The sequence below is a fragment of the Convolutriloba macropyga genome, chromosome 6 (genome assembly GCF_964194025.1).
Source record: "Convolutriloba macropyga chromosome 6, txConMacr16.3, whole genome shotgun sequence".
NCBI lineage: Eukaryota > Metazoa > Xenacoelomorpha > Acoela > Convolutidae > Convolutriloba > Convolutriloba macropyga.
In genome coordinates this window covers 12,370,590-12,442,678 of record NC_134473.1, presented here as the reverse complement: position 1 = coordinate 12,442,678, position 72,089 = coordinate 12,370,590, and the positions used below count along the sequence as shown (strand labels likewise).

The following is a 72,089-nucleotide window of genomic DNA, read 5'->3' as shown; positions in this document are numbered from 1 at the left end:
TTTAGTTACAGTTTGCTAGTGTTAGATCGAAGTCTGCAGAAATCATTTTTGATTGATGCAAAGCGATACCTAAGACTGTTGATTTCTTTTGGTGTATATTTCGTGAGGATGTTTGTTGGGACCATATGACATCACGAACACTTTAAATCTACTCTTTAATAATTTCGTTCATTCTTTAATAATTTGAACAGATCTTTTTCTAAAATATGATTTCACAGCAATGAATAAAAAGAGAAAGTTCTAGTTTTCGGTCTGTTTTTCTTATTATCTTTTTGAAATTGCACCAAGCGCCGTTTAGATCTACGAAGTTGTTGCGGCTATTGTCTGTCAACTACCAGCTATGTATATATTTGCCGTTATGTACTGTAAGATTTTGTCTGTCTAATTTGGTGGTTGTTGATGGAAAGAACAAGGAAAATCACGAGGGCTTTAATTTCGAAGTGTGCTTTAAAAAGTTTAGTCTCAGAATTGCAGGGATTGTAGTACAACAATCTGTTGACTACGCATTGCAGCGTACAGTTTGTTTTTAAGAGAAAAATTCTTTCTAGCAGAATATATGAATTCCTCCCGATTTTTTTAAACAGAGTTTAGACTAATTCGCATGGTCGCTATTGTTTTTGTTTCACCTTTGCTGACTCTGCAAAACAGTTACCACATGTACAACAGCAAATTTTTGCCTAAGATTTCATTCAACAGTTTATTTAGCAATTGGGGCGTGTATTTTTTTGAAACCGTGAAAATTTGTTTTCAACAGCCCTTATTTGCAATTTACACAAATTATATTAACTTTTATGAGTTTTCGTTGGGACTTCACTTTAGGTGTCACAGTTGAAAGCAGTCGGTTCACCAAACAGGTCACTCGGAAGACCTAGTTGATTTTTTTGAATTGTATTGGGACGCTGTCTTTTTCTTACGACTCTAAGAGGAGTAGTGATTTTAAGTTTTTTTTTTACCGAAGTACTATTCGTTCAGGCGGCGTTTTGGCCTAAAAGTGAAAGTGAAAAAATTTGCCATGTGCACTAATTTTTTCTGAGTGAGAAGTTTTTCATCATGCTCTCGTTCAGTGAATAGTTTTTCGACTTTGGAAAGTGTATTTGACAGAATGGCACATATAGATAACTGTTTTACGTTTTTCGTCTAATTGGCTCAGTTTTTTAGCTTGTAAATTGCTCTTTTTGCGGAAACAATTTTTATTTGACGTCATATTGAAATGCAGCCTTCAGTAATTGATACCACAGTGTTTTGCAGAGCCTCATAATGCGTTTCAAGTTCAAAATGAGCTCATATTTCTTGATTTTTTTGTTAGTTTTTGTCTTTACCCATTAATTTCTTAATTTTTGAATATTTCAGCCGTCTTTTTCCAAAAATCAGTTTATATCGCAACTTCCCATTGATAATTCAAGTACTGAATGCCTCTTTCTCTCGAGGTAATTTTAATTTAGAAGATTTGCGCTTGGTAATCCGATTTTGCGTTTTTTTTTCAATTTTTCTCAGTTTTTTTTGTAATTCGCTTTATTTTACTAGAATTTTTTTCTTTGAAACATCAGGGATTTTAATTTCATTTTATTAAAATTTTTAGTTTTTGCACAATAATTCAACGTTTTCTATCTTTAAAATCTATTTTTACTTTTTTATTTGTACAGGTGGATGGCTCCTGGTTTATTTTGAGTCTAGAACACTCAATTTTGAAAATTTTGGTTTCTTTTTCATTTTTTCTTTTAAAATTGATTTTTAGATTTCAAGAATCAAGAATTAATCTTTTTGTTTCAGTGTTTGTTATATTGTGTCTATATTCTGTACATTTTTCCATCATTCTAGTTGTCCCCTATCACCTATATTTTTTACTCCTTTTGCTTTCTGCTTGTAAAAAGATTAACGATTTCAGCTTTTTCTTAGATTTGTCATTTTTGGTTTGCAATAGATTTCAGTTAACAGAATGCAGCACCAAGAATTTGCTGGAAAACCTTATGCAAAACTTTGTCTGATTGCTACCTTCTGCAATTTGTTGGAGCCTCGTTGTGGTATTGCTTTTAAACTATTTTTGCGTTTGAATATTTTTATTTTACTTTTTCTGTGAATAATTTAATTTTGAAATAGTTTGAACTCTTGTCTATCATATCTCCAACAAAGAAGAGGTATATCTTATTCTTGTCTTAATTGCGGTGATTTGAAATTTATATGTGGTTTTTCTTAGTCTTTATTTTTAGTATTCTTTTTCTTTTGAAAAATTTACTCTAGTTTCTAAGATGTTTATCTGCATTATGCTTTCTCAATGTGTTTTTGGTTATTACAGTTGATTGCACAGTTCTTTCGTTTCAAGACCATGTCATTTTATAGCGCTGTTAGTGTTTTGAGCCTATCAGTATTTTGACAATGTTAAGATTTTTGGACATTTTTTAATGTTACCAAATATTTTGAAATAATGAAATTTTGCTGCATTTCTTTCTCGTGGTGACTGCCGTATAAATTTCAGCGTTTTTAAAATCAAACAAGGTGAGCTAAAGAGTTGATTATTAAATGAAGAAAAATATGGTATCAGCTGCATCTAATGTGTATTTGTGGAGCTTTGAGGTTTTGGGTCGCTTTCAGAATTTTTCTGGCCATGTTTTTAAGCTCTGTTCACACATTTTCATGATTCTTCAAGTCAAACTGAAGTGAGGATTTTGGGGACACTGAAACAGGGAGGGGAGCGAAAAAGCGTGTGTTTCTGCGGCCTGAAATTTTTTCATTTCATTTTTTAAGTAGAGTGAGAAAACGGTATATTAACAAAAATTTGCATTCTCGCTAGTTGTTTTTTGTTAACATTGCGGCATTTTTGTTTTGGTTTTTTTGTTTTTTCAATTTTTATAGGGTTTTTTTTATAGCTGCGAAACTGTAAGCTGAGCGTAGCTATATGGCGGTGCTCTTGGTTTTTTTTTTGTTTCGTCGTCTGACGCTCTTTTTTCGTTTTACATTTGTTCACACAGCAAAGCTGAAAAATTCAAATTTTCTGAATGACTTCTTCCTCTCACTAATGGCGTTTGCGCGCGTGACGTCATTTCTCACTCTCTTTAGCATAAGTTTTTTGCGTGATTAGATTTTGATCACCAAGTGACTTACCTCACTCAATAAAATGACTTTTGCACTTTAAAACTTAAGTTTAATTTGAATTTGTTTGAGGTCAAAGGAACTCATATGTGCAGTAAAGGTCCTTAATAAGAGGCTTCTGCGGAATGAATTTTAACAAGCTTTATTAATTTATCGCTAAATTTTTTTTACCTAGTTTTTTGAGCGGCGTCGATTTTTTTTAAATTTAGATCTGTATCTGTTTCTATCTCTATTATATGGCACGCAGGTCTATTCTTTCGCAGCTATTCCGGCAATCTGCCGGCTATGTTAAATGGCTGCCAATCTATCCATAGTTCATTCTAGGTTTAGTGTTTTGCTTAGTCAATAAAAGTTCTTTGAATTGTTTCAGGACTTATCCTGCTATGTTTTTAAGAGCTCTTCTGATCTTGTACCTTAGTGTGACATGCATTCACGAGCTGTGTCTGGTTTTTGGGACATGCTATTTTTTTAATAGCAGTTTTGAAATTTGTGTTTTAATTGTCGCAGCAATTTTGTTCAGGGACATCCATTTAGCTGCCTAGGTTGAAAGCAGTGGTTTTTGAAACCCTAGTCACTCAGAAGTCGGGATATTCTCTAAGTTGTAAGTGCTTTTTTAGTACCTGGCGTGACTTGTATCCATGAGCTGTGTCTGAGTGTGTCAGTGATGGCAGAGCTCGAGTCACCCGAGGAGAAATTCAACTCATTCGTATTCGGACTCCTCAAGTAAGTTGAACAAATGAACACAATTTTATTCCATTTTGCAAATTGATTTCCTGATGTAAGTTATGTAGCCATTAGGTACTCTGACCGTTCAATGCAAAAGGGCTATTCTTACTGTGTGAAATAATTTTTAGGGGAGGGATTTTCCTTTAATTTTCACCACGATTCGCAATTATTACACCAGAAAATTATTGTTTTGAACATCATACGAGAAAAAAAATGTAATCTCACACGGAATTGTTTCGGAGCAATTTTATGAGGTTTGTTCTTACAACCATTTCATGTTCATAGCATGGATGCTATAAAGAAAAGATTGATGCAAATGAAAAACTTGTGAAATATAATCGATGGAAGTACATTCAATGTACCCTCTAGTGTGGCACACGAGCGCTAAATTGGAGATACAAATCAGAGTCTTCAAGTATTTTGACCATCATACGATAAAAAATGTATCACGTAGCGTAAGCTTTAGAAAGTGAAATTGGCGAAATTTATAGTTTGATTGATTGTTGTTTCAGTCAGAAGATTATGGAGACATGGTTACTACTCCTGCTTAAAAACTCCTGTGAGTAATTTTTAACTCAATTTCTGTCCTAATCAAGTTACAAATGTCCTCGCACGTTTACAACTCTAATTTTAAACATGGTCGTGGGTTATAATGACATTTTCGAGTAAATTTACTTGAGCAAATGTAGTTTTTGCAACGTTATCCTTCTGCCTGTTTCCACCCAATTCACCGACAACAAACATTCATCTGTTCTGATAGTATTTTGGTCATTAATTATTAATGACCGATGTTGCTGCGTGCGACATTTTCCCCAATTTTACAAATTTTTGCCAGTGCTAGGAAACCATGTTGTTCTCGAAAGAAATGAAAGTTCGACCCCTGAAACTTAATATCAAGGAGTTCTAAGTAGTATTTTAGTTATTAGTGAAAAACAGTCGATGCTGTTATATAAATTTTTAAGTTTCAAAAATTGTTGACAGTTCTGGGAAACCATGTTTTGGCATAGAATGTGGAAAAATTGGAAATGTTGATTAAATTTCCATGACCTTTTCCTTAAAAGACTCTTGTTGCTTCAGCTTTGATCTCTGGCTGCTATGACACGCGAAGACCGTCTGTCAGTAGAGGTCGGCAAATGGGAAACAGTGGAAACGTGTCTACAAACGCCTCCAATTCCTCAATTGCGACTTCAGCGGCGTCCTCAGCAACTGTAAACACAAATACAAACAACAATAACAGTTGGATGATCAGCAGTGCTGGTCTGCCTACTCTGTTGAGCAACAAGGTGCTATTCACGGAGCTGTTGCTAGCTGTACAGCCACTGGCCTTCATCTGTTTCTACACTGACCTCAGATTCGAGATCAACTATCTCAAGCACAACTTCAACTTCGTAAGTTTATGATTTTGAGTTTTTCGCAATTTCGAATCTTAATTCATTCGCAATCATTCAGTCATGTTTGATATTAAGTTTTTCTTATCCAGTATTGAAATACACTGACAGCGTACTCCGGGTAGATCTTTTTCATTTGTGCCCCCCCCCCCACCGCTTGTCGATATACATATTGTGCTGGGGGATCATTCATCTGATGATTGGGGAGATATTAAATTGTTGCAAGCAGATCATAAACTGTTATTTTGATTGTCAATAAATGTGTTTAGTGTAGCTTCCCTGTCATTTGTGACAAGTTCCTTAAGTTTTTAATGGTAAAGTTTGGTCAAGAGGTCAAGTTTCACAAAAGTTTTTTAAACCTGCTATAATTTTAATTGTTCTCAAACAATGTTTGTAGCAAATTTTTAATAATAATAATAATAATTGTGGTTTCTGCGTAATCGCAGGGGAACAGCATTAGGCCTACAGTAGCCTGTTTTCAGCTGCCCTTTTTCTTATTATTCCCCACATTTCAGACTGAGCTTTTCATGAGCAGCATTGCTTTTTTTTGGTGACTATAGCCACTTTTTTTTGCGTCTGAAACTTTCACGTGGTACCATCATTGCAGCCGACAATGGTTAGGCTATGGTCAACCTGAAGCTATGGTTAAGTAAGAGCTCATCCTCACACAGACAGCTTCACGGAGGCAGGGGATTGAACTCTCAATCATTGGCGTGTGAACCACACACCTTACCTCTCGGCTATCACGCCTAAGTCTGTTGTCTTTTTTGCACTACCGATTTTTCGCCTGCTGAGAATCAGGATAAACTGGTAAAGCGCGAGGGCATTTAGTTGCTGAGTTGTTCTCGAAAAAGCATTACTGGCCTCTAAGTATGCGATTTATCGAAACTGCTTAGGACATCAATTGATTTTTGAAGGGCAATTCTTTGTTCATTTTAAGGCTCCAGCAAACAATCTGGACTTGACTCCTGTTTCAACCAACCAGCACAGCCATCAAGTATTCTGCAATCAACCTGTGGGCAACAAGACCCCCATCTTCGACCCTTCCGACTGTGCAACGTCAAGTGCGAGGGTCTCCTCGACATATTGGGCTTCGCCTTCTGGAAGTTTCCACCGCGAGTTTGCAGGAACGACTAAAAGTGCGGGTAGAGGCGACGGAATTGGGGGCACCAGAACGCGGCTGGTTCCTGAGGATCTCTCGGGTGATCTGCCACACGTGGGAGGGAACTACAGATGCTGGGACATGGTCGAGGCCAGGTTGGTGGACAAAATTTCTCTAAATATTGTTAAACCTCAGGTGAATTCGAAATGTTATCTTTCGAACCCCTGATATACGATGCATCTTCCAAAATCTCGCAAGATGGACTGCATCTTTGAGGATCCTGTACGATTGCCACTTTGTCGTGCCTGGGGGGAGGGGATAAGATGTGTTACTTTAAATAGACAGTTTTGGATTTGTTGATTTATAAGTTATAGATTTAAGCAAAATAATGAAATAAACTTCTTTAATGATAACCTTTCAATGAATTCTAATTTTAACTTATTTTGGATATGCAGACAGATAGTGAATAGATCTCTTGGACCAAAATTTGAAAAAAATGGCTATGTCACTAATGTAATTAAATGTCTTGAACGTTGATCTCAATGCCGAATTTTGTCATAATTGAGTGTGTGATGCAATGAACAAATTGTTTCAGCCTGGGAAGTTTGATTCGTCGAGTCGGCTGCGAAAACAAAAATCTCCACAACGAAGAGTCTGATGACCCAGTCACATACGTGTAAAGATAACATATTATTAGGGTTGTAAATGTGAACAAAAACTATGGAGAACTGAACATTCACCTTTCTCTTGTGTGCAATGACTTATTGAGAATGAAATATTTGTATTGAGATATTTACAATTGCATCCATCTTTAGATCGCATAATTTTGTAATTTTGTAAAAATGGACTATAATTCGAAATTTTAATTGAAATATATTCGTAACGTACCTTTTTTCACATAGTTTGAAGACTATAACTAAAAATCAGTTTTTTTCTTTATAGCTGTAATTAGTCTCATTATAGCTGTAATGAAATAGCTGTAAAGTTTGATGCAATTATACAGGTACTTAATTTTATCATTTTTTGTTGAATTGGTTCCGTTGTATACTTCTCGTTTTGGAAACGAATTAACTGCTCTTATTGATAAATTACTCTCAAACGAAGTTTGTAGTAATTATATTAGTCCTGCTGGTCTTTGCAATTTTTCGTACACTAACTTTTTGTCTGATCGTCTTCTTTTTTTGGTGTCTGGCATTTCATTTTTCTTCCTCGAAAACGGGATAGACCGGTAGAGCCCGGATACCATTAAGTTCTCTCAGAGCCTTGCGGCTGACTAGACTCTAAGTGTGCGATTAAACAAAACTGTTTGAGACAAGTGGCGAAACTCATGTGGTGACGGGCGGTCATGTGTTGTAACACCCTTCCCCACTCAATTTCTACCTCATCACTTCACCCCATCCTCCTCAGTCCACCGGAAACCCAATGAGCTTGCCCCTTTCCATTGCTCCCGTGATACCTACACCCCCTGAATTAATATATAGCTAGCCTCTCAGCCGCAGCTAGCTGCTGACGAAATCAAGAGCTCGCTATTCGTATGAGAGAAATTCGACCGATGTTAGTCCTTCATTACTTTCTAAAGTCGTTGTAAATCGAGGTTAGAAAAATATAATTTTTAGTGGTTTGACTTGAGGCACTTTATTTTTGATAATATCAATTTTGATAGAATCTTTACCGATATAGAAATTCGGTCCCTCTAAACATTAGATTAGCAATGTTTTAATTTTACTTCTTCTTTTTTATTGAAATTTACAGTTCAGTTTTATGTTTTGTTCTACAAAACACCGGGAGCTCCAGGACTACCCTCAAATGAACTCCGGGAGAATATCAAAGATTGAATGGTCCATGAAAATTTAATTCAAGCTCAGCATTGCTCCCGAAGTTTTTTCCATGCCAGCTGTGTCTTCAAAGAAAGGAAACAGATTTGTTAAGAAACTATTATATAATTGAGTTTAACAAAATTAGAAAGAAATGAATGCAAACAGGATCGGAATTTTGTTTTTCAAATAGGACATTGAACGACTGGAGCACTATTATTTCTGAAGCGAATTTTTATCAGTTTTTTTAAACTTGCCTCAAAGACAGTGAGAGAATGCAAAGCGAGGTCAAAAAAATTCAACCAAACCAAGTCTTAATCAAAGTCGAAACAATCCCGTTAAGCAAATTTGGGCAACTTCAACTATTTTTGGATATCATTTTCAATCTTAGTATTGAATTAACTTAATCACAGTTGCCAGTTGGTCAATACGATAATTACTGCTTGCTACACAGCGTAACAAATTTTAATTTTACCAGTTGCTTCTGGTTGTATTTCCTAAATCAATTAATGCGAAAAAAAATAATTTACTCTTGGGGGACAAGCTTCCGCCACGAAATAAATTCTTTTTGTTTCTGCCTTAAATGTCATTATTGAATTATTTTTGCAATTTTTTTCCTTATTCTTCTGGCTGTAAGATTTTTGGAAGTATTGGCTTTCTCATATGTTTGTTTTTAGCTACGAGTATGAGAGTTACATTTTAATCTTCACCCAGATTTTTATTCTTGTAATTTTAAATGAACTAATGTTATAAAACCAGCATGGTCAACTGAGCTTGATCATTGTTATAGCAAGGCATGAAAGTTTGACGATCTGTTCTTTATGTCTTGAACATCAAAACTGTTAATTGTTTACCAAGTTTCAAAGGACGATACTATTGACGAGTGTTTAGACTTGACTCTACAGGTAAACAAACAGTGATCACAGCATCAAATCACGCAGATTCATAATTAAACTGAAATTGATGATAGTTTCTTCAACAATTCTTTCCAGTGTATAATAAGTTTTCATTTCTTTTCTCCCTGTAGTGATAAAGAAACCAGTTGTACCCGTTGGATCGCTTTCCAATTTTTATTTTGCGTTGAAACTTTCGTGGACTGTAAGTAGGACAATGTCGGTGGAAGAAAACCAAACGGCGGGCAGTTACGTAATTGAAGTTGAGCATGACGACACGAATGCATCCGACTCGATAGATCGTGACAACCCATCGAGTAGTAACTCGTCCACGCTCGACGATATTACACAACACCCGAAAGACAGTCCAGCTTATATGGAAGTTTCCAAACCACGGAAAATTCCGGACGATGGATCCGAGATGAGCTATTCGGAATTATTGAAGCCGAGCAATGAGCTCTCGTTTCGCGATTTGACGTACAAAGTGTGGCTGAAGGACGAGAAAAAATTCAAAGTTATTTTGGATAAAGTTTGCGGGCATTTTTCCCAAGGTGTGAACGCAATCATGGGTCCATCGGGTGGTGGGAAGACAAGTTTGCTGGATATTTTAAGCGAGAGAATCAATCTTGTAGGTAAGCTGGAGCAAGTTCTTTCGTGGGGATTTTGTAACCAAAAACAACAAAACCGCGCGCTTTACAAACGTGAAATATTCTGATTTTACTAAATACCAATTCCGGCAGAGTGCGCTCAGTTCGAGTTCTCTGGAGCAATAGAAACATTCATCAATAATGAAAAAACGATAGATTTAATCTCGGTATAGACAAGATAAAACAGCTCCCTGAACCAAGAGAGGGGCGCTGCAGGTTTTTCTGCTGTAAAATGTATTTTACATGTAGAAGCACAAGGAACGAATTAGTTTGATAACTCGCCACATCTGCAGTTAACATCGGCGATTGCTTATCTATTTTTCTAAATTAAAATTTTTTTTTAAATATTTCGTCCAAAAGTTGCATTTTACACATTTTTAAATCTGAGTTAAGTGGTTTTTCAAACAGTGAGCAAAAACGATTAACAGGTTTCAAAATACAGGTAATGTTTTAGGTAAAATTTCAATTTTTGAATTGTTTGCCATAAAACAGTGATAAAATATAATTATTTGAACAGTACGAACAGCAGGCGGAAAGTCATATTATCTGTATTAAATGAAATTGAAAGTAAATTTTCAAAAGGCTTAGATTTTATATCTCAAATTTTTTTCTCAATAATTGTTAATGAAATCTTTTATTTGGAAAAAAAAAATTCCGTCGGCCCATGGGCATTGAGATATTTGAAAATGAGATCTATAAACAATTTAGTGTGAAAATGAGGGAAATGTGGAATGGCTTCTACTGCCATTTTTTTCTCAATGATTATTCTATAGTGTCTTTGGGGTTCTAATTTATGATTATTTTCTTGCAATTTTCTCTGTCTGATAAAATTTCGATAGAGAGCGAAAGTTGCGTAATTTATATTTCCAGCTTATACGAAGGACCTAATCGCTGGCTGCGCGTTGAAAAATTTATCGAACTACTAAGTGAAATTTTTTGCTTGCTTAAAAGATGTGGTCGACCAGTTGTCCGCTTTTGAGATTTTCAGTGGGATGTAAATTCGGATGGAAACAGCAAGCGGGGCAAAGTTTTGGCGCGCTCACAAACTTTATCGACTACTTTATTCTCAGCGCAATTTTTGCTGCGTTCCAGCTAAGAAAATGAATAAGTCCGTATCGAACTCCACGTACGAATCAATACTGGGCGCGTCTAAATGTGTAACGGCTGCTCTCCTATCAAAGTCAAGGAAAACTTTACACCGCCGAGTTCGTTTCAGTGGTTTCAAATCTGTCCAGATATTGTGTTTTTTGCAGTTAACTTTTGTGAACTGTATTATCCGGTATACTGTAGATTACCGTTGCATTACTTGTTGCTCAATTACTCCTAATAACTAATTGCTCAGCTTCGCTGTATAACAAACTTGTTTCTCTCAGAATAACAAAATAATTCAAATTGAAACAACCAATTTTTTGTTGAGTTTTGTTAATAACTCAGCTTATAATTCAAAGATGCAAATTCTGCTCCTAACAGATCGTTAAGGATGACTTTAAGTAACTGTCAACCAACTTTCAAGCTTGTAGCGAACCTCCTTGTTAAGGGGCGCTTTTAAAGCAACTCAGATATCATAAATCTGACTCAATTTAAAAAACAACTTTCCGTTTCTCAATTGGCTTCAATAACCACCAATATCAAAACTATGTTAGGCTTCCTTAAAACCAGTAAGAGCAACTGACTATGCGCTTTGCACAGAGTTTCTCTTACTTAGGAACTTTGTTCCCCAGAAAGAGAGTTTCGAGAATATCAAAGTTAATTCTCTTTTCACAAGTCGAAGTAAAACTGTACAAATCACTAATATGATTTACAAAATCAAGACAGGATAACAATTAATTAACCGCTCAAGAAAGTGTGCTTCAATACGCACTGTATGTCAGTTTAATATAACCAAGATTGCAAGTTTCAACTGAGTTTTGGTAGTTTTTCAAGCTCTATTTATACTGCCGTACATATCAATATTGCATCTCTGATTGTTTGTAGATTACTATGTCATCAGAACGTGAACACTTTTCCACACCGTCAATTTTTCAGTGTAAATTTGATGTCAAGGGACGTTTGTTAACCATATAGAAGTTTTGTCAAATATTCTGCATCAATAACAGGTTGCTTCGCAATCCAATCGCAGAGAATCTGATGCAAAACTGTTAAGTCGTAGTATTGTTTTGCTGGTGATTGAGGTAGTTCGAGTTTGAGTTTCACTTCATGTATCACGATTGTGTACTAATAATAGTTGTTTCTAAATATAAATGCTGAACAAAGTGAACAAATCTTTCTGGCTTCGGTAGAATGTAGCATTGAATTTCGCTTGTCATGCTATTCTAGCTTTAAGGCTTGATATGGCCTTGAATGGCTATTCCATTTGGTTATTGAGTTATTAAGCTCAGCCACAACATCGCCGGCCCTGTTTTCCATCGTGAAAACATCTTTTCCATAAAGTACTGGGGCGAGCTTCACTACTGGTCTCTTGTACACTCCGTCGTTTGTTCGAACTATCGCTGATCAAATAACACCGTCGGACCCATCGATGGTCTCCGCAACTCGACCTAGGTTGTAATATCCACGCCTATCGCCTTCCTTAAGGCTTTCATTCGCCGTAGATCGCCATATTTGCCGATTATTCATAGTTGGCAGATAATCCTTACGAAATCTGTCCCATATGAGGTTTGCATAGGCTTGAGTTTGTCCAAAGAGTTTTCGATGATCAACAAATTCATCTGTGCATGGTAGATTAGGTAAGCAAACGTTCTTGTTGCCAAGCAAGAAGTGATTGGTGGTCAATGCTTTAAGTCATTAACATCTGAACTGACTGGAGTCAAGGGTCTTGCGTTCAAAGTCTGCTCTACAAAACACATCGTAGTTGAGAGAACGTCTTCTGTGACTGATCTGCTCACTGCATACACTGCATACCCAACACTGCATACCTTGCTTTCTTGCAACTTCTCTCCAACCGCTCCCATACTCCACCAAAGTGAGGTGCTGCGGGTGGGTTGAACTTCCATCTGATTCCTCGTGGGTTTAGATGTTCTTCGATCCCTTCTTTGTTCCATGCCGCAACGTACTCTGCAAACTCTCTTTCAGCTCAAACAAAGTTTGTCCCGTTGTCACTGATGATTGCACTCAGTTTGCCTCTTCGAGCAATAAATCTCAGTATTGCCTTGAGATAACTATCTGTGTCCAACTTGGGTACCACGTCTATATTCTATATGCACCGCTCTCATAGTTAGACAAGTGCAGAGACCACATCATAGCTTCTGGTTTCTTCGCCCAATCTTCACAATGAAAGGGCCAAAGTAGTCAACTCCAACATTTGTAAAGGCTGTTGAAGCATCTAACCACTCTTCGGGTAGATCTGCCATTGCTGTTGCTATCGTTTGTGCCCTGCCTTTTCTGCAGGTAACACACTTGTTCTTGATTGATCTTAAGGCGTTCCGTATGCCTAGGATCCACATCTTCTGCTGAACAATGTTTCTTACATGATCAGTGCCTTCGTGTTGATTGTCCTTGTGCTCATTTCGCAAGAATTATTCAACCGCATGATGTCTCCAATGAAGCAACATTGGATGCTTTGCATTGAAGACCAACTGACTTTTGCCTAATCTGCCTTGGGCTCGAATAAATCGTTCTTCATCTAGGAAAGGGGAGAATTGTAGAATTTTGCTGCCTTTTGGCATTTCCTTTTCAGCTTTCAGAAATTGCATCTCTTCACCAAACTGTTCTTGCTGTAGTAGCTTGAAGATTGTTCCTTTTGCTTTTTCTCTTTCTCAATGTTGACTACGAGTGTTGTTGGTTTGTGTTTGTTCAATGCTCGCTGTACGTATGCCACTGTATTTACTAGTCTGTTGAAGTTAACGAATCGCTCCCACTGAATAACAGCTTCCTTTTCTTCAGCCTGTATCATGAAGACTGATGAGGGTATGTTCTCTTCATCTGATGCAAAGATTAGGTTCACTTGCTCTGGCCACTCGCTTTCCGGTTGTTTCAACCAGGCCGGCCCAGTGAGCCACTCACACTTCTCTTAAGTTCATCGGTGTTGATCGCTCTGGTGCCAATGTCTGCTGGGTTGTTGATACCGCTCACATGTTTCCACTGTGAGACATCAGTTGTATCTAGTATTTCAGCCACTCGATTGGCCACAAACACTTTTTGTTTACGATGGGAACAATGTATCCACTTCAATACTGTAGATGGGTCTGACCAAAAACTGCAACTATTTATCTTCATTTCATGTTCCTTGACTACCTGTTCCTTCAACCTCACTGCCATGACTGCCGCTTGCAAATTATTCGTGCTGTTGAGAGATGCCTCATCGGTGCCACTCTGCATAATCCAATGACAAATGCTAAGTCAGCTGAGTATTCTTTTAGTTGTGAACGTAGATAGGCTACTGCACACATCGTGTCTTCAGATGCGTCAGCAAACACATGAAGTTCGGTTTTATCACTCTCTCTGTTGAAGTACCTTCTATCGATGCTTGTTTCAGTCACTATTGGAAGTTGTTTTTTCCATCTCAGGAATTATTCTTCGTCACCAGGCTCCACATCGCTGTCCCAATGTTGTCCATTCTTAGTCCAGATGCCTTTCAGAAGTCGCCTCATGTGAACACTGAGCGGAGCAAACAATCCGATCGGGTCGAATACTGAAGATACCAGTAATAGAACCTTCCTCTCAGTTATAGGTGCTTCAACTTCTTTGTTGGTACCTCTGCACATTTGAAGACTATCATCAGTAACAGTCCATTGTAGTCCTAGCGCTTAGGATCCCTCCGTATTGGGTTCCACTTCGACTTTCTTCGTGTTGCTGCTTGGCTTCAAGTCTTCTCGGATTGCTTCGGTAACTGCATCATTGTCACTCATCCATTTCTTCAATTCAAATCCATGTCGTGAGAGAACTGGTTGTAGTTGATTGAAGACCTCAATTGCTTCTTCAGGGGTTACTACCGATTTGATGAAATCGTCCATGTAGAAGTTGTTCTGTATTGCCTTTGATGCAATTGGATACTGTCTTTCGTTGTTCAGTCCCACTCGCTTGAGAGCATAGTTTGCACCAGTTGGAGAACTGTTAGCTCCAAATACATGACGCTGATATTCGTATGTCTGAACAGGTTCAATTGTTCTTAGACGCCAAAAGAACCTCAAGCAACTTCTATCCTGTTCGGGAGCTTGCACTTGTAGAAACATCGATTCGATGTCAGCTGTCAGGGCTATTGGTCCTTCACGGAATCTGAGTTTTGTTCCAATCAACCCATGTAGCAGATCAGGTCCTGTTAGTAGCTTATCATTTAGGCATATTTCTTTGTACTTTGAGGCAGCATTGCAAACACGTCTTACTTTGCCAGGCTTGTTCGGGTTCAGCACTGGATGGTGTGGCAAATACCATTCTTTCCCGAAGGTGCCTTTCACTTCGGACGCGTCCAATATCTTAACGAATCTTTGTTCTTCATCTGTATCTATTGACTGTTGATACAAACTCTTCAGGTTTGGGTCCCTTTGGAATTTTCGCTCCAGTGAGTAAAGCTGACCCAAGGCTGAGCTGTAGTTGTTCGGTTGGTTTGGCTCTGGTTCACTCCACAGCATTCCCACTTCGTGCCGCTCGCCTGTGAACTTCGTCGTACTCTCTAGCATCTTCTGTGTCTGCAGCTCCTTCTTTGACTGACTGAAGCCATTGATTTTGGAAGCATAAGTTTCTATATCTCACCAGGTTTGGATATTCTCAGCCACTTTCACATCTTCAGTGAAGGCGAAATGACAAACAATTTGTCTTCTTTTGCCAGTCATGGGTCCAATGACTACTCATCCTAGCTATGTTAGAACGGCAAAAAGTTCACTTCGTGTTCCTATCTTGTAGTCTAAGGGGCGTTGTAGCTCATAAGCATCTTGACCAAGGATGATGCCAACTTCCATCAAGTTGAAACTTTTGTTGGGTAGAACACTCAAATGTTTGAAGCTTTGCTTCAACTTGCTGTAGTTGTAGTTTGTGTTTCCCAAGGATATTGACGAGTGTGCAAAAGCTTCGATTGAATTCACTTTTGAATGTAGTCCCCTTATTTTAAGAGGAACCTTTTCTGTCTTCAGATCCTTTGTTCCGTGTATGCCAGCTATGATGAGCGTCACATCGGTGCCTTGGGCTCGTAACTTCTCTTGCACACTTTAATCGATGAATGAAACCGTTGACCCACTATCGAGGAAAACATATGTGTTCAGCCTGTTGCGACCGCTCTGTATTGAGACAGGAACTATCTGAAGAAAGCTAGTAACTTCGTTACTCTGGTTGATTGTTGCTGCGCTTACGATGACCTCGTGATTGCCCTCGTCCGTTTGGTTTTCTGAGTGTAGCAATCGGTTGTGCTTCTTGATGCATCCATTGATGCCGCACGCATTGACTTTACAATCTTTGATTGCATGTCCTTCGCCTAGACATCCGTAACATAAGCGTTGCTTCCTCACTGCTGCGTACCGATCATTCACACTCATGTTCCTGAATAGTGGACAGCTCCATATTTTGTGAGTGCCATCAGCTTGCGGACAGTGATCACTTTGCTTTGCTTTGTTTCTCTCACGTTCAAACTTGCCTTGAGGTTCGATGTTTTCGAGAACCGTTTCTCTATTTGTGCTTCTTCGGTCCTCCTCTCTTCGCTCTCCCTTGAAAGCTGAAAACCCTTCTTGCACGAATGCTATTATAGATAGCCACTTTTCAAACAAAATCAGATCAGGCCCATCTTCATTTTTATCATCAACGTAGAACCACCGCTTCTCTTTGAGAAGTTCGGGTAGTTTATCTACTTGCATATACAGTGTCAAGCTCGATTGCAGATCACCAATCTGCTTGTACTCTTTGAGCACATTCACAAAGTTCGAAACAATAACTGAGAAACTGATCAGACCTGTTGAGTCGTGAGGTTTCACTTGACTTGCTTTGCGAAGACTCTCCAGCTGGGCATCAATGATCACATGAGGCCTTCCGAATTTCCTCTCCAGAATGCTCCCTGCAGTGCCATGGAACTGTCCAGAATAGCCCATTCCAGAGGTTGCTGACCTTGCCTTGCCTGACAGCAGAGTCTTCAGATGGTTCATCTTCTCTGAGTCTGGTATTGGTCGCTGATCCACTATGGCAATGAACATACTAGACCACTCCGGCCATTCGAGGGTGTTTCCATCGAAGTTGTTCAACTTCAGCTTTGGTAGGCTACTGCTACCTGCGTACCCACTGTTGTATCGTAGTAAACCAGCTCTGGGGAAAACGTCTTGGCCTTCAACACTTGAGGATCGGTCTCGTGAACTGCGATATCGTGAGAAGTGACTATACCTGTTTACTTCAGGGGTTACTTCGAAGCGAGCTGTTGATCGTTCTTGTGTTAGAAGGTTGTCGATATTGCTGACCAGGACTGAGACTTCTCTCGTCTTTTGGGCCCAGTTGGAGGGTGATTTTTCTCGAACACCAGTTGATTGGGACGAGCATCATCGTTCTCTAATGCTGTTCTCTTCACTTTGCGCTCTAGCTCGCGCTCTTTCTCCAGTAGTTCGTGTTTGGTTTTCAGTTCGTTTATTTGCATTTCCAGCTCTAACTTCCTCCGCTCGAACCTTGACTGTTCTAGTCCCATCTTGTTTTCGAATATAACATCGAATTTCTTCATACTTTCCTCGCACTTTTGCTTTGCTGAAGATGTTTCCGAAACACTCTTCGTCTCTTGGCCACTTGCTGTAGCTCCACTTTGCACTGCTTGAGCAACTAGGATGTCAGTTGGGTAGTTGTTGTTGCTCTCGCTGTCGTTCGTTGCTTGGTTTGCGTTGCTTTGCTCTGCATTCATTGCTGGTTCCGTGCCTTTGCTTATATATGCAAGCCAATGGTAGTCCAAACTTGCTTTGCACTTCCTTGCTTCTTTCGGATGTTCCTCAGCAAAATTTGCTTGCTAGGGCACAAGCTTGTTTCGACGCTGCAGTTGCTTGGGTATTTCTTCTTTTAGAAGATGAACTGTCTGTTGGTAGAGGACCTTCAGTTTGTTGGGTCGATCTGAATCTTCAATTATTTTGTAGCCATTCCCTGTTTTAGTGTTAACTTCTTCCACTAAATCTTGGAACTTCTTCTCGTACCTTTGAGCTGTTGATTGAAACTCCTCTTTGCGGGTTGTGCTCGAATTGCTTGGGTGCTGTTTGCTTTTGTTTTGTTTATTCCTTTTAAGCAAGGTTAGCTCTTCAACGCTTTTTGTGAATTGCACTCGCACCTTTCTCTCTCCCTCACTGGCGTGGCGCTGTTGATTCGTTTGATTTTCATTGGGGGGGGGGGTCCTTCGGCACTCTCTTCATCAGATCGGACAGCAGTTTGCCTTTCACTGTCCGGCTCGGCGGACTAGATGTAACGGCTGCTCTCCTATCAAAGTCAAGGAAAACTTTACACCGCCCACTTCGTTTCAGCGGTTTCAAATCTGTCCGGATATTGTGTTTTTTTACAGATAACTTTTGTGAACTGTATTATCCGCTATACTGTAGATTACCGTTGCATTACTTGTTGCTCAATTACTCCTAATAACTAATTGCTCAGCTTCGCTGTATAACAAACTTGTTTCTCTCAGAATAACAAAATAATTCAAATTGAAACAACCAATTTTTTGTTGAGTTTTGTTAATAACCCAACTTATAATTCAAAGATGCAAATGCTGCTCCTAACAGATCGTTAAGGATGACTTTAAGTAACTTTCAACCAACTTTCAAGTTTGTAGCGAACCTCCTTGTTAAGGGGCGCTTTTAAAGCAACTCAGATATCATAAATCTGACTCATTTTAAAAAACAACTTTCCGTTTCTCATTTGGCTTCAATAATCACCAATATCAAAACTATGTTGGGCTTCCTTAAAGCCAGTAAGAGCAACTGACTATGCGTTTTGCACAGATTTTCTCTTACTTAGGAACTTTGTTCCTCAGAAAGAGAGTTTTGAGAATATCAAAGTTAATTCTCTTTTCACAAGTCGAAGTAAGACTTTACAATCACTAATATGATTTACAAAATCAAGACAGGATAACAAGTAATTAACCGCTCAAGAAAGTGTGCTTCAATACGCACTGTATGTCAGTTTAATATAACCAAGATTGCAAGTTTCAACTGAGTTTTGGTAGTTTTTCAAGCTCTATTTATACTGCCGTACATATCAAAATTGCATCTCTGATTGTTTGTAGATTACTATGTCGTCAGAACGTGAACACTTTTCCACACCGTCAATTTTTCAGTGTAAATTTGATGTCAAGGGACGTTTGTTAACCATATAGAAGTTTTGTCAAATATTCTGCATCAATAACAGGTTGCTTCGCAATCCAATCGCAGAGAATCTGATGCAATACTGTTAAGTCGTAGTATTGTTTTGCTGGTGATTGAGGTAGTTCGAGTTTGAGTTTCACTTCATGTATCACGATTGTGTACTAATAATAGTTTCTAAATATAAATGTTGAACAAAGTGAACAAATCTGTTTGGCTTTGATAGAATGTAGCATTAAATTTCGCTTGTCATGCTTTTCTACCTTTAAGGCTTGAAATGGCCTTGAAGCGCTATTCGATTTGGTTAATGAGTTATCAAGCTCAGCCGCAACAAAATGCAATTCCTTTTCAGTACTGATTCATGCACTGATTCATTTGAGTTTTTTTAATGTGCCACACGTGCGTTCAAACTGATTTTATAATGGTAAGACTTGAGCCAGTTATGATTTTACAATTTTCATACTTGCGCCAGTTATGATTTTAGAATTGTCATACTTGCACAATTACGATTTTTTGTTTGCCAGACTCGGGCCAAGTGTGAGTTTTATCTTGCTAGAAGAATCGTGGAAAAAGCCGGGAAAACATCAAAAGTCGCCGAAAAAACGACAAAAAAGCCGGAAAAGCGCCACAAATCGCCAAAAGAATTGTGGAAAAAGCCCTGAAAACACCAAAAATAGCCAAAAAAATGTCAAAAATGGCCGTAAATTTGGTGATATCCGTTAGGGCTACCAATTTAGCATAAAGTGGCCGGAAATGGCTTTTCCCGACCATTCAGCCACATGTTCTCCCCCGATCCCGTTTACTGGCTATTCTCCCCTGTTCCCGTTTCCCCGTCCCCACTTCCTGTTTACTGGCTATTCTCCCCGTTCCCGTTAACTGGCTGTTCTCCCCTTTTCGCGTTTCCATGCTCCCGTTTACTGCTCATAAGAGGTCTTCAGAGATTAAGCTGGAGCGTTATGCTGAAAATATGAAATCGTGGCACGTTACACAAATTTTTCTGGCGATTCAAAAGTTTCAATCAAAGAATTTTCAAAAGTGATATTAAACTTGGGAGCCAAGTATAATGCAAGTCTGATATGACTCATAGTACTGAAATTTCAATGATTCTGTACTTATTTATATAGTTAGGCTTGCGTTTGTACTGGCTCAGTACCAAAACGCACTTGGAGTGTGGTACGGGAATGCGTCCTAAATTGGCCAACATGTTTCAAATGAGAGTTTTACTCCATTTAGTTTCAGGCTTTTCAAAAGGACATTGGTTTGGTTGTGGAACTGTTAAAAACATCAAAAATCTTGTTTTTTGCGTTATGCCTGTACAAAAAAAGTTCTGCCAAAAACTCGTAAATAACATGGAAGATAATGATTAGCTATGTAAAAGCAGTTTTTTTTCAATTTCATCACTTTGTTTTCAAATGTCGACTCAAAATTGGGAACTGCTGTTTTCTTAAATCGGCCGCACAACTTTTTTTAATCAGTTTTTGCTTGCTTCTCAGTTGTGATAATAAAAAGGAAAAGCTATATAAATTCAAACGGCTTACCCAAAAAGTAGAAATTTTTAAGTTACTTTTCTAGAATAAAGTAGTTTCCGTCGTAAAATTTTTGTTTGTTGTCCTTTTCATTATATGACTGAATGAATTTTTAAAACTATATTGCTCTAAAATTTAAAGCATAGCAACAAACATCAAGCATTTCATGCAATTCCATTACAAATAAGTTTTAATCATTTTGTTCTGACTTTAACATATATGATAACCAAAAAAATGCTATAGAGAAATGTTAATGAGACGTTCGCTCACTGCGTCACCTTGTTCCAATAGTTTTCCCTCAAGTTTCTCTTTCATAAAATGTTTTCGCTAACATTTTGCTGTTGTTTTTAGTTTTTGCATTGCTGTTTAGACCTTACAAAAAATTACTTTGCAAGTCAAAACAATGGAGTCAAACTTTGTCTTCTTTAAAGAAAAAAATTTGAGTCATTTTTGTAAAATGGAAAACGTGATCTGCTTTTGTGACATAAAGGAGCATATATCGGAGTAATTCATTATTTTTTCTTAGTTTTGATCTTATGTTTCTAATTCAGCCTTTTTTGTTCAGAACCAGAACTTTTGTTGTTTTCTAAGAAGAAATAATTTGATCAAATAGTTTGATTTTTCACTTTCTACGTTTTAGCCTAAATTAATTTTCAATCATTCGATTGATCAGCCGAAAAAGTTTCTGCAAGTTGGAAATTGGGAGCTTTTTTCGGCTATCTCAAGAGCGCTTTCGCAAAGCATCTAAATTTTGAGAGTGTGATAAGCGAAAGCAAGTATGCTAATTGTGTTCTTGTTTACATTATTTCAGGTTTCAGCCTCACTAAAGAAAACCATAACTTGGGTTTCATCCGGTCGAGGGAAACCCAGGTCCCAGAAAATCTCAAAATAGGTCTTACAAGTCTTGCTCTCTGAAAAACTCATAATCAGGCCTCTGACATTTTATTTGCGGGGAAATTACTGCAATAACCAAATTGAGCCATAAAAAACTCACCCGGGTCGAGGTTTGGTGGTGAATTTTCGTAAGAAATGCGGTGAAAAAAAATAATTTTCACCGCGTATTTCTTAGATCTTTTTGCGGTGAATGGGGTGAATCGCGGTGAATTATTATTTTTCACCGCGTTCTCGGTGGCGGTGAATTATTCTTTTTCACCGCTTAATGCGATGAATTATTTTTTTTCACCGCATCTAGCGGTGAAAAAAAATAATTCACCGCTTTCTCTCAAGTTTCGCTCTTTCGTTCCACCTTTGTGTTATGTTAGGAGATAAGATCTCCACGAGCACCACGACAGGATAATTAGGTTGTTTTAGAGAAACTTGCAAGTAATTTGCTAAAAAGCTCAAAAGTTTTCTAAGAATTGTGTGGAATTATGTAATATTTTCAATATTTTTGAGTAGTTCAATTTTTTGTAAATAAAAATGAATGGACGAATAATATGAAAAATAGTGTTTTAATGATTTCGGGATTTGACGACTGAATTTTTTGGACATTCAACAATTTTCTCAATCACTCAATCAAGTTACACACCTCAACATTTTTTACAAAAATTTCCGCGTATATCCGCTCACGCCTCGACACCGGTGATAATCGAATTGATTGCATGTGTAGGGGTGGAGGGTGAGGTGATGTTGGATGGAGAGCCCACTCCCCCCAACTTCCAGCTGATCTCAGGGTACGTGGTGCAGGATGACGTTGTGATGGGAACCCTGACAGTGAGGGAGAACCTCATGTTCAGTGCCAACCTCAGACTCAGTCCAAATATCACCCAGGAGACCAAGAATCAAAAAGTCAACAGAATCATCTCACAGTTAGGTCAGTCAATTCATTCTGATTCAATTCAGAGTAGTTAACTATAGTCTAGAATTAAGCATGGAAATTGTAGGCAGTGTAATTTATTATGGTAGTGTTCTGTAATCGAAACTGTATCTACAAAGGCCTGCAAATTTGAAAACATAACCCACTAGCGTTGGACGAAATGCTAGTTTCTTTGGGAGGAAAGAGTGGGGCAAAAATAAGTGGGTGGGGCTAGAGGGGTCGCAAACCTCCCAAAACTGAGCTTCAGACAATGAAAATTTACCTGAGCAGCAGTTCCAATGAACCCTATACAAAGAAACTAGCAAAACTGAGATATCTGAACGGAATTTTAAGCCATTCGCGCTTTACAAGTTTATCCTATTTTTCAGGTCAAAAAGTCAACTGATCAGACAAAAAGACTGATCCAATATAAAGCTTATTGAACAATTAAAATTGACCCGAGATCTCACGCAAAATGATTCCTAGAAACCGACAATGCCCAAACCAACCGGCTAAAAATAGAGAAACAACAAGTTGAGTTATATTGCCTAAAAATATGTGAAAAATTTTGAATTTATAAAACTTTCTTTTTATGTTTAAAAACTAATAAAAAATCTTCAAAAAATTGTCTTCATCTAAGATAGCATCAGAGGACACAAATACTGTACATGATAAACAAACTAAAAGTACTTTAATTCTTTATAACCATTATTCGAGAACAGAATTAGTTTTTAGGAAAGAAAGAAGTTCTAGCCATCAACAAATTTGCTTCAACTAAAACAAAACTTCCAGAAACCCAGCAACAGTACAAAAAATCATTTACAAAATTTGATTTCTATAGCCTGCATTGCCTAAAATCAAAATCAATAAATAGATGGCTAGCAAAAAATTACAATATATGTCGCCTTCTATAGATCTAGGAAGTGTTTTGAAAATGCCAAATGATTTTTCAATTTCTTATCCTTAACAGTTTTAGTGGAGGAGCTGTAAATCGAATTGATGGGGGTACTTAAGGCAGATTGAAGTATAAAAGTTGAGGAGGTATCATCATCAGTGAAATTCTTCCAAATGATTTTTTTAGTTTGGCGAAGCCTCTCAGCTGCTATGGATAGAAAACTATTTCAGATCAAAAGTAGAAGTCATCATGTGATGCTAAAATCAACGAAACTATAACCAAGTTCACTTAAATGCACCCCTTGTGAAACAATGTGACCGGGTTGAAATTAGATTTAGCTGAGTGCTAAACTTTTAGCCCATTTTTAAGATTCTTAAGGGGAGGTACGTTGTGAGTGTTGGAGCAGGAGGTGGGTTGTAGTATGAAATGTATAAAAAGTGTAGATAGTATTGTTACAGGAATTGCAATAAATGGATCTAAATCCTTCTCACACTGACATGTTAACATTGAATAGTTTTAATTCCATGTCTTCAAATTAACTAAAATTAATGAGTAATGGGATCGCTTGTTACTGAGGTTTCAATCAATTCAAAAAAAATGATTTTTAACCTCACTGTTTAATAATTTTTTGTAATTCAAAGTTTTGTAAATGTGGATTTGCAATCTGTTGACATGGGGCAGTTTTGTTGTACTTTATTTTGACTGGGAAGTTTTTAAAGAGCTCTTCGCATATTTTTCACTGAAAGAAATTTTTAAAATTAATTGGGTGGTGTTTGGTCATAATTAAGTGTAGATTTATAGTAGTGCTTGATGATTGAAGTATTAGTGATGCGTTAAGAATTTTTAGTAATACTTTAGGACTGCAGGCGTGTGCTGACAGTCAAGTTGGCACCCAGCTTAGGAGAGGCATCTCTGGAGGGGAGAGGAAGAGGTGCAATGTGGGCACTGAACTCATCACCAATCCCAAAAGTACATTTCTCTCATATTTGCAAATGCAGAAAATATAGTTTCTTACATTTTGGCTGGATTTAGTCCAGGCGCAAGTGACATTTTTGGTCTAACAACCTGCCCTAATTTCAATTTTGGGAGTCTTGAAGGTTTGGGGGCATAGTCGATTACTTTCTCTGTATGCTAAAACGGCTTCATTACTCGGTTGATTTTTTGCTTGCGTCTTTTTGGCCAATTCATCATGTTGAGCAATTCTGATCAATTCTATAAATGAGATAATTATTCATGCAAATTGTAAAGAATTGGCAAGCACTGTAAACGGGGTCGTGGTCCTCCTTCAACCTCTTCACAACATTGCATTTGTTCACAATAAAGTGGCGACTTCACCCACGCTGATGTTCTCCTTCACAATAAGACAATCATCAGCAGCGTACTGAGAGGGTGGAGGGAAAAAGGGGTGCTCTTATTACAATGACGAGAACCCTAGTCAAAATTTTGATTATCGCCTGATTAATTTCGAGGTGTCTTCTGAACATATGGCTGGCTTTTGGCTGGAGCCTTGTGAGAACAAATACATTATTTCTAAGAGCCGAGAAATTGAAATTTTAAGATAACTAAATATTGAAGATGACTTACACTATGGTACCAAAAAGCTACGTACACCTGAATATTTTTTAAAAAGCAATACAAACATCAAATAATATAACATTTTGCGTTCAAACTTGTTCTCTAATAACGCGTCAATACACCTGTAGTTTTTTTAACGTCTAGTAGACAGTTTGTATAGTTTTCATTGAGGTTTTTCACGACGTCTGCGTCAATTTCATTCTAAATTTTATACACTTTCTTCTAAATTTTCCCAAAAACCCGTTTGTTTTAATAATCGTTGCTTCAAAATCGCCCATAAATTTTCAATAGGATCAGGACCTTCCACTCGTTTTCTTGGAAAAAAATTGCCAATAATCTTCGATTTATGCACAGGAGCATTATCTTGTTGAAAAATAATGTCCAGGAAATGTATTTTTTCTTCGTAATTTTTCAAAATCTTCAATCGCCGACAGCATTTAGCTTGTTTGGACACTTAAAAAGCAATTTCCGTCCATCTGATCATATTGCGCCCCAAAACACAAGTGATCGTTTGTCCGAACTCATTTTTTTTTGTTTTCTCAGGAAATCTCGTTCCATTTCTTCAAAAAAAATCTTACATTTCCGTCACTGGAGATGCGCACCCTTGTTTTATCTGTAAAATTAACATTCTCCCAAAATGAGAAAGGCTTCTTGATATTGATGCACCATTTTGAACGAAAACACTTGCTTTTCTTCTTCGAACTGACAGTTTTTGCAGCATTTTTTTGAAAAAACGCCATATTATTTGAGAATTCGTCTAACTGTGCCTCTGGAAAATGTATCGCAGCAAGAGAAATTGTTATGAACCACTCTAATACGCTCAAGTGAGTTTTTGAAACATTTTTCGAAACATCAGTAACAAACTTTTTTCCTGATTTTTTTTTACAATTGTGGGGTTCTTCCGATTTTTGGGCCTCGGAGCTGTTATTTTTCAAGTAACGTTTGTATGCATACTGTGCACGGCATCCTGATTTCAAGTTTAGTTGCTTTTGTATTTCAGACCATTAAAATTCGACATCTCGTAGCGTAACTACTTGGAAAGAACAAAGCGGTTTAACCATCTTTACTGTTTGAGCGGAGAAAGCAAGAATGAAATTACTCTTAAAACTTCTAAATTTCACACCTTTTTTCACGCCTTAACGCAATTCGTGTTTATAAAGCACGAATCATGCTTTAAAAGCATAAATCATGCTGTACGTATCTTTTTGGTACCATAGTGTATTTTTGTCTGCAAAAGTGTGACCATGGGTAATTTCGTACCAGGACCTCAGCTTGGGTATCAATTAGCAATTCGTCTCTTTGTGATTTCTAGTTCTCTTTCTGGACGAGCCGACGACTGGTTTGGATGCGTCTACCTCGTTCACTCTGACATCACTGCTGGATGACCTGGCTCAAGAGACAAACATGACTGTGATCATGTCAATCCACCAGCCCAGAGCGTCCATCTTCAAACAGATACAAAGACTTACTCTGCTATCACAAGGTGCGCTTAAATATAATACTGACATTAGGATTTACGACTGAAAAGGTAGTTCTTTATTTGATTTTTTCTTCCTTTTAATGCGCATGTCTTTTCATTTTCTGCAATACTGACTTTGCGTGTTGTTTTTTGGATATTTGTTGAAGCTTGAAACGAAAATCTTCCGCCTGATAGTGTGGCAAAATTTTGATACCAGTAAACTTTTATGTAATTTGTTTGGAAGACGATTATTATGAAATATATTGATTGTTTTTCGCATTTTTAGACCTTTCTATTGTCGCGCGATTTCGGTCCTCTTTTTGCTGATGCAGTCATTTTTAATTTATCAATATTACGATAATTAAAAAGAATCAGGCAGTGATTGATTGCGAATGGGCTGTTGAAAAAAGTGCATTTTTTTAAAAATATACGGCTAAAGGTACGTTCTGATTGAAACTTTAGGAAAAACTGTGTTCCACGGAGAACAAACTGAGATAATCGACTACTTCGCCCGACAGGGTCTCGTCTGCGAGGAGTTTGACAACCCAGCTGACTTCCTGTTAGACATGGTGTTACTGCACCAGCCTGCTCTTGGAGTGGAAGGCAGGATCCCCTCTGAGGATGACCCCCAAGTACAGATCTGGGATCTGGCTGATGCATTTAAGGAGTCGGAGTACAACCAGAGACATGTTGAGAGTCTACTCGATTCCATCAAAAGTAGGCACAGTTTGTTACCCGGGTCAGGTGTCAGAGATATTTTAGCCAATTCTTTGTAAGAAATGAGCTGACAGCGCTGAAATTGTGTAAGAAAGGCGCTAAATGTGCTCCAATTCGTTGAACCGTTATAAAATCAGCGCAATTTCAACTCCTTTTTTGCATAAATTATGAAATTCTCGCAGAATTTTGAAAAGTTTTGAAATTTTTAAAATCTGGCATTGTTTAGTGAGAAACTCGCACTCTCAAATCTGCCCGGCAGAGATCTGACATCGTAAAGTTTGAACCAGTATTTTGCGGTGTTTTATGAGAGATTTTAGTCAAAATCGGTCTTGCCGTCAAATTGCATACTATTATTTTTGCGTTTAGTTCGCCACGGAGGTCTTGCATTTTGTTTGAAAGCGTCTATAAGGCTACACATTCTTTACGTTCACTGTAACAATTAACATTATCAGATTTCATTGAAGCATTGAAAGATGATCTAACGGAAACTTAGCTAGGTTAATATTGTGTTAGTTTTCAGAGTTATATCGATAGAAATGACTCAAGCAAGCGTTTACCACTAATACGAATTATACAATTTTTTTTAGTAAATATGATTAAAAATGTATTTTAAAAGTTGGTTGTTTTTTTTAATGTGCATTTTTTTAGCAAAAGATAAAATAAACAAGGACCACCTGCGAACAAAGAAGAAGATCCGTCCAACATACCAGACATCTTTCTGGACCCAATTGCACTACTTGACACTGCGAGGTCTGCGCAATGTGGTCAGGGACTCCTCAGCTCTCAACAGCCAGATAATATTCGCCATTTGCTTCGGATTTCTCATGGCTCTCATCTACGCCAACGCTGGAAGCAACCAGAGAGAGTTAGTTCAAATTATATTTATCACCTGTCTGTGTGTGGTGTAACTCTGGGAAATTTTTATATTTTACTTGTTCTTTTTGTTTTTTTGTTCAGTCAATTTTCGACGATCGATATATTCATTGTACAGGATACTGAGTGGTATCGTTAGAAAGCTTGTCAATCATAGAAAGTTAAATTAAAACAGTTTTTTCCATTTATCTTTCTCTGAGGAGTTACGGATGTTTAAATGTTTGTGAACGTTAGCCGAACTTCTGTTTTGTTCACCTTTTTCGTACTTTTTGCTTAAATTTTGATCATTTTTTTGAAATGATAAAAATTTTTGAAAATGGTTTCATTTGATTGACTTTTTCAGACAGAAGAGAGTTGGTGAACTGTTTGAACCCTCTTTTTCGCAAAGTTTTTGGCTAAGTTTTTGAAAATTCTGCATTTTTTCCTTTTTTCCCAAAAAAATGGCATCGAATATGCCTATTTGGCCCACTTTTTCCACTCTGATCAGTGGTTCAGACCTGAAAACTGCTGAAACAATCTTCTTTTACTCAGATTTGGGCTAATTGTCCCTCCGGTTCCTAAGAAAAAATTGTGGAAATAACATTTTTGAGGTGCTTCGTTTAATTAAACCGATATTTACAAAAAAGGTTTTAAAAACTGGTTTTATAAAAAAAAACAATGATTTTTTTGAGATTTACCAATTTCAATTTTTTTTTTCGTAATTTTTAAGTGTACTCTCGTTAAAGAGAAAGGTATCATTTGTTTTCAAGCAGATTATTAATTGTTTTTTTAAAAAATTTAAACAATTTGTTTTTTGGTGTTGATACTACGAGTTTTCGTAAATTTTCTGTTTATTTTTTTTGAAAATTTTCCAAATTTTTAAGTCCTTTTTTGTTGTCTTGTTCCCTAAGTCATTTTAATGGCACATTAAAAAAAGTCGCATATCACATTAATGGCGTTGTAATAAGGTGCAATTGGTTGTATTCATCTTTTTAATGGATAGGTTTTGATCTTATAGGCTTCGAGACCGTTTCCTCGCAAAATTGAAATGACTTTTTGTTATTTGCCTGTATTTGATCTTTTGTAGTTTTATGACATTCCAGATATTGACAGGGTCTCAATGGTTTTACATGAAGATATAAATGAAGCCATTAAAAGGTTTAATTTGATATCTAGTTGCTTTCATGACCTGGAATTTTGATTATTTTGGAAAAGTGTACACTTACTTTCTGACTTTGTCTATTTTCTTTTCTGTCTAATTGTTGTTTATTCTCTATAAAGACAGCTCCCACATTTTTTTGCAAAAGTTTTTATTTCCAAAAGAAAAAATGATTAAACATTGAGTTTTGATCCTACTTAATGCTTGTTGTTTTTATTTGATTTTGCTGTTTGTCTTGTCTCTTACTCTACTATTTTCGAAAAATAAGTGATTTTCAAAAGTTTTTTATTTCTTCCTCATTTGGTTGACAATTAAGTCAAAAACGTGACTGAGCGGGGGGGGGGGTCGGAACATTATGTACGGCCGCACTTTAACGAGCCTCCTTGTTTCTTTTAAGTAAATTTAATTTTTTTTTAAATTTTTGAATTTTTTGAACAGAAGTTTTGTTCTCGTTCTTTTTTTTCACGGTGTCACAAACAAATTTTACTCTTTCTATTGTACGATGACTGTCGATATTTAGTATTGTTAGACTACTATAACGGTCAATTGCTACGACTAGTCTTACCAGTTATCTGTTATTTAATTTACGCAATTTACTCATCTATTGACAAAGCTGTCAGCCTAAATACACGCATTAATTTCGTTCACATTGGTAGCTGATGACAAATTCTGCGTAATGGGTTGGTAAAATAAACTTTTTCTGGAAAAGTACTGCTGTGAAACAACCTCTGAATTGATTTCTGGTGTGATTTAGTATGCCTTCAAGGTTATTTACTTAACAGTAAAAATACAGCTAAAAAATTGACAAAAATAATTGCAGCTAGCTAACTTCATTAAAAAAATACTTTCAAAATCGCTCCATAATCTGACGGCGCTAATCTTTTTTCTTTCGAAATTATTTTCAAATACTGCAGTGTTCTGAAAGACCTCAGTCTTCAAAGACTTTAGATTTAAAATAATTAAGTTATTCTTCAGCTTACAAATTGTTCACCGGACGCTTTTTTAGCTAACAAAATTTTATAATTAAAAATAAGATATTCTCAATTTCACTGTTGATTTTAGCCCCGATGGATTCATGGACAGATATGGTTTCTTCATGTTTCTGTCCCAAAATATCATCTTCGGATCTCAATCAGTCCTGGAAATATTCCGGTCTGAGAGGGTCGTTTTCCTCCACGAGAGAAGCAACGGGTTCTACCGTTCCAGTGCCTACTTCATGTCCAAACTGGTGGTCGAGGTCATATTTGTGAGAAGTTCTACAATTGTGATCTACTCGCTTGTAACTTACTGGATTATAGGTCTGGTTAACAGACCTGAGAACTTTTTTATCTTTGTCTTGTGCATGTGGACTTTGATGTTTGCGGGGGTGTCTCTGCTTCTGTGTGTTACAATCAGTTTCAACAGTGTTCAGGTGAAAATTAGGATCAGATTAAGATATTATTTTGTTCAACAATATTAGTGGATTCCAGATTGAGCGGTCTACTTTATGAAGAAAGACAGCATCTATAGAGGTCTTTATAAAAGTTCGAACCATTCCGAGTTTTCATCCATTTTAAAGTTTTATGATACTTGAAAATGTAGGCTCAATTGTTGATTAATAAACTAACGAGAGCTGAATTATCCGACATTTCTTGATAATTCTTTATGATTCATGGTAAATCTTGATAATTCGTGCTAAATCTTGAGGTGAATATCCGAGCTATATTTATATGGTCGACAAAACTAGTAATTAAGCGGTCGAATCAACACCGCATCATTGGTTGATTCCGATCGTTTTGGGTTGCCCTAGAACTTCAGATGTAAAAATATAGGTTGATCAGGGCCGTTTTAACCACGGCGTCCTCCAAATTAATGACCGGATGGTTTTTTATGAAGTTTGTCTAGAAAAGATCAGATTCTCTTGATATATCTATCAACTACGCTTTCACTGTTTCTGAGGGAATCTTTGTTTGCTAGTTATGAAACAGGTGAAAGTCATGAAAGTCACATAGGAGGACAAAAAATATGAAAGTTGTAGAATGGCAATTTATAAAACCCTCTTCTGAGCTGTTTGAAAAAAATTAACCCTTTCAAGACACAAAATTACTTTATGTTTTTTTTCGAGCTGGCTGCCTTGACTGCTGACTATAGCTGGTAATGATTCCAATTTTTCCTATACAAGAACGGGAGATGACTTAACTTAAATATTTTTTAAAAAGTATATTGATTTCTTTCATTAAGAATTAACAGAATACTTGTTGTCTAAGCACTTTTGTCTAAATATTCTAACTTTTAACTACTTTTGTTCTACAGTGCTCTTGTGTCACTTATATTTTTTAAATCAAACTATTATGTCACATTCTCACTTTTGACTCTATCCCATCTCCTAAGAATATTTGGTATATGAAAAAGAGCTGAGGCAATTAATAACGAAACCCTCAAAATTATTTTTAAGCATACGGGACGAACGTGCTTTGAGGAAAACCGTGGGACAAAATATTAGTTCCAGTTAAAATTTAATTTGTGTCTCTATTTTGTGGTCCAGATTGTTTACGTAATGAGTAATTTTGCTTTAAACGTAAGAACTGAATCTTCCGTTCATTGAAAAAACTGAAATTGAAATGCTTCGGAAATATCATCAACATTTTCAACAGGTCGCTCAACTAATGACAACGATTCCAACGTTGGTCTCGTCAATATTCTCTGGGCTCTTTATCAACATCGACACCCTCCCGCCCTACCTATCCTGGTTACCCTACGTAGCCCTGGGTCGCTACCCTATGATGATATGGTCGACCAATGAGATGGCAGACCTCACCTTCTTTGGAACCCAAAACGAGACCCTATATTACCCAAATGGAACATCCTACTGGGTAGTATCAACGTACAATATAACTGGAAGAACAAAGTTACAGGAGCAAAATATCTCAGCGGATCCTTCCAGTATATGGATCAATGAAGGCATCTTGATCGGAGTTACATTTGTCATGTTTGCTTTATCTTTCATACAACTAACATTGCTGAAAAAGCGCAAATAACAAGATAATCGTTAATTAATCAAATTTTTCGTTATAATTATCGTTATGTAATCTTACGTCAAACGAGTTTTATTACTTATAATAGCTTGGTGTAATCTTCTCAGTCGCAGTGTATAGTAAGCTAATTTTTTCCCAGATACCAGTTTATTACTGATTTTTATTGAGCACTAATATTCTTTTTAATGACAGAGTTATTTTTAATGTCATAAATTTAAATTTGAGGCCAATTATGGGGCCGAGTCCAAATTTGGTCTCCAATATACACACCATTTTACAAAATAAGTAAGATATAATCTTCCAAAACACTGATTGTATTAAATCAAGAAACTAAGTTATATCTATTTGTACGAACTATTAATACTTATATATGCACACCCCATTTTACAAAATAAGTAAGATATAATCTTCAAAAATACTGATTGTAATGAAACAAGAAACTAAGTTATATCTATTCGTACGAACTATTCATACTTATATGTGCACACCCCATTTTACAAAATAAGTAAAATATAATCTTCAAAAAAACTGACTGTAATTAAACAAAGAAAAATAAGTTATCCATTCTTACAAACTAAAATGAACTATATTATCCTATATGTAACAGATTTCAACACATACCGAGAGCATTCAACTAATGTTTATTTGCCTTATTCAAAACTCTACATACCAAATAAAAGTTCACACGTTACTGATTGATAATTGAGAACTAATTTCGAAGAGGAGATTAAAATATATTCAGGCCTCCTGTATTTTTTTGAAGTAAAACATGTAAATTATTCTGACTATAACCCACAAGTTAATTATCCACATGCCTTCAAATAATAAAAAAATAATCACAGTAATTAGTATTGTTATTATTATTATTATAATCTGTTTGTTCTCATAGGATTTGAACGCTTCTATTTATCTTTTAACGGATATTTTCTTGTGCTGATCGAGCAAAAAAAAATGGCTGAATTGAAAACTCTGAAAAGAATTGTATATTTGATTCGTTAAATGATATCTAGTGGTAAAATTTTCAAAAAAATGGAATTGCAAAAAATTGTTTAGTTTGTTTTGTTGACAATAAGACAAAACAAGGAACAGAGTGTTGATCATCTCTTTGCTTTGATCATTTCTGCAACTCCATAGTTTTAAATCTAACTCAAAACCGAGAAAACGAGTTGAATATTTCTAGCTATCGCTGTTCTCTTCCTCAGAAATGGTGAATACTAACAATAAATCAAAGAACATTCCGTGGATGAAAGACCTAAAAACAAATTACGTATTTAGTTTGAGATAAAAAATGAGGAAATCAATTGTTTGTTAAATTAATCAGACAATCAGTTTTTAGATATCTACCTTACCATGACAATGATCCCCATTTTTCACTCCTTGGAAGTGTTATAGAAAGTTGTCCTGACTTTTGAATTCTTGTTTCCACAATTTGGCCACCGACCGCTGGATTGTGATACATTTTTTAAAATTGACCAGTAGGCAAAATTGCCCCAATTGGCAAAAAAGCAAGGAAAAAATAGCAGTTTCTCAAAATTACTATTTTGCATTTCCCGCTTGTAGATTTGGAAATGAAATAAACTGAAAGAATAATCGATGATGAAAAACAGCATCCAGATGCCAACAATTGTTGTGCTCGAATAAGTTTCTTGCCCTTTAGTTGAGGTTTCTAGATGCAAACTCATTTCGATTCACTTTGAAAAATTGGCCTCATGAAAAATTGAAGAAACATTTTAATTTTTTATGGCAGCAAAACTTGTTTTCGTCTTTTGATTAAAAAAGTCGGGCTACATTATATATAATTAAATTAAGACATTATGCTGCACTCATAACTAAAGCAATATAAAAAAACATCTAACAGATACAGTTCAAACGTTTTAATGATGACGTTTTTACGAAGGTCATAAAAATGTGAGACAGACAAAATAATTAACAGATTGAAGCTTTGCAATTTATGAGAAATAAAACTTCAGAGAGCATCTATCTCTCAGAAAATTATCAACCGCGTTGCGATTTTTGACTGGAAGAAATAACTGAAGACAATATAATAGGAAAATTGCAATCATCAAAATAACAGAGCTTTGAGGTAAAAGTGTGAGTATGAAACTTGAGTCGCGCACTGGGGATGCCAGACCGACTTGAGTGGCACTCTGGGTGTGCCAGACCTCACTTGGGTCGCGCACTGGGATTATCTGACCAACACTTTTAACTGTTGATGTAGTAGTGATCATTGGTATAATGTATTAATTTCAGAATAGTAGTCACTTTTTAGTCTGGTTTTTGCTTTTTTCAGTAAAAAAAAACATTAGATAAAGATAAAATTTCAACTGAACAGCAAATAACAAAATTTAATCTTTACCGTGGTCTTTGATGTTAATCATGTAAATCCAGAGTCTTGGCTGGGTTCTGATCAGACTGCCAAGACCGCAGTTGGTGCTCTGAGCAGACAGTGCTGACTGTGGATAACGTCCTGATCAGACTATCCAGACCAAATTTAGTGCCACCAGACTCTGTAGAGCGGTCGCGGTTTACCCCCGGTACGTGACCCACGTTGGTCTAATCAGGGTTGGCTTGGGTCGCGCACCTTGTCCTGGGATTTCTTTAAAATGGGTTTTAAAAGCGAACTTGTTCTAATTGTAGGTTTTGTTCAGCATTTTTTGAGCAACTTTTCTATGACAGTTGTGACATCTCGAAATGGACAAATTTTTGACTCGGAAGAATTACAGTTACGGTCTTATTCGCTCACAATTGTTACTATTAGGGTTTGCTGTTTATTTTTAAGATACAAAGGTTGCATGCAAAATTATCATATGTTATGCTAATATCATATCCGAGCATATGTTATGGGATCTTTTGTTAAATCATGTTATGAACAACAAACGAACTTGATTATATTGAATTCGATGTTGTTGGACATTTTGAAAGATAATTCTGAAAGAGCTAATACTTGAGACAAGTTCAACTGACATCAAACAATTTTTCCAGTTACTTTAAGAAAACGTTCCAATACCACTGAATACTCCAGTTGGCCTACGTCGTGATGTTCAGCTCCCGTCCAAAAGTTACCATCCGTACCAAACAAATCCTAGACCTAATTGGCTATTAACCAGCCAAATATAGAGCTGAACAAGGCGGCTCGGTAATGTGGGTTTGCACATCATAAGTCTATTGTTACCCCTGTAAATGAAGAAGTGATAGGACATTTTTTAAAATTCACATAGTGCTGGAGAACAAGCGGTAAAAACTGTAATAAACTTAAACCACCAAATGAATTAAACAACGCCTAATCTCATAGTCTTATTAATTCCATTAATAAGACTATGAGATAACATTAAATACCGGCAAAACTTGTTATGAACCTTTGGAAAAAAATTATAGTCAAAATGGCATGAGATGAAATATAAAATAAACAAACTAACTTGTTCTTGACTACAAAGCAGACTGAACTTGTCCGTAGTCAGGCTAGATAACACGTCGACCGACAAAAAGAAGAATTAAAGGGACAAAGTACTAAAATCCACTGCATTTTTTATACGAATAACTTCGAAAACAATAAAAACCGTCAGCTCTCAATTTATACAAAATTTAGATTTATTTTCATGCAACTCCCCACTCATATATATCTTAGAAGCCAAGGGAACCAGTCCTTAATGAGACTGTGGCGACTTTCATTAGTTGAAGCCATACACAGCGTTGAAGCAAACAGAACCATAAGCAATTAACTTAAAAGATTTTAATGTTCAACTGTGTCTCATTGAAATTTCAATAGGCTCTGGTTTAAAAATTGCTATGTGAGAAGACAACAAAAAATCACAAAATTTGAAAGGTATTGAAAAATTACAAATATTTGTAATGAAAAATCACAGTGCCATAGCCACAAAAACCATCAGACAAAACAAAAAACAAAAACGAAGAAAATACTTGTCTCGCAAGAATGTGGATGTGAAGTGTCAATAATGAGACTAAGTTTGTAGTTCATATAAAAAACAAGAAGAGCATGGTACAAAATCATTAAGATATTCGTGATAACCAAATAAATTGAAAATTATAAATTCCATTAACTGTCGACTGAAAAATAACAATAAATACTTATACCTTAATTACGAAGCAATTGAGGCATGCTCTTAAATTGAATATGTCATATGACTAAAAAACATCGATTAAAGGCAGAAATTGAATATTCAATTACCATTGGGAAAATTTTGGAATAGTAAGTCATTCATTAAGAACACTATTTATGTTCAACTGCACTAACTTCCACGCCAAATGATTCTGTCATTGATGTTGTAATGTGTTAATAGACCAACGTAACTGAAAAATTGTGCAAAGTCTCAAAAATTACAAAATTCTTATGAAAAATTGTACCATGAAAGTCAGAAACTAATAACTCAAATATAAAAATGATATACATATCGAATTATGTTTATTGATAAAGAGGATGAGACTTTCCAATAATGAGGCTAAAATTGTATTAGAGTTCAGAAACTGCCAGAAACTCTTATAATGACAACAGAATCAAATTTATAGGAACAATCAATAACCAACTGAAAGCATTAGATTGTTTTTATAATAACTAATTCGGTAGCCAAATAGATTTTCTATCAATGTAACGAAATCATATGAAAGAGCCTTTTTCGGAGCCAGAAAACGGCTTTAGTTTCTGTAAACGTAATATTTGTTTAATATTTCTCATTTTAACCTAAACATGTTCTCTCTTTATCTGATATCTGTATGAAAATCGACTTTTCTTTAAAAGGCTTAAAGAAACAAAAAATGGGAATTTTTTAAAATATACTGCGCGCCCCACAAAAGTTGGAACTTGTTAATTGTGAACAACAATGATGAGACAAAAACTGTCCTTAAGATCACTTAGTGTCTATAAATACAGGTTATTGTTTCAATTTTTTTGCGTTACACACAATTTGGCAGAAAATTTTGATACATCAAAAATAAATGATGCGTTATAGGTAATTACTGATTTACATTAGCAAGAAGCTGGCAAAACTTCAATTCCAGAAACGTTTTCTCAGGAACCAAAACTAAAATTAACGCTCATCTGAGTAAATTGAAAGACCGTTTCAGTGGTTTATAGCTCATTAATTCCCGCATATTTGCATAAAGAGGGCAAACGAATAGTTTGCAAAAACTTTATCAGGGTCATGAAAATGATGAGCTTATCTCCGGAAACCTAATCTTTGTTCAATTTTACTCCTTTGAACCTAAACAGGACCTCAAAGTCTGAATATCTACATGAAAACTGATCTCTCTGCAAGTGCCAAAAAAGTGCGGAAAGTTTTACAAAAAAGAAAGCTCCCAAAAAGAATTCAATTTTTTTTGTACAATCTACATTGAGACAAAAACTGGTCTTTCATTCACTGCACGTTCAATTTTTATTTTACAAAATGTTTGTGTTAAACATTTCTAAAAAATATAAAGGTTTATATAAAATTTGGATAAACATCCATTTAAATTAGCGAAAGGCGGGAAAAATTTGACTTCGAGAAACAAAATAAAAATTGAACTCATCTGAACAAAAAAAATTTCTCCCACCAGATTTTAGGTTTTATTTCCGGATCACTAGTACGAAGTGAGCTAAAGAAGCATATTCGGTGACATTTTTCTTGAAAACTTGTGGAACTAAACAAAAACTTGAGCACAAATTGCAGCGAAAACTTGGTTCAAACAGCTCAACAGCCCTCCTCTGTCTTAAAATATATAAACAAAAACACTTTTGTTGGAAGTTTGCAAAATTGATGAAAATTTGTGGAAAAATATTAACAAAAACAACCGTTTTCACTCGAATATTCACACAATAATTGAGCCCAGGTCTAGATACAGACTTATGAAAAGACAATTGTCGACCAAAATATGCTATGAAAAGACCATACTCGACTCATTTAAGCTATGAACTTGATTTGATAGCTTGCGGACTTTAGCTTGACTCAGATTTTTCGCAAAAGACTTTGGCTGGTCCAAAAATTTTACAACATTTTGGCTTGACCCAATGTTTGCAAACAAAGTCGAGTTAAAGTTTATCATGGGTCCATCATTGGTCTTTTAATGGGTCTGCTTTTTTGCCATTAAATTTTTTGTGCAATATTGCATGTAGTGTAGTTAGCATGTATGTTGCCTCATCTTTTACGATTCAGAAGAACCACAAATTAGCTTATAATTTTGGAAAGGAAAACAACCTAACAACGCCAAAAATTTGATATGGCTAATGGGACTAGGACCAATACACTTAAGCTAGCTGGTTTCATTGAATCAATTAAAGTGGTGAAATACTCAAGCTGCGATAACTCTTTATCTTAAGATTTGAACAAAACTCTTAAGGCTTCAGGCAGTTTTCCAACTGATTCTTAAGATGGACTGCTCTGGTGAAAAAATTTTAGTTTTGCTCCGGTTCTGCTTCTGTATGTACAAAAGCAGAAAATAAAAATTTCGAATTCTGAAAAAAAACAGTCTTATAAAAAGAGTAATAGCTCACTCATGAAATGGCTTTAACTCGACTTTGTTGGTTATGAAATGACTATTGGTGGACCCATGAAAAGACCTTAGCTGGACTTTCTTCATTATGAAAACACGTTAGTTCAACCCATGAAAAGATATTAGCTCGACTTCAACCAGGAAGCTCGACAGTGTAATTATAGTCAATATTACCCCCCCTACTAGACTCTTAAAGTCTTTTCTTAAGCCGAGGCCTAGGCTTGGGAAATCTCGATAACTCCTCGGAAGCAATGAACTTAAAAAAAATCAAAGTTATTTGATATTTTAGGCTGGATGAGCGTTCTAATGATACCACTTACAGCTGTACAATGAATACGTCAATTGGCCAAAATTGATGGAACAAAAAAGTATTCAAGTTGAGCATATAGTTCCTCCCCTACAAAGATGGGGTTGGCACAATGTATAGGTGGCTAATAGAGGATGCGTGGACACATAAGATATGAAAAAATGTTCATCCAAACAGTGCTAAAATGTGAAATTTTATTTTTGAAAAGCATTTGGTGCCTGATTATTTAGAGGATAGATAGCTCTTGTACGCTATCAGTAATTCCACGTGACGGCAGCTATCACGTTGATCACCTCTGCGCCTTCTATGATGCTTGGGGGTCTAACTCTTGGATTGCATGATATTTTGCTCCCAGTCCACTCAAAGCAAAGGAGTCGTTCGATGCTAGGTTCAATGGGGGCGGGTGGTTCAGTGAGCAAATCCTTCAATATTTCCTCAACTGCAACGAGAGTGTTGTCTCGGCTGCCGTTTTTGCAGTTGTGCCTAAGTTGTGATTGCTGATAGGGTTGAATACTCTCATCTTTGGCCTTTTCAAGCGCGCAGATTGATCGTGTTGCTGTTCAGTATGTTAATTGAGATTTTGAGTTTCTGTTGGTTCACCCGTTTGTCTTAAACGAGAAAAATGTACCACTTTTGCTGGAAATTTGCAAAATTGATGAAAATTTGTGGAAAAATATTAACAAAAACAACCGTTTTCACTCGAATATTCACACAATAATTGAGCCCAGGTCTAGATACAGACTTATGAAAAGACAATTGTCGACCAAAATATGCTATGAAAAGATGTTACTCGACTCATTTGAACTATGAAAAGATTTTAACTTGATTTGATACATTGCGGACTTTAGCTCGACTCAGATTTTTCGCAAAAGACTTTGGCTGGTCCAAAAGTTTTACACAATTTTGACTTGACCCAATGTTTGCAAAGAAAGTCGAATTAAAGTTTATCATGGGTCCATCATTGGTCTTTTAATGGGTCCGCTTTTTTGCCATTAAATTTTTTGTGCAATATTGCATGTAGTGTAGTTAGCATGTATGTTGCCTCATCTTTTACGATTCAGAAGAACCACAAATTAGCTTATAATTTTGGAAAGGAAAACAAGCGTAACAACACCGAAAATTTGATATGGCTAATGGGACTAGGACCAATACACTTAAGCTAGCTGGTTTCATTGAATCAATTAAAGTGGTGAAATACTCAAGCTGCGATAACTCTTTATCTTAAGATTTGACCAAAACTCTTAAGGCTTCAGGCAGTTTTCCAACTGATTCTTAAGAGGGACTGCTCTGGTGAAAAACTTTTTAATTTTGCTCCGGTTCTGCTTCTGTATGTACAAAAGCAGAAAATAAAAATTTCGAATTCTGAAAAAACAGTCTTATGAAAAGAGTAATAGCTCACTCATGAAAAGGCATTAACTCGACTTTGTTGGTTTTGAAATGACTAATGGTGGACCCATGAAAAGACCTTAGCTGGACTTTCTTCATTATGAAAAGACGTTAGTTTAACCCATGAAAAGATATTAGCTCGACTTCAACCAGGAAGCTCGACCGTGTAATTATAGTCAATATTACCCCCCCTTATTGGACTTTTATAGTCTTTTCATAATCCGAGGCCTAGGCTTGGGAAATCTCGATAACTCCTCGGAAACAATGAACTTCAAAAAAATCAATTTTATTTGATATTTTAGGCTGGATGAGCTTTCTAATGATACCACTTACAGCTGTACAATGAATAAGTCAATTGGCCAAAATTGATGGAACAAAAAAGTATTCCAGTTGAGCATATAGTTCCTCCCCTTCTAAGGTGGGGTCGGCACAATGTATAGGTGGCTAATAGAGGATGCGTGGACACATAAGATATGAAAAAATGTTCATCCAAACAGTGCTAAAATGTGAAATTTTATTTTTGAAAAGCATTTGGTGCCTGATTATTTAGAGGATAGATAGCTCTTGTACGCTATCAGTAATTCCACGTGACGTCAGCTATCACGTTGATCACCTCTGCGCCTTCTATGATGCTTGGGGGTCTAACTCTTGGATTGCATGATATTTTGCTCCCAGTCCACTCAAAGCAAAGGAGTCTTTCGATGCTAGGTCCAATGGGGGCGGGTGGTTCACTGAGCAAAGCCTTCAATTTTTCCTCAACCGCAACGAGCGTGTTCGCTCGGCTGCCGTTTTTGCAGTTGTGCCTAACTTGTGATTGCTGATAGTGTTGAATACTTTCATCTTTGGCCTATTCAAGCAGGCAGATTGATCGTTCTGCTGTTCAGTATGTTAATTGAGATTTTGAGTTTCTGTTGGTTCACCCGTTTGTCTTAAACGAGAAAAAAAGTACTTGATTTTTATTAAATAACTTTCCTGTGGACAAAATGTTCTGAAATGTGGCCAAAAAAAGTCCAAAAACGATTTCTAAAAGAATAAAAAGTTAAGATTTTTTGGTCAAGTTCAACATGCGGAGTGCTTCAATTTGTTGCCACATGTTTGTCTCAGCTGTCCTCAAAAATAGAAAGTTGTCTGAGCAAAAATGGGATTGGTATCACATAGTTTTAAAAAAAAAGTGGGAACAATTAATTTCTTTCAAAGTTTGAGCTATATTCTCCCAACATTGATGGACAACAATGAGGGCGCGGAGAAATGTGACGGTGGCCGTTAAAAATAGTGACGAAATTTTCGCACATTTTTCAGCGCTTGCTCAAAATCAGCTTTATACTTTCTCGCTTGAAATTAAAAAGAAATTATTTTCATATAATTCAGAGACTCTATTGCTTTTGAGCAGTGATATGTGTGGTTGATAAACTGCTAATTGGTTTTTTTTTTATATCCGCAAATAGTATTGCGAGGGAGTTTGTTTTTCAAAATACGAAAAATAGATGTTGCTGAATGCGACCCCAAAATTGATGATTTTTGAACAAATCGCATTCTATGTAGCGATTAAAACGTTCAAACGTGTCATTTATGGCGGCCCCAAATCTTACGTTCTTATTCATCACAACGAGAGATTGGTTTTCAGAAAAAAGCTATGTCTTTAGGCAATAACTTTTCCCTTAACTGAAAGAACAGGAAACTATTAAGGTTTTTACTGCCAGCCCAGAACGACATGGTAATTAAAAAAACAGACTTTTCTTTAGTTTGGAAAATTAGTTTGAAACATTGTAGCAATTTGACCTTAATTTTTAAACCGATTTTAAATACCCAAAAGTGTTGTTTTATTGGGAAGATAAAATCTTTTATTTGAATTCATGCTTAGAATAATGTCAATAAATGCCCGTATGATTGGTAGATAGTTTTTTTTGTATAACCTTTTGGTTATCTATTCTAATTTTCTTGATTTGAAAAAAATCAGAAATGGATGATTCAAAAGTACATTCATACTTTTGTTTTCTTTTCGCTGTTTGTCCCTTTTACTGACAACCAAGTTGTTAACTCTTAAAAAGTTCGTTTGCTCTTGAATTTTATCTTATCTAATTCGTTTAAGAGCTGAATTCTTCAAGTAAATTGCTTTTGGTGCACGCTAATATTGGCATTAGTTACTCGCTTTGAAAATAAGATTCACAGGATTTATTATCGCATGTATTAAACCCCAGTTTGATGTTCGTAAGTTTAAACGTAGAGAGCATGATTGCTTGCTAGCTAAAAAACGTTAAAACGGCAAACTAGCATTCACGTATTTAAATAACTAAATGCTCAAATTGGTCAAATGACGCAGAGCTGTTACGTAACTCAAACAGCGCTGTCGTTGATCAAATATATATGATTAAAAATATCGGAAAAATCCGACGCAAAGTAGGTGAGTTTAATACGAGCGAAAGCTTTAATTTTTGAACAAAACTAATAAATGAGCTCATTTCTGATTACCGAAAGTAAAGAAAAAAGGCTAAGAGTTATTGAAACAGGTGGTTTTGAAAAGCAAATCAAAATTTGGCTTCGGTGTTTTTTTTTCAAAGCAGCGTGTTCTAACTTGCCATTCGCTGATAACTTTAATCAATTTGAATTAATTTACCGCTGTTCATTTCGCTGCTAATTTGGTCAAACATTAAGCAACAAGCTTTAAGCTACAAATTTCTCGATATTTTAATTTAAAAGCAAAACAACGACTATTCTTGTCCATAATCGAAAAGAAACTATTCTTTTAATAAATCATTTTTATTTTACGTTTTGTAACAATTTGAAAGCGAGTGCTAAAAGTTAATAGATGCAAATATGGCCAACTGAGTTTTGTAAATTACTGGTAAAATTTATTTTAATTAGAATTGCTTCAACAAAAGAACATTACAAACAAAAGCTATCAAGTCATTTGATAGCTCGAAAGCTAGTCGCGCTTGATTTCTGAAGACTTTACGTTGGTAACAAGTTAGTAGATTTGCCAAACTGAGAGTAAAGTTACAAAAGCGAGCGAGAGCCAGCGAGTGATATCAAGTAACTAACCGAAACACCCGAACAGAGATCAAAAGTTCAGAGCCGCAAACATGCCTCCCAGAAGTATCGAGGAAGATTTTGGCGACAAGGGGGATGGCACATATGGCGAGGTCGAGGTGAGGAACAGAAATTGATTTATTATAAATCACGCTGGCCCTCGGTGCTCTTTGATAGCAACTGGAAAATTGGAAAATAAGAAAAAAAATAAGAAAATAAGCCAACAACTTAATAACAACAGTTGTAAGGGCTGGAAACACCAGTGACAATTTGACCAATTAGATTTAGGAAGTCTGCTAAATTTCGCATTTTTTTGTGACTGAGCCCCGCATTTTTGCTCCTTTATGCGAAGCATTGCTGGTGTGGGATGTCCCGAAATCTGACATTTATCGTGCAAGATTTTAGCAACAAGCCTTCAATGCTCTCTTGTAAGGCTGTTTTAAACGGTTAAAAAACGAGGAAGTGAGTCCGTTATAAAGGCGCTTCTCAAGAGCACGTTTAAGTTCATTAGCCCACCCCACCCACTGCAGTGATTTGATTTACTATTGGCTCTGAAATACAAATATGGTTTGAATATGGTTTGAATGCCACTCACGGAATCATGCCAGCATTCCTGTTTTTATTCAGGGAGGTATTGTTTTGTTATCGATGAAATGCAGTTAACTGCTTCGACCGGGAACACCAAAACAGTTTTTTTTTGTGGTTCAGAACGCAATTTATTCGTAAATAACATTTGATTTTGGATAGTTCATATTTTTCGAGAAACAAAAACACTATTGAAAAACAACTTGGTTTCGAAAATTCGTTTCTTCAGGTTTTTATATGCTCTAATATTGGACAACAATACGACAAGCTTGTCGAAAAATTGATGCACTCTCTAACTCTGTGTGGCCAATCACAACAATTATGACAAAATGAAACTCAAAAGATTCCGATATTCAAAAATTCACAAATATTAAAAATATCATGAAAAGGCCAGCAAGAACGCTCACTGTTTGTAAACTTCATATCGAAACAATTGGTATCAATTAATAAACATTAAATGAACATTTTATTCGAGGATTTAGTCCTTACAAAGCGATTTTTACGCGACTGGACAACTGTGGACTGATTTTGGTGGCATTAGCGTACAATTTAGAACCAATTAGTAATTGTTATAGCATTGAGATTTAGAGATCAATCATGTGCAAGAACAGAATTTTCGTTTGTCATCAAAAATTACCTAAATTTGCAGCCGAATGTCTAATAATTCCAGGTTTTACTGGCTCTTCGGGCAAATTTAAACTTTTTCGGGATTTCGTGACATGTGACAACATTTTGACTTTTGTGAGAACATGATTTTGTTTTGCAGGACACAAGTGTGAGAATTGCAACATCTAAAACAGTGCCTCGACTGTTGAGAATTGACATCAATCCGCGAGTATCTATTCCAGCCTTTCTCATCATCTGGGCATTCATTTTCTGGTGTATGTTCTATGATGACGCCAACAAAGACATGAAGGAGGCCAGAGGCTGGATAACAGACAATTTCACTTGGCTTTACGTCGGCTCTCAGGCAAGTTCGACAGATGAAATTCGCTTGTTGACAAGCAGGGGGGGGGGGTACATTGTTTGAGAAAATTTGCTCAGTTCACAGCCAGCAAACGAAATTCATACTTGATTTTGATTATGTTTCGCTCATTTTCAGAAACGCGCTTCCATTTTCCATCGGAAGATTTTTTTTCTTGAAGTCACTCTACGTTGAACAAACACAGAAACTGTTTACCTTGAGATCCTTTGGTTAAACTTTGAAACAATTAAATTTTCAAACAACTTCAAAAATAAGTTTTCGGTGTTGTCAATTTTTACTATCGTTCTGTTTCAGGACCTGTGGACACTTTTCATGATAGTGCTCTACTTCAGCAAATACGGTAAACTGAAACTGGGCAAGGACGATGACGAGCCAGAGTACCCGACAGTGACCTGGTTCACAATGCTGTTCGCGTGTGGAATCGGAGTGGGGCTGTTCTACTATGGGGTGGCTGAGCCAGTGTTCCACTACACTGACCCCAATCGATACACGAATGACCCCTATAGACCAGACAACACCGTTGCCCAGGACGCCATCAATCTCACCTTCTTCCACTGGGGTGGGTAGTCAACACTAAAACAACATACCCAATGAAATGAAACTCTATGACAAGTCTTGCAAGATGATATTTTTCTAGGCTCAACTTGAAATGCCTTATCAAAAACTTGACAATGGAAGTTTTCTTGATAAATTATGATAAGATGACGTTTTCTCATCAATAATTTTTCCAAGATCTTATCAAGATTTGTCAAGTTTATCGCATTTGGTAGGGTATCTTTGTCGGATATAATGTTTCTGAGTTTCAGATGACATGTAGCTCGCACAACGTATATGTTACCGATTAAATGAAAAGCACATGTTTAATCATTGCATTGAAAATATTGTGCGCGGTGTATGAAAGCATTTGCTTGTAAAGTTTCAACGCTATTTTGAAAGAAGTCCAAAAGTCGAACACGAATGCAGTTAACCATACGCCACAGATAAAAAGCAGACCGAGGCCAACGTGAATAATTTTTTGGGCAGCTATTGTTCTACGTTCATGACGTAAAACTTCGTTATTGTACTTTTCAGAAAAGTATTTTTCTCAGAAATATAAGCAGAGTTTGAAACGAAGCAATTCAGCAAATGTTTTCATGTAATAAAGCACAGAACCTCTTTCAAAGCCATAATGCATCTTGTGTTTTTCGTTTAGTCGTCGCGACTGTTTGTTTAATTATCGCTAAGATCGGTTGCGGAAAGAAACCCCCACGGAAAAAAACCCACTTCATTTTAGATAGGAAATAAACCCCCACGGAAATAAACCCCAACGGAAATAAACCCCCACGGAAATAAACCCCCACGGAAAAAACCCCACCTTACTATTAAACAACTGCCAACTGCGCATTTAGCGAGTTTGACAATGCCTTGCGGGCTATGACCATGCCTCAGCGGCCCGTGGGACTTGATATGAAACTATCACAACCGAACAAACTAACAAAACCAAAATTGAAACATTCTCGATTATGAATTTCCACAAGCTGCAATCTGAATTTTCTTTTAAGTGGCTTTCCCTATTCATTTATTGTCCATTTGAGGTCTGTTTTTTAGTCAAGAAAAATTCTTTGAAATGTTTCAGAACCTGCTCTTGCGTTTGTTTATACAGAAAAATTGAAAAATTCAATCTTTCTAAAGAAATTCCTGCTGACGTCATTTCTCACTCTCTAGCAAAAGTTTTTAGGTTATTCCAGGTTATCTGATTACAATTTACTCGTAAGTGACTTACTTCACTCAATAAATAGACTTTCGCAATTTCAAACCAAAGTTTGGTTTAGTTTATGGTAAGAGTAAGTCGTGTGTGTAATTATAGTCGCTTTAAAAGGCTTCTGTGGAATCAATTTTAGAGTTTTTTATTTATTCATTTCATCCATCGCTGAACGTTTTTTGCATAAATTTTTGAGCGACTTTACTAACTCTTTCAACGTTTATGTATCCGTTTTTTTGTAGTTTCATATAATTTTTTTGCAGATATTGCGACTATCTGCGACACTTATTTGAGGGAAACATATGAATTAAACAACATGTCGCTCTCAAGCGTTAAAGTTTTAAAAGAAAACTTTACATTTATTTAAGAAAACTTCAAATTGGAACATGATAATTACTTTCCGATAATTTTGGAAAAAAAAATTTCCTCCATGATAACATCAAAAATTGTTTTTGAAACATGGGTAACTCTTTTTTATTACGACTTCGTCGGAAAATGGTGAAAAATTTAAATTGCAAACTAAAAGACAAACGGGACAATCATAATTTTCCGCTTTTCAGACCTAGTTCCGCTTTTTACGGTTTTCTTCCATAAGTTTTGATCTCAAATATAGAACTTCAAATGCCTGTGCAATCAGTCAGTTAGCATCAAATTCAGAGTTTAATTTCGGAAATTTTTCCTCCAGATGGTGGTTATTCAAGGTTTTCCTTTTAATGCTTACTTTGTTGATAAACTTGAACAATTATATATCGTGTACTCACAAGGGGAAACTTTTCCGAATTCAAACTCTGAATTTGGTGCTATCTGACAGATAGCGCAGGCATTTGAACTTTTGTAATTGAGATAGAAAAGATGAATGAAAACCCAAAAAATGGAATTGTGTCTGAAAAGAGGGAAAAAAATATGAATGTCTAATTTGATTCTTTTAGTTTGCAATCCAAACTTTTCACCATCTCCGAAGAAGTTGTATTAAATAAGAGGTATCCACGTTTCGAAAATCAGTTTTAATCTTTTCATGGAGGAAAAAGTTTTTGCTTTTTTCCAAAGTTTTCAAATGCAATAAAGTAAGCATTAATGAAGAAAGAGTTTCTTTCTTATGAAAATTTTCTTTTCCGATTAACCTAAAAACTTTTTTAGGATGCGGTTAATTTAGACATTGATTTTGCTACATTGTTTATTGCTAAATGGAAACATTTTTTGTTTTCCAGCTTTGGGTTTTGTGAGTCAGTTTTTCGATTAGTTAGTTCTTAACGATATCCGAGTTAGTTCTTAACCAATATCAACAAATATTAACTATTCTACCAACCAATAGAAATCAGTACTTCCTAGTTTGCTTCTTTTTCCTCGATATCGTTTGACGTGCAAACAGAGTCAGTCTTCACACGTAATGACAGCCATTACACAAAGAATGGTTCAAAAATTTTTTTCTTCAACTCAAAAACTGCGCATTTGCTCGTCAAAAAAGCATGACAGATAATCTTCGAGTCTTAAAAAAGTCGTGAAAAACAAATTTTTCACCATTTTTTGTTGAAACAAATTTTGCGCCTTAATTTATTCATGAAATGTGTGAGAGTATATCAGATTGTGTTTAAGAAAGCTGTTAAACATTTTTTGAAATGTTCTCACAAGTGTGAAAAGCCATCTTAAATTATGGAATTACTCTTATTGTTTCTGTCTGCTTTTGAAAGCTGATTTTTTTGTTAATATTGATTGGTTGTTTTTTAGCGGCGAAGCTGTAAGCTGAGCGTAGCTACTTTGCGCTGTTTGTGCTTTTTTAACTCAAAGAACTTGCCCTGTCCTTCTTTAGATCTGTTTACACATGATTTCTGACGTCAAATTTGAGGAATGATTTTGATCATGTCGAAACCTGAAAAACATAAAAAACGACCACTATTCTCAGAGTAATATCTTTTTTCACTCCGGTTAGAAATTTTAAAGAACAGTGATGAAACGATGTTTTAACAAAAGTTAACTTTCTCGATTATGGATTTCCACATGCTGCAATCTGAACTTTCTTCTAAGTGGTTTTCCCTATTCATTTATTGTCCATTTTAGTTCTGGTTTCTTTAGTCAACAAAAATTCTTTGAATTGTTTCAGGACCTTCACTTCGATGTTTTTTTGTTCTCTCTTGCGTTTGTTTGACCTTTTCAGTTTTTCTGTATAAACAAACGCAAGAGAGAACAAAATAAAAACATCGAAGTGCAGGTCCTGAAACATTTCAAAGAATTTTTGTTGACTAAAAAAACCAGAAATAAATTTGACAATAAATGAATAGGGAAAACCACTTAGAAGAAAATTCAGATTGCAGCATGTGGAAATTCATAATCGAGAAAGTTAACTTTTGTTAAAACATCGTTTTCTCACTGTACTTTAAAATTTCTAACCGGAGTGAAAAAAATATTACTCTGAGAATAGCGGTCGTTTTTTATAATCATTATAGAATAGCGGACGTGATCAAAATCATTCCTCAAATTTGACGCCAGAAATCATGTGTATAACCTAAAAACTTTCGCTAGAGAGAGAGAAATGACGTCAGTAGGAATTTCTTTAGAAAGATTGACCTTTTCAGTTTTTCTGTATAATCTTTCTAATGAAATTCCCGCTGACGTCATTTCTCACTCTCTAGCAAAGTTTTTATGTTATTCTAGGTTATTTGATTACAATTTACTCGTAAGTGACTTACATCACTCAATAAATAGACTTTCGCACTTTAAAATCAAAATATGATTTAGTTTATGGTAAAAGGAAGTCGTATGTGTATTTATGGTTGCTTTAAAAAGTTTCTGCGGAATCAATTTTAGAGAGCTTTATTTATTCATATTATCCATCGCTGAACGTTTTTTTTGCATAAATTTTTGAGCGGTTATACTAACTCTTTCAACGTTTATCTGTATCCGTTTTTTTTCTGTAGTTTTATATAATTTTTTTTTCAGATATTGCGACTATCTGCGACACTTTATGAGGAAAACATATGAATTACCCAACATGTCGCTTTCAAGCCTTAAATTTTACTTAAAAAACTTCATACTTATTTAAGAAAACTTTGAACATGATAATTACTTTTCGAAAATTTTAGAGAAATTTTTCCTCCATGATAACTTCGAAAATTGTTTTGAAACATGGTCAAATCCTTTTTAATACGACTTCGTCGGAAAATGGTGAAAAATATAGATTGCAAACTAAAAGACAAACCGGACAATCATAATTTTCCGCTTTTCAGACATTGTTCCGGTTTTTCCGGTTTTCTTCCATTAGTTTTGATCTCAAATATCTAATTTCAAATGCCGGTGCAATTAGTCAGTTCAAATTCAGAGTTTAATTTCGGATAATTTTCCTCATGTGATTACCAGATGGTAGATGGTCAAGGTTTTCTTTATTAATGCTTACTTTGTTGATAAACTTGAACAATTACATATCGTGTACTCACAGGGGGAAACTTTTCCGAAATCAAACTCTGAATTTGGTGCTAACTGACTAATTGCGCAGGCATTTGAACGTATGTAAATGAGATAGAAAAGATGAATGAAAACCCAAAAAGCGGAATTGCGTCTTAAAAGAGGAAAAAAATTGTGAATGTCTAATTTGATTCTTTTAGTTTGCAACCCAAACTTTTCATCATTTTCCGATGAAGTTGTATTAAATAGGAGTTATCCACGTCTCGAAAATCAGTATTGATGTTTTCATAGGGGAAAAAATTAGCTTTTTTCCAAAGGATTCAAATGCAATAAAGTAAGCATTAATAATGAAAGAGTTAGCCTTATTGATTTCATCGAGAGTCACGCTGAACCATTCGGAGACCTCATGTGAGCAAATAATGAAAATTAATGTGTAACAAAAATTTCTGTAAGAAAAATTTTCATTTAAAACCAACCAGTTCATTACTGTTTTCGTTTAAACAATGTTGAAACAAATTAAATTTTAAAATGTAGGCTACAAGAAATGATATTGGTCGTATCAAAGATTGCAGACATTTTTTTGATACCTGTCCTGAGATGTTTAACAGTATTTTATGATCTCAGGTACGTTCGTCTTTGTGGCGCTCAACAAAGTTTTCACTAGAAAACTTTACATTTCGGAGCACTTTATTTTGTGTTTTTGAATTTTCGTTCATGCAATTTTTCTATAGACAGATTTTTTTTACCAAAGTGAAAGAACGATTTTCGCTGTTTTGTCATTCAACAGCTGATCACTTGTTTAATTGCTCTTGAACGAAGTTCATAGCAATTTCTGTAAGCATTTTGGTCTTTTTTTATGCAAATTGTTTGCTTGACCGTTCTTGCGGTTTTCTAGGAACATTTTTTGACTTCTCAAATGATTTTTTCATGCATCATTTTTGAGTGATCTCTATTGTTCTCACTCCGAAGTAAGGCTTGTTACTTGAAAAACGATTGCAGCATAGCAGCAAGCAGGGACTGATAGCCTAGTGGGCAGTGCTTATGATGGTTACGGTTCGGGACTTCCATGGTTTGAATCCCGGCGCGGCCAACTGTTTTTGCACTCATGTAGAAAACTTGATCTAGGAGGCAGCTTCTGAATTAATTGCCTCGCTTGTCGTTCAAGAGCAAGTTTTCCGACATTAGTCGGTTTTTGTTTACATTATTTGTTCGTATGATCATGTATAGATAGATATTAAATCTACAGGTTGGTGAAGAAAGGAAAATTTTGACGATCAAATCTATGCTTCATGAACTTTAATATGGTGCAGTTTTTAGTTATCTTTTGTACAAACAACTTTTGACTGACCAAGGAGAAAAAAGCCAGCTTTGCTCACATATTACGTCGAAGTTGAAACGATATTGGAGCAATTTCAAATTAACCAATAGCTCTTTGTATGTAACAATCTTAATTTTTCTGCTCCAAAAATGTTGAACCCAAATTTGATCTCATAAAAAAACTTCGCCTATTTTGGGTTGGTTTTACAATTAAATTTTCGACTCCAAACTCCAGTAGGAAAGAACGTGTTTTGCAAAGGCAAGCATGTCGACGAATACATCGAATTTTTCATTGTTCTCTGACTTCTGTTAGCTGTCCGAATTTGAGCTTACTTTTGTAGTCCAAAAGATAGTGTTTTTAAAGTAAAAACTAATGGGAAAGGAATAAATGAACCTTTTGAAAAAATGACTAGACTGGCGCTTTGCAGCTAAAATTGATATGTCCTCAGACAGTTATGGCGGTTTTGTAGTTGAGGTTTGCTGATCTACCATTTCAATTAATCCCAGATAATTAAAAAAAGGTTGGAGCAAAATGGGACTACATGACTGTAGACTGAATCATATCTGAGAGCCAAAAATAAATTATTGCTACAGTTTTCGGAAGAGTTTCTAAATTAAAGTCTTCATTAATTCTATTTGAGTAGCTCAACTTCAACTTGTCACCAACTTTTAATCGTTCTTAGTCGATCATTAATCATTCATATCAATGACCAATCAGAAAAGTTATTTAAAAAGGTGTGACGTCAAAGTTGACATGTAAAAATGTTTGAATCTAAACCAGTGTAGTAAGACATGTAAAAATGTTTGAATCTAAACCAGTGTAGTAAGACATGTAAAAAATGTTTGAATCTAAACCAGTGTAGTAAGAGTTAAAATCTGCTGTTTTGCATGGTGCTAGGAAAATTGGCCGACAGGGGGTTTAGCCGACAAGGAAAAATGAGAAATTTAGCCGACAGTTTTTTTCATAATTGGTAAAAAAAGTTCATAATTGGTCCATAAATCAGTAGTTCGGTTGTGATAGGTTCATATCAAGTCCCACGGGCCGCTGAGGCATGGGCATGGCCCGCGAGGCATGGCCAGATGCGATAAAATGCGGTCCGACCACGGATAGACCTTCTTTACACTAGTTGATGTAAAAACTGCGGTATATTTGTCCGTTTATGAAAGTGTTTTAAATTGGCCAATCACAGCTTTAGAATAAGTTTTATTGCTCATTTTACTTAAATTGTCATGGTTAATTTTTTCATTTTTTGGTTGTCGGCTAAACGCCCTGTCGGCCAATACGGCGGCCACCGTTTTGCATGAATACAGAAAAACAAGTCAATATCAAAATGGCATCGTTTTGAAGTGAGCTTTACGAACTATAAATTAATAGTTATTAACACAATATCTCTATTAAGGCTCCCCTGTCAGCTAAGCATACATTCAATGTTCTCAAAAATTCGAGATGTTGAATCATGGCTTGTCGAGCATTTTTTGGTCATCAATAATTAATACGCAAAAGAGTAATATATAAGTTCCATGAATCTACTGAAAAAATCTGGCATTTGTTGAGAACCGTTTAGCGGAGATGTAACGAATTTCGAAGTAACTAAGCAAGAGTCACAAAAGCATTGCTTAAAACATCCAACTTTCAGCTTCCAAAATCTGGCACTCTATAGGAAAATCTGGCACGCTGTACGTCGGGCACTGCGAATTTCTTCCATTTGAATGTTTGAACAAACGTGACTGTTTCAACAAAGCATTTGTTATCAAATTGTCCACTAAAGTCGATTGACTAGATTCTTACAAGATCATGCATGAGTCTTACAAGATAGTCGGTTTATGACGATGAACGCTATATCTTTTTTAATGGTAATTAATTAGTTACCATTCAAAAGAAATAGCGCTCCGGATGCACGGTTTGTGTTCCCATTTCAGCGTGAAAAAAATCACGGATCAGAAAGCATGGAATTCAGTATTGGTATGAAAATAAATTTGCATTTTCAGCTAGAACTCTCCTGATGTTATTAAATTTAGGGCTTCTTCTTCTCTGTTTTTGCGGTTCTGCAAATTCTCGGACGAAAAAAATAATGAAAGAGCAAAACCTGACAGCTCAAATACTTGTGACTAAATTAAACTTTGCGTGTCTCAGCTTCCCAAATCTTAATTACCACTTATACAATTGAACTTTATTCCTAAACATAATAAAACGAGGTTCAGGTTTAGAATTACCTAGTATTGATGAATGTAATTTCTTATTCCGGGTTTTCATTTTAATTAGACGTTAAACAGTTTCATAGGCGGGGGTCTTTTATAGAAATCAACGATCATATTTTTTTGAAAACCGTTATTTTTTGTTGGTTAGATTTTTTGCAGAAAAAATTAATTTAAGTTTGTTCCTGCAAGTCTCGCGGTCTGAAAGTTGACAGAAATTGGACCATTTTTGAAGTTGAAGTTAAAATATTAATATTTTCCTCCCAATTTTCCTTCAGAAATTCACAAAAAACTTAGCTAGAATTTGATATAAAAAACTTACGCAGCAGGATTTTCGGAAAAAATTTAGTGGGAACGGATGTATATATGGTGTAATTCTGTAAGATTTATGCCAGCTGTAAGTCTTGTTTTATTTATTTTTTCGCGATTGTTTTGATGTGCCGTTTTTATTTTCAGGAATTCACGGATGGGTCGTCTACTCCCTGGTTGGGTGTCTGATGGGTGTCATGGTTTATCGATTTGGGCTCCCTATGAAGATGAGCTCCTGCTTCTACCCTATTCTGGGCAAAAAGGTTTTTACTTTTTAAAATCAAGCCTTTCTTTGCTTTAGCGTTAAATCTAGCTTAACTGAAAAAGCAGGACCTATGTTTTATTGGTCAGAATTGTCAGGTTTTTAGTGTAAGTTTTATGACAATTATTTGACAATGAATTCTTGATTCTGATAGCGTGCTACTTTAATAGAATTGCAAAATTTGTAGATTGCTACTTTTTATAATTTATAGTAGAATCGTTTTAAACAATAAATTGTGGACAGCATGAAATCATAAATGATCTTTCTGAAATCAATAAATCTTCAACCCGGACGCTTTAGAGGCTAGAGCAGATCCCACTACGTTGAACAATCCCAACAAATTTGCTCGATTTATCGATTTATTAAGAGAGATCAACTTTAGATATTAATCAATAAAGAGTTCTTGGATCTATTCTGTTTCGCCCCCTTCTGTCCCCCCCCGCCCTCCCCAGTTTAGTGGACATATATCCCGTACAGTTTACCAGATTAGTGGACATATATCTTTTACACCCCCCAGGCGCATGTGCTATTTTCGCGGCATAGAAAACACTGGGTGAGGGGCAAAAACAGAATAGATCAGTTTCTTAGTTAACCCAGAATTTCCTGATGCAAAGTTTGTGTAACCTGCTCAAGATGAACTAAATTTTCCGGGAAGAGCTTGCCTGAAATAAATTGTAAGGATGTGATATCTGAACAACTTATTGACAATCGGTTTCCAGTGACGCCCTTTGTTTGCGTGTAGTCGTTCGGGTGGTTGGGAGATGCGATAGACACCCTCTCAATTATAACCACACTGTTCGGAGTGTGTACCAGCCTGGGATTGGGAGCTATCCAGATCAACGGCGGGTTCAACATCCTCAACAGTGACATCCCGGAGGAGGACTGGGTCAAGGCAAGTGAAAAAATGACTTGTATATTTGGCTTGAAATATTCTTATTTTTGGTTTTAGAATAGTTAAGAACTAGTTGGCTGCTCAGTTAAACGAAACTTGATACACTTTGCCAAGTCATGCTAGATCTTGACAGTCTTCACAGAACAAGGATTATCTTATCAAGATCTTGATAGGACAAAAATTTTTGCTACATCTTGATATTATCTTATTAAGCTGTATCAAAAAAGATTTCTTAACTTGCCAAGATCATGGTAAAACATGGCAATAAAATTTTAACTGAATTTGAGAGGTGTATTAAGTAATCAGAATGTAGTAATTGCTCTTTTCCTCAACATTATATTTCTAAGTTGCTCTCTTCAAGACTTTTCGCATTTAAACAAACGTTTTTGTCCTCGCATTCTCGAATCCGTTTCAGTTTGTCGTATGTCAACAAAAATACCTTTCAAATCCACCAACAACGGTTTTTTATTCACTTAAACATATTTTAGTATTGATGTCATGACTATTAAGAAACGCCTGTTTTGAAATTTAACATCAGAAATGCTCAAAACACAATTTATTCTTAATAACTTAACCCCCCCCCCCCCCCCACACTCATAAAGAAACAAACTTGATTGGAGATACTTGTTGCGCTTATCATCTAGTCTTGTGTCAAAATTCCTGAAGCTCTCGGCACTGTGGGCTAGTTGCTAGCAATCTGGAATGTGGAATAATTTCAGAGACAACAGCTCAATCATTTGAGGAGGATGTTGCTACTGTTTTATGTTTACAACTTATTGGTCTGAATTGCAAGTGGGATTTTTAGCTGTTGTCCCTGTTGTGAAACACTAATAATGTTTGGCGTGGTCTTTCGTTGTCCATTGGTGCTCTGTACTTCGATGTTGAGCGAAATGCTTTCTCTTTGTTAGTTGCAGTTGGTAGATGGCTTTGAGTTGTAACGGTTTCTATTTGCACATTGCTTAGTTTTTGACCTTGGGTAGACATGACTTAGTTTAGTTGGCTGTTCTCAAACTGGTCATAGGTTTCAAAAATTGAGATTTCTTGTTTATTTTTAATGAGATCAACGGCAATGTTTTTTGCTCATGTAACGCAAAATTTCAAAAAGCCTTTTAAGGTTTTCAATTTTGAAAAAAAATATGACATTTTGGCTAACAAACTCTTTCGCGTCCATTCCTTGCTTTCTCCTTTTTCTCTTATGAAGTGAATAAGATTTTTTTAAATTTGGAGATCAACTTTTGTCGATTCGCATTGAATTATCATTGTCTTTCTGTTTAATTGGATTCTTTTTGGTTGTGACTATTTTTTTGGTGGGACTACCATACGAGATCAACAAGCAATTGCGTAACAATGATTGTTTCTTGTAGATGGGGATACTTATTTTCTCTTGAACAAAATCTGAGGCAATTATTGCACTTTCTGTTTTTTAATGCAAAATGTTTTGCTTTTAGGTTTTTGTTGCATCGTTTCTTCGTTCGTTTGAACAAATTGGTTTATATGGTGATATTGTATTCACGCTCGACAAATGCGTGTTGCATACTAATCTAATTAACTTTCAATTGCATTTTTTGGTTAGATGATTTTAATTGGTGGCAGTTAACTCCTGAAATTAAAAAAAAATCTCATTTTCAATATTTCAAATCAATATATTAGAACTATTTCATTGTTACTAGAGATCTAAAAAAGACCTGTTAATATCATTTGGAGATATTTCGGGCGCGCAGAAACAAGGCTACTAACAGATCAAATTCACCCTAGTCATCGACGGTTTCAAATCATATAAGATATTATAAAACTCCTATATCGTCTTGCAAGTCAATGCATTTATCTTGTAAGTTTTTATAAGTGAGTTACAGGATTTACACTGAATTTCTAAGATCTTATAAGAATTGCAATAATTCGTAGGAGCGTACAAGATTCTTATAAGATATGTTTCATTCTTGAGACTAATGTTTTAAGATTTCCTAAGAATAGTAACAACTGATGGGATCCTATGAGCCTCTTTTAAGTCACATCATTCTTATGAGACTTAATCATATCTTAAAAATATCTTATTAGAGTATTATAAGATACACCTCATTCTGTTAAGATTAAAGCAGATCTTGTAAGATCTTCTAAGACAAATTATTTTTGTAAAATATAACATCTTGTAACTATCTTCTAATGTTGATGACCTTGGTAGATATGAACCACTAGGAGCCGACAATAAATGTTAAAGGCTTGCCAAAAAATACATAAATTTCTCCCTTTGATAAACTTATATGAATCAGCCTAGTCTCTAAATTTGTTAAAAGAAATGCTCTTGTCATGTAAGAATCATCTAAGATGTTTTAGATAATATAAGAATCTTAAAAAATGCGTAAAGCGCATAAACATGTAATGGCTTGTAAGGTTGTCTCTGGCAAAATTTTGAATACTCTAGCGCGATCAGTGAACCCTCACTCAAAGTTAAGGGTGGGAGTTGGACTGGGGCAGAGAATTGCTCAAAATGAACAAAAAATAAAGCAGTTCCTTTTGGGTTGAACGAACTGCGAAGAGGAGAGTACAAGTAGAGTAGAGCATGTTGAAAAAGAGCAGAATCTTCTTTCGGTGTCACGGAGAATTTTCAGTCAGAATGCTTTTGATAACAACTGGTGCCATTCTTAGACTTAGGTCGTGTTAGAAACCCTATTTTTTCAGTACGCACACGTTTACGTAGCAGATTCAAAATTTTATTGTGATAGAAGTTGTTTGCTATAACTTTCTTTGAAGTAACGTCAGACCAACAAAAATGAATCTCCAGATATCTGTTACAAAATACATAATACCAATTCAATTACTTATTCAAAATCGTTCCAAAATGTTACATGGCATTGGTTTCGAATAAAATCTACTGCGTGAGATTTTTTTGGAAAATATGCGCTCAACTTTTGTTTAATTCCTCCAAAATTATTCCAAACATTATATCAATTTTACTTTTGAGAAGATACAAAGAAAATACTTGCAATGACATACAAATGTGTTTATTTTTATTACACTGGAAAAAATGAATTGATCGTTGAGGAGTCATTTCGGTTTTTTCTTTGATTTAGTGATAGAATATTGAAGTTTAAATTTCACTCAATTTTATTTCTTAAATTCAACGTTCAAATTTTTGCTTCGTATTTATAGAAATACATGAAAATATATATGCTCAAAAATATACATACCCAAGATTTGGGGAACGACACAGATTAAATACAACAGTTTCTGTGTTCATTAAATGCGCCGTAAAGTCATCCCAAGATATTCGACCTGTTTAATGTATTTTTCCAGACTTCATGATCAATAAGATCTTGAGTCGAGCCGGGCTTTTCCATTGTTACTTTTGGTTGATTAACAATTTTGCGGAAAATAGAAAACTGGTTTTACCGTAGAACTTAATCAATCGGCAAACAAATTTTCACCTCGATTCAGAAAAATTGAAGTTCAAATGCTATTAACATTCGGTCAAAGTTCGTAGTTCCTTCACTCCTCCAGATCAATTTAACTAAAATAATCCTGTATTTGACAAAGTCTGCTCATTTCCGGCAGAAGCGATTTTGGTTTGGCATTTTGTCATTAAAGAAAGCATTTCAACGACTTTGATTATGAACAACTTTGAAATTTTTGACGTTCTACTTTTCCTTCAGATTTTTGTAGAAAAACTCGGTGGTTGATTTGATCAGTTTTTTGTTTTGAAAGAGTTTGGTCTCAAAAAACACAGCTAATAGAGGCTAAGAACTCATATTTATAGTATGCGTAGTAAAATCTCCTTTGTTACTTACTCTAAGCCATTTAAAATTCGGCAACTACTCTATCAATTGCCTTCCGATAGGAAATTGTTAAAAATTAGCACTGTTCTAATCGCATATATACGGTGTCTTGTTGTTCCGACCCACTTAAGTTGGGGGAGGAACTATATACTCAAATGGGTTTTTCTGTTCAGTCATTTTTGGCAGATCGATATGTTCATCGTAGTGAGCTGTGAGGGGTATCATTAGAAATCCCGTCCAGCGTAGAACATGGAATTAAAAGTTTTCTTTTTCAGGGAGTTAACGAGGTTTGGAAATCTGTAAAAAAAGAGATTTCCGGTTTTTGTTCACATTTTCCGGCATTTTTGCCTATGACTTTGACAGGTTTGCTAAAATTCGTTGAAACTGTTTTAAACAGGTTTAGTTGGTTTTTTAACAAAAATAGAAGGGTGTCAAAGAATTTTTTATGTAACTCTTGGTTCAAGTTTTTGCGACTTGATTTTAAAAAATGAGCCTTTTTACCAAACTGCAAGAGATAAGCTTCTTCAGCCCATTTTAATTGTTTTCCGGATGTTTTCCGGAAATGAACACCAGAGAAATTTTTGACACAGTTTGTGCTACTTGATTCTAAAAACCAGATTTTATCGAAAATCGCAAGAAATAAGCATCTGGGGTCAATTTTGCTCAGATTTGCTGGAAGTGAACACCAGAAAAATTATTGACATAATTTGTTTTAACTCAAGAGAGGTTCACCTGACCTCTCCGCTCTCTTTGAAAGCTTTTGGCTTGGAAAATTTGACAGTTTTTAGCTAATATCTCTCGATAATTACACAAACATCATTTTATTTTCTCTGTTATATGACTTTCTTTGCGAAATTAACTATATCCATTAAACTAGGGAAACATTGCATATTCTTAATGTGCAAATAGTAATAACATGGCGAGTTTTGATCCCATCGTAGAACTCTGGAATCCAAAAACCGTTCGGTATGTAATCAGATTGTGTCTTTTTTTTGAAAAAATTATCGACTGTTCTATGTTCATTAGAAAAGAGATTAATCAAAATCAAGGCTGACTAATGACATGTCTAAATGGTTTCATGAACAATTATTTTCGTGAGACATTCTTTAAAACTTATGATCTGAAAGCTTTTTGCTTTAGTTGAAAGTTTAATTATGTTGAAACTTCTTTTAAAAAATTGCTGCTGGTTTACTTTTTAAAAAGGATTTGTTGTCGAGGAGTTTTTCCATATAAACTTTGGCTCAAATTGTTGCTACTCGATTTTAAGAAAATCAACCTTTTTTTTATCAAACTGCAAGAGATAAGCTTCTTCAGCCCATTTTAATTATTTTCCGGAAGTTTTCCGGAAGTGAACACCAGAGAAATTTTTGACACAATTGTTGCTACTTGATTCTAAAAATCAGAGTTTTTTGGTCGAAAATTGTAAAAAATAAGCAAATTTGCTCAAAAATGCTTAAGTTTGCGGGAAGTGAACACCAAAAACATTAAGGACATTTTTTGTATTAACTCCAGAGAGGTTTAATTGACATCTTCGATCTCATTCAAAGTTTTCTTATTTGACGGTTTGACGGTTTTTTAGGTAATTTCTCGATAATTACACAAGCAGCATCATTTTCGTTTTTTGCTAAAGATTTAAAATTTTCCAATTTAATTTTATCTAGTTAACTGAGAACCATTGTAAATTGTTAATGCGCGAATAGAAAAAGAGAGGTCAGTTTTGATCCGATCGTGAAATTCTTAAATCTAAAAAGAGTTCGGTTTGTAGTCAATTTCGGTCTTCTTTCTAGAATCAAATATATAATTTTTTATGATCATTACAGAAGAGAACAATAAAAATAAAGGCTCACAACTTACAGTTCAAAATGATTTCGTGAAAGATTGCTTTCGTGAGAAAGTATTCTCAAACTTTTTAATTGAAAGCTTTTTTGTCAATTTGACTTAAACTCATTTGTTTTGAAAGTTAGCAAGGGTTTTTAGTGCTTTGCCACTGTCCTTCACTAACTTTTTTTAATTCAATTTGCGGCTTAATTTCAGCAAAGATAGAAGGTATCTTTAGCCTAATTGATTTTTAATCTCAATAGCGGCTTTACATTTTAAGTAAATATTATTTTGCTTCAAAACTATAATTTTCACGAAATGTAATTTGGGACATTTTCCATTTTCAGGATCTTTTTTTGGTTTTGTCACATTATCATTTTATTGATAGGGTACGTATCACTTTATTGGTGTTCAAAACTTAGGCACAATTAAACTTATAAATATTTAGGAAATAGATTACGGTTTAAATGGCTTCAACAGTGTTTTCTTGAAGAGTGTAATGAAAATTATTTCAGTTTTGTCTTGGATTAACGTTCTTCTTGCAGTCGTAAATAAATTTATGAATAATAAAAAGTTTCAAGGGTATGGATTTATGTGACTTTCAACTGATTTCATTTTTTGCTGATAGTTTTCATGACTTAAAGGAAACTTTTGCAAGAAATTTAATATTTGAAATTTTTTATTTTGTTGCAGCCAATTAGTTAACTGGTTTCATTAATAACAAGTTACTTGTCAAATTCGGGCGTCCAAATGGAGCCCAATTGGAGATATCTTTTCAGTGAAGTAATTATGGTTTTAAATGCTTCGACAACGGATTTTCGCAAAAAAAATTTTGTCTGTAATTGAGGTTTTCCTAAATTTTATGGTAAATTTTTCTTTGTGGAAAGTCACAGGGGCTACTGTGGGGTAAACAACAAACATGTCCAGATTTTTCAATTTACAGCTGATAGATTATCATGACATTGATAATAATTGTTTTAAAAAATAAATTGTCCTAGCTTTGAGGCTTTGTATGTTTTGCTTTGTGTTTTGATACCCAGTCTCATTGAATACAAGTCAATTATCTCTTTTTTATTTGTATCAAAACGCGTTTGAAAAGTGCTTGTTTTCTTACTGAAAATCTGGTTTAAATTTTAACGGCTTCGACTCCTCTTTTTTTGCCAAAAAATTTTTTTAGTTTTTTGACGGAGTTTTTTTTGTAAACATCTAACTTGGTTTGATTGATCACACGTCTCATTGTTGAGGGAATGAAAGAATTTTTTCATTGACTGTAGTTGATACTGATCTCTTCATGAATTGGAAAAATATTGCTTTCAAAAAAATCAAAAATTTAAGTTTGCTTTTTCTGTTCTTTGTCTATTTGCGTTTAATACCTATTTTTTGTTAATTACAGGTCAAATGAAACAAAATTGGCATCGGAAAAAGACTGTGTTGAACGTATCTAAAGCTTTCAGCGAATTGGTTATTGTTATAACGGGCTTGATGCCAGTTTTTCGTTTTTTTATATCTGTCTGCATTCGACGTTGTTTTTCGTTAACGTATGAGATATTCGGAAAAAAAGACAGGTCTCAAGAGCGTCAGTTGTAGGTTTAATTGAACCTGTTTAATACGTTTAATTGTTTTCTGATTTTCTAAAAGTAATGATTATTTTATAAAATATCACTTTAATTATAATAGTTTTAAAATTATTTTTCAACTCTGCAACTTCTGTTCATTTTGTCTATTTGTTCTTTAGTCTCATTATTTATAAATCACTTAACATGCATAAAAAGAAGACAAAATTTATTACCTCACTTATTTTGAGTGAATTCAAAATGGTTTTATTAGCTTCGAAACTTTTTTTCGAAAAAAACTTTTTTCTGTATTTGACGTTCGTATTGTAAACGTAGGACAAATTCTGATCAAAAACGGTCACAATGGTTTAGTTTAGCGGAATTATTAAACCTTTTTTTATTTTGATGTATAGTTAATCATTTTTTTGGCCTTTTAAATTAAATTTCGAAAAACACAAAACGTTATTTTTAACTTTTCTCCCTTACTGTCTACTTATTACTTAGTCTCATAAGTGCTCACATATCAATTTATTGGCGTTCAAAAACGCGCAAACAAACATTTATTATTGTCAGGCAAAATAATATAGTTTTCTCGCAAAATTGATTCGAGTTTTTTTTTTGTACTTGTTTTGTAGTCGTATGTGAAATTCTTAATAACGACAGGTCCAAATGTATTATCTTATGGAGTTTTATATGATCGTGTTACAAATGTATTTAGTGATTTCAGTTTCGAGCATCTTTGAGGACTGATTCCAGTTCTTTTTCAGTGAAGAACCGTATAAAAGATATTTTGTTGAGTTTAGGTTTTGTCTGCCGCTATTTGACTTTGTTATTAAGTTTTTACACAGATAGACATCGAGTTTCGGATATTTTAAATGCTTGTTGTTATCTGATTGTGTTGTTCTTATCTTCTATTCCTAATAATGGCAAAACTCCACTGAGTGATTTGAGTTGGACGCAACTTTTTGTTCTAAAAATTCTTACACTAGTTTTGCTCAAAATACTTGAACTTCTAAAAGTTTTCTAACACCGTTAACTATTCCGTCCTCAATTGGTGGACATTTAGGCCGAAATGTGGATAGGGCGGGATGGGAATTTTATGTTCGAACGCAAATTACCGAGCCTCTTTTTGATTTAAGTTTCGAAACTGTTCTCCAGCCAACTAAATTGAGTTTTTCGTTTTCCCGTTACTGTTTTGCGAGCCTTCAAATATTGTTTTACCGAGTTGAAACTGAGTAACTTATTCTTATTTTTATTCTATTGAAACTTATTCTCATTAGTTGGAACTGAGTGCATGTATTTGGTGCATGGGCATCGAAATTTTTTTTATAACAAAATTTTGCATAGTTTGAAAATCTAATTTGTTCTTGCAGTTTGTCTGATTGTCCCCAGCATTTAATTTTATGAGGATTTAATTTTATGAGTAAATACTTTCTTCAATTTTTTGTCAACTCATCCGAGTACGTGTCAATGTTCGGCGGTAATAGCATAAACTTTCAAGATTTTTTTGAATTTAAATTGCACTTTTTTAGAAAAAAACAATGAATCATTTACTCTGACCTTGGGACAAAACCTTTTCTTTAGTATTTGCATAACTATGATCAATGCATAAAGTAGTGTACCCCTCTTTGATGAGGAACAAAAGCACATTACCAATCCTATTTGTTCTAATATATAAATTGAAGCTGAGCCTTCCTGTTTTTGTCCAAAAGAGGACTTAGTCTCGAATAACTATTCAGCAGCAAAAAAAGAATTTGCCTCGAGCTATAAACATGAACAGATTGTCCCGACCCAAGCACAGATTTGGCTCGAATGTGACTGGTGTGCTAAACAAAATAATTTGCGGTCAATATTCAGCGTATAGCGTCCTGTATAGGTATTGGGCCTGTCATATATTTGATCGTCAGTTCATACAATTGATTAGTGAAGGCAATCAATTCGCGTCAAAATCAGCAGTTTGAGAATCGTAAATAAAAACAAAATAGAACTTCTAAAATTTTTGGAAAAAAAATTTACGTCTGATTTCAAGATTTGAGGTTATTGGGTGGCACACATTTGATAATATTATTCCACAGTCGTCAAAGAAGTTAAGTCTGATGCAAAAGCTACCTCACAATCGAACAAAAAAAGGCTGAATAGAAAAGCTTGCAACTTTTCTTGCAAGCGTATAAGAAATCTTGCAACTTTTCTTGCATGCGTATAAGAAATCTTGTAAATTTTCTTGCGAATGACTAAAATCTTGAAAGTTTTCTTGCAAGGGAATTGAAAAGCTTGATGCCTGTATGCATTTGCTTGCAAAGTTTCCTTACAAAGTTCTTGCAAGATTTTCGATCACTGGGTTGGCATACAATAAGTACATACCACTCAATTTTAACTTGATATATTCAAACTGCAGGTGTTAATTGTGTGGGGCATCACAATAGTAGCCACAGTTTCTACTGTGTCAGGTGTGGACATTGGCATCAGACGTCTGAGTGAAATCTGCTTCGCATTTGGAGTCGTGCTTATGGTCTTCATAACCCTTCTACAGAAACCCGTGTACATATTGAATGTCTTCGTACAGTCAGTTGGCTACTATCTCCAGTGGGTTATACAGCTGGGGTTAGTGAATGCTCTTAAAACTATCCACACCTCACCTTATCAGAAGCCAGGATGAAGTCCTCGACCCAAAGGGATATGGGCAAGATGAACTTGGGTGGGAGATCAGGGGGGGGGGGGGGTGCCGACCGAACAGACCCAAAATAGGGAACCAGGGAACCTTTAATCATTATCAGAGTTCTAAGCAGAAATATTATCTCAGATTGAACCATGTCGGGCCGAATTTACCTCCCAATGTCAACTGTCCCCGTTTTTTAATGCCGCAAAGCGATAACTGGGGCTATTATTAGTCTTCTCTTGGTTTTTAATAGCTCATGAACGAAATTCATAGCATTTATTGTAAACGTGTTGGTCTTTATGCAAATTTTTTGCTTGACCGTTTTGCGTTTCATTTTTGAGTGATCTCCATTGCTCTCACTCCCAAGTAACGCTTGTTGTTAATATAGTAGGTTGCATCATCCTATATACTAAACGCGTGGGCTCTAAAATAAGACAAAACATTTGCATGTTTAGAGGGCCTCTCGAAGCGCATGATTAAGAGCAGCATTGAGCAGCAAGGTTAAGCGAACATATCGAGAGAGGTCAATCGCCTAAAAGGCTCAACGTAGAGTGGTGAGAATCGAACCTGGGACAAACGATTGTGAGTCAGATGTAGTTACACGAGGCTATATAGGCTTGAAAATATGCTCGCTCAGAGGGAGAATTTACTGTCCTGGGTACTACGAGTTTTTTAATTGCTCCCGAAAAATGTTTGATGTTCTTATTAAAAACGTGTGTTTTTCTGCAAAATTTAAGCTGTACAGACTCTGCGCTATTCTTAACACTCTTAGATTTCAACTAAGTTCTTCACGCTTTACTTTTTTGATTTTTGCGTGATCTCAAATGCTCTACCGGAAATATGTTTGTTGATACGATGAAAGCGATTATGAGAAAATGTGGCATGTAATGGTTATAGCGCAGTTGGGAAAATGGAGGTCTGCTATTCTGAGGGTCGAGATCTCAAACCCGTCTCGTGTACCTTCATTTTTGTAGACATGAAATTTTCTAATCAACACCATGACGTCTGTTGTTCGAGACCAGTTCTTGCGACAGGAGTCGGTTTTTGTTCCTGTGTGATCGGCGGATGAAAATTGGTTTCCTCCTATATATTAAACGCGAGATATCTAGAATTGGACAAAAATTTTGCATGTTTAAGAGGCCGCATGCAATTTCAACTAAAAAGCATGCGTGACGTCATTTTTCAGTCATAGTAGGTAGATGGAGTTTGTTGTCCATTCGCGTGATTATGTTTTGGTCACAGGTGACTTACTTCACTATCAAAATTGAGTTCTTCACTCGGAAATTGACTTCTTTAAGTTAAATTCAAAAAAATAAGGTCAACTGAGTGTGTGTGACTCCAATTGATGGTTATTCAAGAGCAGCTAATATAAGTAGCCATGAGTTACACAGATGCTTAGTCGAAATTTAGGATCTCAGCTTTTATTGGAAAGAATAATTTTTTTGGTCTGTCTTTTCTTTTTTTTGGGACTACGGATAAACAAAGCTAATGCAGCTATTTTCGGGCAAATTGCCAGATATGTTATACTTTTGAACGCTTGCCCGGGTCGAGGTCTCGCCGCCATTCAGCGCAAAATTATGTAAGATAAGCGGTGAATGTGGAATTTTTTTGTAAGATAAGCGGTGTATGCGGTGAAATTATATCAATCAGGCGATGAATGCGGTGATAAAAATTTTTATCGCCTGGTAGCGGTGAAATTAGATAATTTAACCGCTGAATATAGCGGTCAAATTACATAAATTCATCGCTTCGAAAAAAGTGTCCAAATTATGTAAGTTAAGCGGTGAATGCGGTGAACATACATATATTCATCGTTTAGAAATATTGTTAAAATTGTGTGAGATCGGCAAAGAATGCGTTGGAATTAATAGGGAGTAAGGAGGAATTGTTAGATTTACCCTCCTCCTAAGATTACCCCATAATCTTACATCCTTTTGACAATTTTTTCTCAGCGGTGACTTTATGTAATTTCACCACTAGAGTAAGCGGTGAACTTAGAAAAAATCACCAGATTTCACCGCGAAAATATGTAATTTCACCGCAAAAAATAGCAAATCATACAAAAATTCACCGCACATGTTTTTACAAGAAGTTGAGGGAAATTGATTTATATTCGAAACAAAAAACCTAGAATTTAGTGGGAGATAGCGCAGTGGAAGGAGAAGTGGATGACATTCAGGAGGTGCGTGGTTTGAACCCTTGTAAGGGCGGTGAAATTACATATTTTAGCGGTGAATTGCGGCAAAATTATGTACGAAATTTGCGGTGAAAAAACTAACTTTTCACTGCTTATGTTTCATATTTTTCCAATTTTTTTCTCGACACGGGTGCTATTCGTTAATGTTCTCACTTGTTCTCCCGTTCATTCTACTCATACGATCGGTATCATCTCAAACGGAATCCAATCGATCTTGCGGTGAAGTTCTTTAAAACATTAGGGATTTTTAAATTTTTCGTTTTGTGCCACCCCATCTTAGATGGTTCTTATAATATTTTAGGCATATAGGGTCTGCATATTATAGTTTTACGTGCGTCTGGTGATTAGCATTGTGAAACTGGTGTTATGCTATATTCATGTACGATTTTTAAGTAATGGTTAAGTGACTCTGCTTGAAGTCACTGAGAACTTCTGGAGTTTATCGACACCCGCAAAGTGGTTCGAGATATTCAGTCAGGTTTTCGAAGTGACTTCTGCAGAGTCACTTAACCATGCTTAAAACACGCTTACGATTTAAACGAATTGAAATGCTTACGTTTTAAAATGAAAGTAGCAACTTCTGACTATTTAACTTCTGACAAAATAACGTTCGGCACTTTAAAATGTGCACGTGAGTGTTTTAAGCATGGTTAAGTGACTCTGCAGAAGTCACTTCGAAATTCTGACTTAATATCTCGAACTTCTTTGCGGTTCTCGATAAACGCCAGAAGTTCTCAGTGACTTCAAGCAGAGTCACTTAACCATTACTTAAAAATCGTACATGAATATAACATAGCACCAGTTTCACAATGCTAATCTTTTAGCTATCTTAGCGTCATTGATTCTATATCAGTTTGGAGTCCATCATGTCTCTATCAGACAGATATGTTAGCCGCCGTGTTACCATGTCACCCCCAAATAGATATGATGATCTAGCATCACAAAGTATACAAAAAATCGAATCCATCCCACCCCCATGCATTGAACTTCCAGTTATAGAACACCAGCAATTACATAGTAAATAATATGTAAAAGCATCGCACGTGCGTTTTGTGGCTGGCACACAGACGCACGTAACACTATATTATGCAGACCCTATATGCCTAAAATAATATAAGAACCATCTAAGATGGGATGGCACAAAAAGAAAAATTTAAAAATCCCTATTGTTTAGAATTTCACCGCAAGATCGATTGGATTCCGTTTGAGATTATACCGATCGTATGAGTAGAATGAACGGGAGAACAAGTGAGAACATTAACGAATAGCACCCGTGTCGAGAAAAAAAATTGGAAAAATATGTAAGATAAGCAATTCACCGCTAAAATATGTAATTTCACCGCCCTTACAAGGGTTCAAACCACGCACCTCCTGAATGTCATCCACTTCTTCTTCCACTGCGCTATCTCCCACTAACTTCTAGGCTTTTTGTTTCGAATATAAATCAATTTCACTCAATTGTGTTTTAAGCATCATTTTATCCCAGATTTGAGATTCTGAACACGACAATTTTTTCCCAAATGAACACTAACTGTCGGGAAAAGAGCGTTTCAATTTTGATATATTCGATTTGCGTTTAGGTTCCACTGCGATGCGTTTGAGATGCATTCGCCCAGTGCCTTTGGGACAGAGAGGGGACGGGAAGTGGACTCTGGCACAGACGGACCTGATGACTGGATGGACGGGTGGACTATCTTCTACTGGGGATGGTGGATTGCCTGGTGCCCATTTGTTGGTTAGTCGACTGTTTGCATACTCATACCATAATGGGGAGCTATATTTTCCTGGGGTGGGGGAGGCTTTAAATGGGAGATACCAAATTGGTTCCATAAGGCAAAGTTCTATAACAACTGTAGTTCGATATCAAACTGCAGCATTTTGCATGAATAATCTCAGTCGCATTTTAGTATTATTTAAAGTACCCCATCCTCAGCAGAGATGGAAAATAGCGTGGTGTACTTTCCAAGCTTGCTTCCGATAGGTTTTTATTAAAATAGCCAAATTTAAGCAAATGAAAATTTAAAACTGGATCTTGTTAGAACTTGAAGTCAATCAAACAGACTAATAAGAGCAACGCTCTCATTAATAACCAACCAGGTGTTGACTGCTTCACTACCTCAGAAATCGTTAATGAATCTTTATCTTTTAGGAATCTTCATCGCCAAGATCTCCAAAGGCAGAACTATCCGTGAATTCATAAATGGAACTATGACTGCTCCGATTCTGTACACGTTTGCATGGTTCGGATTCTTTGGAGCCACCGGACTTGGGATCGAACGCCTGGCAGCTGCAGAAGGATACTGTTGTAAACAAAACTTCTTCGACAACACAACTGTAATCGGAAGTTCGTTCCAAACCAGTGCCACACTTCTTTCGGTTTCAGATTTCAGTGAGTACTGCAACGGAACTTGCAATCCATGTTCTGAAAGCATTCTAAATCACGCTGTATCACATGATATGTCTCAAAAGCAGACTTTTGATTGGATCGCAGAAGGCGAGAAAAATATGTATGCAAGATCAGATGACAAACAGCGCGTAAGGCTAAGTTGCTATAGCCTGGTCCAGATGTGGTTTTTCACCATGGAAACTAACGGAGACTTGGGAACTTTCCTTGACGTGATATCTCTCGCTGCCATTATCATGTACTTTGTGACGTCATCAGATTCTGGATCGTTCATCATTGACATGCTGGGCTCCAATGGAGATATGGATCCCCCGACGTTGCAACGAATCTTCTGGGCGTTAACTGAGGGTGCTGCGGCAACTGCACTTCTGGTAGCCGGTGGTGACGAGGCTTTGAACGCGCTTCAAACTGTGTCAATTGTATGTGGCCTTCCATATACTATCATTGTTTGTTTCTTGTGTGTTGCCCTTTGGCGAGCGTGTGCCGTGGCTTTCCACGACATAGACGCACACGCACCAGATTTCCAAGTGGGTTATCTGGATTTCGCTACTGAGTTCAAGATGGATATCATTTTGGAATGGCTTCTGGGATTTGTATTGGGACCCTACTGGGCGGCTAAAGCTGCTTGCAACGTTTGGAAAATGAAAGATTTCGTAGTGTACATATGGGCTGCGGTAGTTTACCTTTTGCTGTTCACGTTCATTCTCTTCCATTTCTTGCACCTGGCTGTGGACGAGTTCTGGGCGCTAGCCTGGACTTGTTTCTTTGGCTTCGCAGCGATCATGGGTCTGTTTCGGACAGCTGTGAGAGACCATCACGGGTACATTGGAAACACCATTGAGGATTTCTTTGCGGCTCTGTTTTTGTACCCAAGCGTCGGTCAGCAGCTGAGAAGATGCGATGTTGAAGAGGTTAAACCCATTGAAAATTTGCCCCCTGTCCACCAACTCAATAACCCTAAGAGGGAGATGGAGCCTCCCCAATATGGAATGGTTCAACCGGAACAGGAGTCGAATTAATCATGCTTGTCAAAAATGAGCAACCAATTTAATTTAGCAACCAATTATTATCAACAACTGTAGTCACAATGCATCTTTTATAACTGTTTCGATATAACCCCAACCGGTACTCAATTATTGACCTTCACTGTGTATTATTGATTAGTTTTTTTAAGACATTGTACATTTTAAAGTAGTTTCAATTCTTAATAAATTTATTGCAATCGTTTTGAAAGTTAATAGATGCGAGTCTAGCAACCCTACCCGTTACTATTATTTGGAACTCAAATCCTTTTATACGCATGAGCTCGAATTGGGTTTTTTCAATAAGGGTTAGAAAACCTCTAAGTCTTATTAATAAATACACTTATTTCACTTACGTTGTGTATAAGTTTTGGTTTGAATAACAATTGAGTCGAAAAAATTTAATTCTAAGCGCCGGATTGATACTGAGTAAGAAATCAGAACAGTGAAAATGAAATTTATGTACAATCTGACATTGAGAGTTTGTCTACCCCTGGGGAGTTTGCACCACATGTTACCGATGAGCGCTCATTTTTTGACTTGTTTAAAGTACAATGAACTTAGAGTCCGTTGGCCGTTGGTCTTTGGTAACTACCAAACTAGATTAACCACGCGAAACGACTTTCCAGAATCTTGGGTTGTTGAACCTCTCGCTTCCCAGATAAAAGCACGTTCACATGCAGCAAAATGACTTTGTTAAATAAAAAAAAAGTTATACACCAGTAGAAATTATAATAGGAATACGAATTTAGACTAACAATACCAACTACAATGAAAGAAGTGGAAAAAAAATTAAAGAGTTTACAAACTCTAACTTTTTAGTGTTTAGTTTGCGTCGAAGGAAGACGACAACGATTGGCTTGAGTCTAACCTCTTTCGTGGCTTTTTTGAACTTGGCTTCTAGGCTTTTCGGTGGTAACGACGACCGAGATACTATCAATTTTTGCTTGTAGCAGTTCAATTTGCCTTTTGTTAGTCGTACAGTTACTGACCGACGACTCCAGTCGAGCTTTGTTTCTTTCCTTTCTTATACGATCATCTTCTTTCTTCAGTTGTCTGCTTCGTCTTTTTCATTTTTTAAATCCTATCAGATATCCTCGCAGTTATTACATCAATTTTTCAACCATAGAGATGCACTCGAAAATGACGAGTAAATAAAACAACAGCGTACAATTCCCGCTTTGTTGTGTAATAGTCACGCTGACCTCTTTCTTAGTTTTACTAGCATATGTTATAGTTTTTAGATAACCACCTTGGTTCTGAGAAAGAACGGCTCCCATACCAGACAGAGACGCTTCAGTACACAGGACAAAAATACCAGTCTTCGTAGGAAAATCAAAATCGAGGCATTCAGCTATGTGTTTTTCAAAGACTGCAAAGCTTCATCGCCATCCTTCATCCAATGCAACCTCTTTTCTATATTCAGTAGATTATACAGAGATTGCGCTATTATACCAAAACTTGGTATGAACTTTCGGTAAAATCCTACTAACCCTTAAAATAAACGCACCTGCTTCACCGTTTCAGGGACTTAGTATGAATTTACAGCGTTTACTTTAGCGGGATTGGTTTGAATTCCATCCCTGGAAAAAACCTGAACCAAGAAACGGGTAGAATATTGAAAAAGTTGACCTTTGATGTGTCAATCGTGTTAAGACCAGATCCATCAATCTTTGGAAGGCAGCATGTGCTTTAGAAAGCCCCATCGGCAGTCATTTCCATTGGTACAAATGGAGTTATAAAAGAAATAAGATGTTGATCGTCTTCTATTTCCATGTGAAGGAAACCCGTTGCTAAATCAAAATTTGAAAAGAAAGAGCTACCTTGTAAGCTTCCCAGATTATCTTGAATCCATGCGAACAGCCTTGATGTCTTTTAGTCTGGGAATTCATTTTCGT

At 35.9% G+C, this 72,089-nt stretch overlaps 3 protein-coding genes across 3 annotated transcripts in view; all 3 read left to right on the top strand.

The window, feature by feature from the left end:
• Positions 1-7,190, top strand: part of LOC142341483 (uncharacterized) — a 77,420-nt gene extending 70,230 nt beyond the window's left edge. Inside the window, exons 6-10 of the mRNA XM_075392447.1 lie at positions 3,705-3,810; positions 4,326-4,372; positions 4,891-5,201; positions 6,142-6,458; positions 6,899-7,190. Coding sequence (XP_075248562.1) covers positions 3,705-3,810; positions 4,326-4,372; positions 4,891-5,201; positions 6,142-6,458; positions 6,899-6,983 — 866 coding nt within the window. The 3' untranslated portion in view covers positions 6,984-7,190. The remainder of the gene's footprint in view (positions 1-3,704; positions 3,811-4,325; positions 4,373-4,890; positions 5,202-6,141; positions 6,459-6,898) is intronic.
• Positions 7,191-9,026: 1,836 nt separating this feature from the next.
• LOC142340783 (broad substrate specificity ATP-binding cassette transporter ABCG2-like) lies at positions 9,027-32,076 on the top strand. Its single transcript, XM_075391491.1, has 8 exons — positions 9,027-9,642; positions 22,029-22,232; positions 23,968-24,078; positions 25,997-26,167; positions 26,606-26,860; positions 27,509-27,725; positions 29,934-30,282; positions 31,505-32,076. The coding sequence occupies exons 1-8, from the start codon at positions 9,228-9,230 to the stop codon at positions 31,886-31,888; spliced, it is 2,106 nt and encodes a 701-aa protein (XP_075247606.1). The 5' UTR covers positions 9,027-9,227; the 3' UTR covers positions 31,889-32,076.
• A 10,494-nt stretch (positions 32,077-42,570) lies between these two features.
• On the top strand, positions 42,571-70,395 carry LOC142341482 (putative glycine betaine transporter). The gene is made up of 8 exons (XM_075392445.1): positions 42,571-43,207; positions 44,440-44,643; positions 44,953-45,217; positions 53,765-53,880; positions 54,622-54,771; positions 64,308-64,513; positions 68,346-68,500; positions 68,915-70,395. The coding sequence occupies exons 1-8, from the start codon at positions 43,142-43,144 to the stop codon at positions 70,186-70,188; spliced, it is 2,436 nt and encodes an 811-aa protein (XP_075248560.1). The 5' UTR covers positions 42,571-43,141; the 3' UTR covers positions 70,189-70,395.
• The last annotated feature ends 1,694 nt before the right edge of the window (positions 70,396-72,089 follow it).

Coding starts and splice junctions, on each gene's coding strand:
- LOC142340783 (XM_075391491.1), top strand. CDS start 9,228: ATGTCGGTGGAAGAAAACCAAACGGCGGGCAGTTACGTAATTGAAGTT. Junction 22,233..23,967: donor CAGAATCATCTCACAGTTAG/GTCAGTCAATTC, acceptor GTAATACTTTAG/GACTGCAGGCGTGTGCTGAC. Junction 27,726..29,933: donor GCTGGAAGCAACCAGAGAGA/GTTAGTTCAAAT, acceptor TGTTGATTTTAG/CCCCGATGGATTCATGGACA.
- LOC142341482 (XM_075392445.1), top strand. CDS start 43,142: ATGCCTCCCAGAAGTATCGAGGAAGATTTTGGCGACAAGGGGGATGGC. Junction 43,208..44,439: donor GCACATATGGCGAGGTCGAG/GTGAGGAACAGA, acceptor TTTGTTTTGCAG/GACACAAGTGTGAGAATTGC. Junction 44,644..44,952: donor GGCTTTACGTCGGCTCTCAG/GCAAGTTCGACA, acceptor GTTCTGTTTCAG/GACCTGTGGACACTTTTCAT.